This window comes from Melopsittacus undulatus, chromosome 3 (genome assembly GCF_012275295.1).
Source record: "Melopsittacus undulatus isolate bMelUnd1 chromosome 3, bMelUnd1.mat.Z, whole genome shotgun sequence".
Lineage (NCBI taxonomy): Eukaryota > Metazoa > Chordata > Aves > Psittaciformes > Psittaculidae > Melopsittacus > Melopsittacus undulatus.
The window spans coordinates 81669082-81741170 of NC_047529.1; the positions used below are offsets into that span (position 1 = coordinate 81669082).

Sequence of the window (72089 nt, forward strand, 5' to 3'; positions counted from 1 at the left end):
ATATTTTGCTCTGACCCCATTATTTTCTCTGACAATAACTTTTCAAGTAAAAGCCTATTCTCTCATCTCTCTGCACCTTCCAATTACCTCCTCAATTAAAAAGGTGTATTTTTGCTCAAGCAGGGTCAAGAGATGCAATATTTCATTGCTTTATTGTGTGATGAGGAGTTTTTTTTTTTTTGCTGAGACTGTGTTCAGTGATGCACAGTCATTTCTGCTGACTCATTTCCTCAGTCAGAGAAAGTGAATGCTGTCAACCCCAGCTAGGAAGCATGCATAGTCCTGTGGTACACAGATGAGTAATCATGTAGGAAAATGACTTAGAACAAAACAAGTGAAAAAACCTCAAACAAAACAAAACAAAACCCTTAGAGCACTGAAAGCAGAAAGGAGATCAGGCTGAAGCAGGGTTTATTATTGATATTTGTGTACAAACTTAGTAACCTCAGTGTTACATAACAGATTATGCATCTACCCTAATGAGAGTACAGTAGACATGAAATAATTTTTTTGTTATCATTTTATAGCTAAAACACAATCCATGCAGCTGAGTTTGCATGGGGAAAGGTGAACTAGAGAGTAAAAAAAAAGAATATACAGATGTATGACATTAAACCAGTAAATTACAAATTTCTGTAATTGAAAAAAGGTATATAAAAGTACCAAAATAAAATACTTACTCTGCTTGCACCACTCGTGTTGATTATAAACCAGGAACTAGAGTTGCTTATTTACACAGGCTGTCCCATTAGTTCCCACTAGGTTGGGCTCCCTGTGGTACCATGGAGAAAAACAAAACTAAACAAACATTTGGGGTCCCAAACTAACTTTTCATTGCTCATTTTTAAGTCTTAGGCAAAAGACATGCAAAAACATAGTTTGATTAATATGTGTAGGTGTATGCATTACTGGAAGTACAATGACAATTTATATCCAGAGAAAATATTCTTTCTTATTAAAGTTTGCTGCCTTAGTGAGGTAATGCCTCAGGCCAAAGTAAAACGTCAGCTCAGGGATAATTCAGGGTGAATCTCTACTAGAGATTTACTCCAGCAATCCACAATGCCCCACATGGAAGGGGGTCTAGGGGCCCCTGGTCTCATAACAATTCCCCCTGAAGAGCAGTACTAGCCTTGTATCACCACACTCAGGCCTCTCCTGTTCCAGATTTGCTGTGCCTTTCAAAGAAAAGTTATAAGGGACCAGGTCCCACTGCAGCACAAAGCAGCCAGTTCTGCTGCCCAGCTGAGAACTGCCTTGCTGCAATTCCCTTGTGTGGTAGTGCCGCATAGTATCTAGCAGCCTCTTATTACTGCAGAGAGAAATATTCCTATGCCTTCTACCAGAAATGCTGTCTGGCACTAATAACATCCAGGTAAGGAGTAACCACCTTGAAGCACTGGGCAGTTAGCTGACAGCTTTGCAGTACCTCCTTGGCTGTTTCATGCCCTGTGCAGTCTGTGCTTCAGCACTGCCTACTCATGCAGATCAGAATCAGGACAAATGCTGGGCAGTGTGGTGTACACATCCTACCCCAATGTACAGTCAGGTGCTTTTTCTGAGTCAGTGTAATAATCCAAGTGGGCTCAAAGATAAATTTTGGACATATAATTAGATAAAATACTCCTTTAAAGAGAATGATTATTAACCATCTGCCATGAATCTCTACCAATCTTTATGCACTAATTTTAACATCAAACCTTGTTAAACCTGAAGAAAACATCTGTGGAGGCAAATTTTTGTCAGTGTTAAATAGATACACTGGTTTGTGTCTTGAGTACTGAAGATTGCTCAGTACTTCTAATTTTATAAACCAAGGAAATAAAATCCCTGATGAAGTGCATAATTTGTTTAACAGAAGATACAAAGACTGATTCTCACTTTTTTATGAGGAAAGTTGCCAAAGAACATCGTCCCAGAAGACTGTGCATTTTTGTTTCTATTTCAGTTTGAATTGCCCTTTTATCAAGTGCAGACCACAGATAAGAATTTTGCATGAAGATTTTGAATTGGGTTAATTTTTATACTAGAGAGTCAGCTGTAAATTCAAATCTTCTGTTGCCAGAGTGTGAAAATAAAGATTTTTCATCGCCATGAAAAGCATCTCTAACAGGTAATGTCTGAAATGTCTATTGTGAGTGTCCTTCAGCTGTCCTCCAAACCACTGTGCCACGTGTTACGCTATACACATCTATATTTTGAGCCTAAATTTCCAAATGCTTTTGCTGATTTTATAACAAAATTTAATTCCAGTTTTATTAGAGGGCTTGCTTTTTCTCCACTTTACACATTTTTGTTATGTAAAAAAAGGCTCATCAAAGCAATGAAAACACCTTATTTAGGTATATATTTAAATAACTCCAAGAACTGGATTCCAAATCCTACATAGTAACTCTAGACAATGTCCTAGATGCAATGACATGGTTATTTTTTTTTTCTGCTCCATATTTAGATGGTCTTTTTAAGTGTCCTTTTCTCTTGGAAAAGGGAGATGGGCTTAACTCCCACCAGTGACTGATCAGCTGCTACTGTCAGTCCTAAGGTCAAGTGTATCACCTGGTTTTCACAAAACCAGCACGCACTCAGCTGAGCAGCAGATGGACAAGGGTATACAAGAACTGTGCATACACGTGAGCTGAGACAGATGGCCTGAACAGCGTAATTCCATGGGGTGCAGATAGATTCCTCCAGGAGATGCTGTGTTTAAGAGGCAGAAGGGTACAAGTCATACACTGAACTTCGCTATTTTGAAGAAAAAGAACTGAAGCCCTGAATAAGTGAAAGAAGATAGGCTTGTCATTCCATGGCCCCTTGGTGTTATTCCCTGCATGCTGGGGAGTTAGCCTACTGGCTCACATGATTGCTTCTGGCACACAAAAATACTCTGCTCTTTGTAACTCTCCAAAAAATATGTGTAAATCTATTCTTTTGCCTGAAGCAGTATTATGCACTGTGGATGGTAGTAAGTATATAATAACACTTTAAAAGTCCCACTATGATAGATAAATTATTTTAAAACACAAAGACTAAGGAAGCTATGTACAGCTGAACCTATGAACATAATTTCCTACTAGGGCACAGAATACTGACCACAGATTTATTAATCTGGAATAGACTGGAGCCATATTATGCCTCCACTGGGGTTCATCTTTTCATTTCTATCATATGGTGATTTCTATCTATAGAACTCAAAAGATTTTCTGTACTTGTTAACTAATTGATTAACAGAGTGAGTGGCTTTCTACCTCATTTGCTGAGACACAGAGATACTCAGTTAGCACTTCTGTATAATGTACAATCATTGTAGTACAGGGAATATAGTCTATCTGCCCACAGTTTTATTCTTTTGCTGCAACCATTCACATTTCTCACTACCAGAACCAATCTTCAGATAAATGAAATTTTGATTTTCTTTAGAAAACTTCTGCTTGCCTTTGCAAATAAAATATAAGTGAAAAGGACTCTAAAACATCACATCAACTAACACACTGTTTTATTTTGTTTGTTGTCCCTCAAAACAAAAATCTCTTTGCAAAGTAGATGTCACCTGCTTTTGTTTGCTTACTCTTTCTGGGATTTAAAAGTTGCTACTGAGAGCAGAGGGCAAATTTTATCCATAGCCAAGGGAGGCTACATTGTTAAGTGTGGTCAAAAAAACCCAGTCTCATTTTATGTCATATTCTCTTCTCTTTATATTGTTCCTTTCCCATGCATTAAATTCAATGGAAATTATCTTCTTTCATACATTCAAGTTATTTACAAAAGGAGAGAAATTACTAAGTACTAATCACTAGGATCCTTAGTCATTAGCTGCTGAATAGAAATGGGCATTCTTTCACCTGCTCTCAACCCTTATTTCAAAATACAGCTTGTTTATCCTGAGAACTAAGGAAGATATTTCCTATAGAATGGGGATAAGAGAAACAGACAGGCTCAGACAGAAATCATTATGCAGAACAGTCACCCTCTTGATGCCATTGTATTTTCCCCTCTTCTGAAAGTAGAAAGGTTCCTTTCTTTCTTACTAAGTTTTATGATATCCAAATGAGAAAATAGAGGTCACTTTCACACATGCTTTACATTAGAAATCTTTAAAAACCACCACCACTATCAAAGAAAGCACAAATCCCAACCCTGGAGAGGAAATCATAAAATAGAAGACATGAACAATACAGAAATACAAAAGTTAACCAAATGACAAGAGCTTTTTAAGAGATTCACAGCCCTGTGAATGGCCTGTGAACAGAGCTCACTGAAGCATGGACTGTTGTCTGCTATTTCTATATGGATTCTTGAAGTCTATGCTGTTGGAGCAGTTTCTAATAATGGTGATTTGACTACCATCTGTCACATATTTTTCTTTCATGCTTTTCCTGCAGGAGAATATGCGATAAAATGTCGTGGTTTAGTCTCTTTTGTCTGTTCTTTTTTGTGCTGCAGTGTATTGGTACTGGAGAAGTCTGAGCCAAAGAAATGTTCTTTGGGCTTTTAGGGGGAAAGGAGGAATGCCTTGACGGTCACCAGTTCCTGGGGAAGCCAGCGTAAGGGCTAGATAAGATGCTTACTGTTAGAACATTACTTCTGTAATGTGTTTTTCAGTTTGAAAGAGATTGGGAAAATTTCTCTGGATGATTCGTCAGCTACTGCAAGCAGAGTGGATGGAGCCTGTGCTAAAAGTTTAGTGCTCCTTCAGAAACTCAGAATATTCGCTCTCACAAAGAGCCTTGTGGGGAGTCACAGTTCTGTACTGAAAAACTCTAAGCTGCTATCAGGGTAGATGCATCACATTTAAGCAGGATTTACAGATTTATAATGAAGTAGGAAAGCACAATGTTCCTTGCTAGCTTTATTGATGGTTGTAGATTCCAGGACATTAATAAAGGTGTTCCCTATTACTAATCTTAGGATCAGATTGACACACAATTGGCCACAGTTTTGGATCCTTATTGGAAGGCTTTTAGGCTACACTTGTGCAGCCTCTATCAGGTATGCCAGTGGATATGGGCTAGTTCCTGTGCAAGTGGCAGAGTTTATATTGTATCCAAGGCCTTTTGGAAGGAGCTGTGCCTCGTTTGTATTTAAGCAGGACTGACCTTTCACATTACAAGAATCCAGAAACTTTTTCATTTTTCTCTCAGCCATGTCTGTGATGACCCCTCCATACTCTTTATAGAGGCACAGGCCTGATCTAATTCTTGAGTATCCTGCTGCAATAACCAGATAGTCATCCAACTCACTGCCACTGGTGCTAGTATTCCTGGGAAAGCCTAACACCAGAGGCCTATCTTGAGAGCCATTCAACCTCCCCCCAAAAGGCAAGCAATCTGCAGTGGAGCAGGTGAAGTTAGAATCATAGAATGATTTGGGTTGGAAGATACCTTAAAGATCATCTAGTTCCAACCCCCTGACATGAGTAGGAACACCTTCCACTAGACCAGGATGCACAAAACCCTATCCAACCTGGCCCTGAACATTTCCAGGGATAGGGCAGCCACAAGTTCTCTGGGCAACCTGTGCCAGGGCCTCACCACCCCCACAGGGAAGAATTTTTTCCTAATATCTAGTCTAAATTTATTCTCAAATAAGGTTCAGATCATGGAACCCAGTGATGCCTTCACATGGGTGTTGCCGACTCACAGGTGCTGCTCCCTTGGTTAGTGACTGCAGGCAAGGGGGGTTGTTTCATCTGGCAGACTTCCTTTTCTTTCCCATCTCACTACTGATAAACCACAGACTTCAAGTGGAGGAGGATGAGCAGCAGTCAGTAGTGGGATTTTATCACAGCATCAGGTTGTTAACAGCAGGTGAAGGACACTTGCATGAGAGGTCCCATATTTTAGGTCCTACGTGGGGGGAACCCATGTAGGATCCAGACTGACAACATACCATTTTTATGATCCACTCACCATGATGGAAGTTGTTGTCCTCTGGCTGCCCTGACTCCCGTCATCAAAAGAGACAGTTCAGGATGAGAAAATCTGATGTTCATATATTGCAACGTGAACCTGGATGTCACCTCTTTAAAAGAAGTTGCCTACTCAGGCATATGGCTGCATGCCAGGAGGTGGGAGTGAAAAATGGTAGCTTAACAAATTCCTAGACAAGCACATCAGCTGCTCACTATGTTACTCACTGAGTCAAGAGCTAAATCCTAAAAGGCACATCCAGAAACAAAATGACTCCATTAAAAAATAAAAAGATGATTTTTTAACAAGACTCTCATCAGAAGGAAGACATAAAGCCTCCCAAGGCAACTCTGTTGGCAGAACAGGCTGTATCATGCAGACCCAGTGTGCCAAGACACAGCGCATCCAGAGGCATGGATTACTTGGGGTGGGATCATAGCACGGGTACATGTGGTGAGCCTCCCCAAGGTGATCCAGGCGTGACCTTAAGCTTTTTGAACTCACAGGACCTTCTTCCTACTTCGAGTAAAAGTAGCTCTTTTGCCACTTCTCCACCAGTTTCTTCATATAGCTGCTAGAAAACTTGCTCACAGTAAAGCTGTGCTTGCAGCACCAGCAAACATTCACCAGCATCAGCAACCTCAGGGCCCCACCAGCCCTCACTTTCCCTGAGCAGTCCTTTGGGACTCCCATGGACTCCATATCAGACCCTGGGACCATCAACCCAGTGATGCTGCAGCAGGGCCAGTCTCCAGTTCCCCACAGCCATGACCAGTGGCTCACTCTTCATCCCCTCAGTTGCTATTATTCCAGTTACCAACCTACACTAGACTGTCTTCCTTTGAAGAACGTCTCTGTTGTGCTGTAATTTACTGGTGTAACATAGGACTGAGCAATGATTTAAGTGAATTTCCATATAGGAATGCCAAATGCTCATGTAGCAAATGGAACATTGTAAATTAAAACAGCCAAACCACCATGGCATATGGGCCAACACTCTGATGGCTCCTTTTGCCACTGCACACCACACTTTTGAACCCAAAAGGTTGAAATTAGTGGAAGAATCAGACACAGACAAAGGCTGATAGTAACAAATAGTTGAAAGGATTGCTTTAAGGAAAAAACCCAACACCTTCTTACTGTAAATGTCTTCTCCACTTGTGTATTTACAGCTGTTTCAAATTTCCAAGTGTGGATTTGTGTATATCACAAGAAGATAAATGTTTGCACAGTTTCTACTGATCTGTTGTTAAAAATTTATTAAACTACTTTTGCCTTCTTTGCGGTGCTAACTGCCCAGAAGTCTGCTCTTCAAATTGCTCTTGTGACATGGCTTAACAGACCTCTGTGTGCCTCAAGTGTTTCACCTCTTGGATTGCAGCAAAGTTTCCACCATCACCACCGCTTTGAGAAATCAGTTCTGTTCCCTCTTCCTGTGTGCTCTGCTTCATCAGTTTCTAAACCCAACAGACTTTTTAAAGTAATAATGCAAGCAGTGCTGGTGAGTGTACTTGGGCTTGGTGTCACTGAGCCAGAACGTTTTCATCTACTTCTCCCCAAGTGGATTTTCTTCCATAACCCCTTATACCAATCCCCACCTCACAGACACAATGTGGGGCTTTAACATGCCTAATACCCTCCAGCCTCATTCCTCACGAGCCTAACCTTGATCGTTCCCGTTTCGCCTGCCTCGTTATGCCAGGAGGCTTTCCCTGCGCCAGGCGGACACCCAAACTGCACGCAAACTCCCCGACACCCTCACCCGCGTACGCCTGCGCACACCGTCCAATGACGCTATCGCCTCGATGTGGATCCTCCCCCCGACGCGCCCCGCTGCGGGCCGAGCTCCGTTTCCCCCGCCCCTCACGGAGGTCATTATCCCGCGCCTGCGCCGCCGGTCTCCTTCCCGTTGTTTCCTGTGCCACGCGTGGGGCGGGGAGCACTGTCATCTTCCTCCCGTCGCATTGGCCGGCGGCTGGGCCGGGGTGGGTGCGCGCGCACCCCAGTTCCCGTTCCCCCGCCCTGGAGTTCAGACCGACTCCGCCAGCGGTGGAGGGGTTTTGAGCCCCCTTTTCTCTTCTTCCCCCTCCCCCCACCGCAGCTGTCAGCCCGTTGAGGGGGAACTGTCCCCCGTGAGAAGGACCCGCAGCCGCTTGGGCAGCCGCAGCAGCGTTACCCTTTCGGTACGTTGGTGGCGGTCAGCTCAGCTCTCCTCACTGGTGCGGCGCCAGCGGCCGCAGCGGGGACCACCCTAGGCTCGGGACTGGGGAGGCCGGCCCGTCTGCCTGCTGGCTCGCCCTACGCAGCTAGTGGCCTGCTGGTGGTAGCGCGGCCGGCGGCTTGGCTGTGCGACCCGGGCCTGTCTGAGCGTCCCTGGGTACCGCGGGCCAGCCGCTCGCTTCTCGCCTGGTCTCACGGGCCGGGATTGCACGGCGGCGGACGGGCTAGTGATAGCTGCCTTGACTCCTCCGGTGACGGTGTCGCGGGAGGTGAAACCTTCTCGGGCGTCTCCTTCCCGAGTTCTCAGTAACTTTACTCGTTAGGGGAGACCTGACCACCTTCTGGCGATGGAGCGGGGCGAGTGGTGAACGGCGGCACCGGAAGTGTCACCACGGCCGGGGCCCCTTGTCTCGGCAGTCCGCAGGCACCTGGCACCTCTGGCTTCGGTGCTGCGTTACCTCCGGGCCGCCACTGGTGACTTCAAGTGATTCTGCTTGCAGGTTTGTGCCTTCGCGTCGTAGACATGGTTGTTTCCTGGCCGTAAGAGTTTAAAACCGATCTACCCAAACAGAGCTGCAGTTCTCTCAAGTTTACACCCCACCGCCAGGTGCTGAAATTGGTGTGCACATACAGGCCTGGTGATGTAGGAATCACCCTGCCTTTGGTTTGAGGGCTGTGTTGTAACGTGTGCTCACTGTTGGGGTTTGCTTCGTTTACATCAGCAGTACTCAAAAGTTTCCTTTCCTTAATTCTGTTGTGATTGAAAGTCAAACACAGCAAGATTTGTATATACCGAGTATTTCTTTTGACTTTCACAAATTATAAAACAATGTTTTTCTTTGGTTGGTTGGTTTGGTTTTTTTTGTTTGTTTTTTTTTTTTTTGTAAGGCCCTTTAAAAATTATTCAGAGTTCCATGAATTCTTCCCTGTTCCAGCATAAACCCTTTTAATACTAGGTTGTGGGATGCTGGATTTAGTTGCTTAGAATATTTGCCTCTTGCTTTCCTACGTTTCTTTAAAAGTTGCATGCAGACACTGAATGAACATGGATATCTAAATGTTTTCCTGTTTTTGCTGGCAAAGACAGTGCTGTAATATGAGGTCATGCATTGCTGTGTTCAGGCTCCTTATAAAAATAATATTTAAAAAAAATTACTGTTTGTTTGAGTATTTGAGTATGAGCCTGTAGTTCTGAATATTTAGTTTCTCAGATGGGTCTAATATTCCATAATTTGTGTCTTCCTATGTATTGTTTAGCACATGTACTTTATTTTCTAGTATTTTATCAACAAAATCTGTTTACTGCTGAGGTTCATGAAGGAGTTGGACATATATCTTGCCTTAGCTTTGCAGTTAGTCAAAATCAGTAGTAGTTGCTGATTGATCCCATCAACATGCCCACCAGAATAGGTAAGGACTCCTCTACAAGCATTTTTTATATCTAAATCCCAGGATGCACAGTTTCCTGAGAAAATGAAGTATTCCATACTAGTAGGAAGCAATTCTGTCCTAAGGATGGAACTTGATAGTTTTGGCTCTAAACCATGCTTTATGTAGTGTCAGCTTCAGACTAGCCCTGCATAAAGTTGGCTTAAAGTTTCATCTGAGTGTAGGCTTTGAAAGGAAGGGAGAATTTTGTATATGTATTTTCTCCATACACATCCCCATATCTCCTGTAACTCCTGCACTTTTGTTTGTGGAGTTTCGTTTGCCACCTCCCTCCACCCCAGCCTCTGGGGAATTCCAATGCTTGTTTTTTATCCGTCCCCCAAGATTCCGAGCAACAGCTATGAAATGTAGCATTCTTACTGATTTTTGTAGCTGTTTGGCAGAATGGTGAAACAAAGTACAAGGCAAACGTTTCCTGTCCAGCTTTGGGTGATGACACAGGGACAGGTGAGGTTTTGTGAAACTAAATCTCTTTAGAATGGTTACATTTTGTAGTACATTATCTCTGTCCAAACTTTTTGCAAGTTTAATGGCTACTGCACTGAAATTTCCGTGTGGGTATTTGATTTTGTAACACTTACTGCTGACTAATTTATTTCATCTCGCAGAGACTGGAAGTTCTGTTGAGAAGACAACAAAATGAGTAGTCGTCGAAAACGTGTACCTCCATCAAAAATAGATGAGGAGAAGAAGAAAAAGCTCTGCTGGAATATGCATGAAGACCGGAGAAATGAGATGATAACATTAGATGATGAAACGACTGAGGACCATGTTCCAGGTCCAAGCACTTCTGCATCCTTCATTGTTATAAATGATGATAGCACTGATGAAGACCTTGTTCAAAAAGAAGGCAGTGGCACAAAATCTGTTAAGTTTTTGACAGTTACCAGTGAAGACGACTCTTACTCCATCTTGACTCCTATGTCAGTACAGCTAAATATTATAGTCTTGCCATACCGTGTGGATGGGTCCTGGAAAGTTTTGCTGGGAGAATTTGCTCTTCATCTTTCTTCTGAGCAAATTCTAACTGATGAATTCAGTGAAAGAAGCTTTACTTTGATGAGAGGAGACTCTGATGATCAGCTGCAGGTCTGTGTGCATGAAAGAAGTGGAGAAGAGTACAGTAATGAAACAAAAGAATACCTGGGTGCTTATGAACAATGTATTTTAGTGGAACCAACTTTAGGTGGTGAAATATTGGAAGGCTTGAGATGGTTGCAAAAGAAAAAGATAATTGGACTTTATCAAAGACCTGGAGAGGCTCAAGCTTTAAAGGTATGGGTTCATATATTTGTTTTGCATTTTAAAAGTTTGGGGTTTTTTCCTTTAAATCTAAAATAAAAGCCTATGAACAATGAATTCTGGCAGCTATCGTGTATTTTTATAATGTGCTGAAAATATACAATTTCTAAATGCTTTTGGAAATGTTTTCATTGTTTTTCCAAAATACTTCTTTTTACTGTTGTACTGGTCATAATGCAATACCCAAGGGAATCGCAGAAGCTTTTAGCTGCAAGGCGCAGAATCCTCTGTAAGGTGATTTTAGTAGATTTTTTAATATCTGTCTACATCTACTATTTTTCAAAGCATCATTGTTATTGTCATACTCTTATGTTTATAGTAATCTTGTCATTCTAGCAGTTAATGAAATGATTACTTGTATAACTGTTTCACAGGTTGGAATTTACCTTCTGGAAGCTGGGCTAAGTAAACCAGAGTTTCTCAGTGATGGAGGTGGAAGACCCAAAAAAGCTAATCAGCTGATTCAAAAACTCATGGAGAAGTTCTACAGCTTTATAATTCCAGGTAATGTGATCCAGTTGAATCCTGATGAATAATTTTTGTGTCTTTTTTGTCATAGTAGTTTTAAATGTAAAGGAAAATATTAATTTATTCCTGCCATCTAGAACAAGGGTTTTTTTCAACATAATATTATTAGGTAATTCTTCCCATATTATTATCTGACCATTGATCATATACTAAATAGTTTAATTACTTTTTCAGAGTAAGTGGAGTTTTCACTGATTTGTGTGGGTTGTTTGAATAGATCTACAGTAGCTTGCCAAAGTTACACAGGAACTCTTTAAAAAAAACCCAGGAATTAAAGTTGGAAAGCTTTTGTTCCTAGTTTAGTGCCTAACACACAACTGAGGCAGCAGAATTTCTCTTCAGTTTATATTATAAAGCAGCTATAGGATAAACTACTGCAAAATGCATTTTCGTGATAGTTTTAAGAACATGCTAGATTTACAAATAGGGGCCCTGTCATCATTTTGGAATTGAAGGTATGTCTGCTACATTGTATGCAGTAGTGATATGGATTTTTAGTGTGATCAATCACCACTTCATGTTGTGATGGCTTAGGAAACTGGAAACCCAAAGCCTTGGTCTTGTTCCTAAGTTTAGGATGCATTCAGAATGTTAGTTGAAGACTGACTCAATAACATTGACTGATATATAGTGAGTTTTGATGGTTTTGCAGAAGCAGCAGGGTAGCATTCCTTGTATAGTTGTACTAAATTTCAAAAAGCAGAATTGTATAAAAAAAAATTAGGCAACTTGCTAAAGAGAAGCTAAAAGGAAAAGATAACAGTAAAATCTGTACATCCTTACCTGCTGCAAAGAAACAAGCATGCAACTGTCAGAAAAGACCTGAGGTGTACCAAGAGAAGGTTCAGCCATCCTGGACTCATTTGCCCTTCAGGACTGCCTCCCGTGGAACTCTGTCTACCAGGCTCCTGAACAGGCCAAAGTGTGTTCTCTGGAAGTCCAACGCAGGAGTTCTGATGACTCCTCCTCTTTAATTCTCTGAGAATTAAAAACTCTTACCATTTTGTGATTGTTATGCCCAAGGCAGCCTCCAACCATCACATCCTCCACAGGTCCTTCTCTGCTCAAAAATTATAGGTCCAGTGGGTGCCTTCTCCAGTTGGCTCACTTACCATGCAGAAACTTGATGAGTTTTGAACATTTATTGTAGGGTTAACCACCTTTTTTAAAAATTTCTTTACAGAGATTTTGTTTGTTTTAGCAAGCGACTGGTTTTATAGTGGTTTCTATACTGTATCTGCTGTATGGTATTACATATTTGTTGCTTCTTGTTGCTTCAGTGAAAACACAAGCATAGATCACATATGGATCCAGGTAGCTGCTTTCTTAATATGAAAAAACCCACGGTCTTTAGAATAAAAAAAAAATTGTTTTAATTGCTATTTATTGTGGTGAATGGTAAATGTTTCAGAGCTTGTTTTCCCATAGTGTCATGGAACTATAATATGACGTATAGTATGTGGCAATAGGATATACGATACACCCTTTTCCATCAATTTTCTTAAGAAGAATAAATTCTTTGTACAAATAAGAGGTTGATTGGGTTTTGGGTTTGGTTTTTTTTTTTTGCCTTTGTATGGCACGGTCATTATCAAATGTGAAGCAACAAGTTTTCCATATATGTAGAATAAAGAGGGAAAAGATGTTTTCTGTGATGTACATATTCTTATACAATTTGGAAACTGCCCTGCAGATAAAACAGTAAGATCCTATTGCAGGTGCAATAGCAGAACTTTAGTTCATTTCATTGTAGTAATTAATTAGAGTACTTGATTATCAAACATATTAGAAAAACTGAATTTTTGGATGGTACAATACCATCTGTTTCTCAAAGGTAAAAAATACTAAGATGAAAGCTAAGTAATTGAATTATGTTTTTAACTAGTTGAAAGAATAATTGAACATCCATTGTTTAGTACATAACTGAGAGAGACCTAAACCTCCTTAGCAACCCTTTAAGAAAATCCCTGTGGTACATAGAATCATTCAATTTGAAAATAAAATCTTTGGTAGAATGAGCAGAACAAGAAAGGTATGGACCAAGCACATTTAATTGTATGGAAAAACATTTCACTTTGAAGTATTTTGTAGTCTTTGCTTCCCTGTAAAAATCTGGGTAAACTTAGTTTATAAAGACGTCAATTTATTATGCTCTGAAATACGAGATTTTGAAACTGTTATTTTAGCAAGTATGATGATAAGTGTCATTATAAATTGACTTCACTAGTCAAAGTTATACTCTGCAATCACTCTGTTCTTTCCATGAAGTAAGGATTGTGGAACCTTGGAATGGTTTCTGTAGTCTATAAAGCTGCATGCTCTGTTTAGTGCTTTTTGTTTGGCTAGAACATTGTGCACATGTCCGCATGTGCACTCCTGTTGCCTTCTTTACATGTATGTATACAGTTTTCATGAGTTTATGGAAGCTTCTTGTCTTTCAGAGCTCTTTGCCCTTGTGAAGCACTGGAATTGTTCCATTGACTTTAAAGGATTAGGAAGGGCACTGTTTGGTGCCATACATATACATATCAGTTCCTACTGTTTTGGAAACCATTTTCTGCCATTCATTTGAATGAAAGAAACTCTTGCTTTCCCTGAGGAGTCCTCATAGTAGCTCTGTTTTTTGAAGGGGGCTTTAAGATTAAGCTCTCTGGTGTTTGTATCAGGTGCATCTCTTCTTTGTTAGCATTAGATATCATAACTATAATTTGATTTAATTGTGCCTGCCCCTAGCTGTTTCCTCCTTTAATCAGTATATTATACTTGAAGTTATACTTTGAGATCACATTTTGATGAAAATGCTGGCCTTTACTTCTAAATTTTTTTGGAGACAAATTCTGCAAGGTGGATTTACCTCCAATACCATCTAGGGTTAGTATCTTTCTTTGAAATGCAGAGCTGTACAGCTGTTTTATTGGTATTGATGTTTTTAATTTGAGACCTGAAACATTGTTAAATTGTATCCTCTAAATCTTTTGTTCCCTCATCTTAAATCAGTTTCTTGAAGTGCTGACACTAGAATTTTTCATTAATTTTTGTTCTACAGTGCCTAAGTTCTGTGTATGCCCATATATCCAAATTATATGAAAAAAAAATATATAAGTACGAGGCCTTCTTTCCTAGAAGGTAGAAAAGAAGGATAGGCCATCTGTCCTAGAGGGTACATGCTTCTCTTGAGGTGAGATTTTAATTTCTAAAGTATGCCTTGTCTGAAGTTTTGCAGTGATGCAACTGGTGAGAGTTGTGTTGTCCTACTGTTACAATTTTCTTATCCAGATGGATAACTTAAAGTTAACATGAAAGCTCACTGTAGAGAGTCTCCTGTTTTGGTTTTAGCATGTTATTTTATCAAGAAACATTTTATTTCATGAAAAATGTACAAGTCTTCGACAACCCACTATGTTTCCCCCCTTTCTGAGTCTGTTGACCCACGTTAACATTTAAATCTGAAATGTGAGTTATTTGTGATTCTGTATCAGTTGGAAATATTCAGAGGAAGGTGTTTATCAAATAAATGAGGTCTGGCCATTGTACTCCTAAATTCTGAAGGAGGAGCTTTGCTGATTGTGTATACCTCTGTGATCACCATAGCATGTTAATCTTAACTGTCAGGAAAGTAGTTCTCATTGTTTCCTGATGCTGCTAGCTGATCTAGGTGCAGTCATGACAAATGTGTAAATTATGTTTTGCTTTGCACACTTTCATGTGTTAAATAAATATGTTGCAGCAAAATTTCTGAAATGTTGACCAAAGTTGACAAGCTGATGCTTGTCTTGAATTATTTGCTGTATGCAGATGAGCTGGAGGAAGATGAGGAAGAATCTGATGTGGAACTAGAGCGACAAAATATTGAAGAGCTTTATGACTTTGTAAGGCACACCCATCAGCAGGATATGCAGTTACTGAGAGAGGATGTGCAGCATCCTGCATTAATTCCTATTCTGAGGCCATACCAAAGTGAGGCTGTGAACTGGATGCTTCACCGAGAGAACCTTAGAAGCACTCCAAGCAGTGGCAAGTATATGGGTCTGGAAAACTTTCATAGTTAAGGCAAGTGGCATTGTATTGTCAGCAGTAATGTTTTCTTGCTGTTTAATTAGAAACTTTGTTAATGATTCCATTACTAATTTTGTAAAAGCTGTTGATTGGTTTGTACACTAAATGATAAACTAAACTGTGCTTAACAGCAGTTGATGTATCTTGTTGGTCATTAAGCACTTTGAAGTTAGACATCAGCTTTTTGTCTGGAAATATCACATAAGGCTGAGCAATACTAAGCAGTGTGCCATAGAGAAACCTTGTAACAGTAATATGAGCTCTTTCTCCTTAGAAAATGCACTGCACTTCTTGTGGCGGGAGGTCATCACTCTGGATGGAGAAAAAATCTACTATAATCCATTTACTGGCTGGTATGTTTTTATAGTTAACTCTTTTTCAGAACACCTCAAGGTAATTATTTGTGAAAACTTCATTGTCAGATTTTACGTGGAGGATATAAGATAAATTGTGACTATTGTTTTTCAGTTAGCACCTGAAGAATTAGAACAGTGATACTTCAAATCTTGGGGGGGGGGGAGGGGGGGGGGGAAAAACCAACCCCAAACCCTAAACAGCCTTCACCCCCAACCCAGCCAGTCTCAGCTTAGCTAATAGAAGTTAATGCCTCACCTTCCAAACTTTGCCTTGCTGAAGCTATGCTGAGCGTGAGTCCCTGAACACATACTTCTGTGTCACACCTTTCTGTAGTTACGGACTCATTTGGGAATGTGCTTGAATTTTAGTATTATCCGAGAATATCCAGTTGCTGGACCCCAGTGGCCTGGAGGCATTTTGGCAGATGAGATGGGTCTTGGAAAAACAGTAGAAGTGTTGGCTCTCATTCTGACTCATACCAGACCAGACATTAAACAAGATGATCTGACATTACCTGAGGTAAGAAAACTAGGATATGGCTTAGTATGAAGAAAATACTTTTCAGAACCAATGTAAATGCACTTCTCTTGAGCTTATTGCTTTTTGTTCTGTAGAAGTACAGATTTAAAGATGGATTAAATTATAGTGAGTTTTTGTTTTGTAGGATGTGATATTTGTTGGCATAGATAATAGAATGGTTTGCATGAGAAGTCATTGATAGTGTTTGCCATTGTTCAAGGGTGTTAGCAGGCAGCTGTGCTGTTAGTAGTCTGCTTGTAGTTTACACGTGCTCCAGGAGTGTACAAATATGTAAATTCGTCTATATTGGAAATCATTCTCACCTTCACTTCATTGTATTGATGAGTACCATTAGACATATGGTCTGTGCTAAAACAGGGAGAATTTAAACTCAGATAATAAAGATTTCTGTTCCCCCTCTATTTCATGCAATAAATGGGTTTATTTGGCAACAGTTTTTAATTTTCTCACTTTCCTTATCATGCATCCTGTGAAAATTTAGCACATTCATGAAAACAAAAAGATATCTCTAAAGGAAGAGAAGCTTTATCCTAAGTAAACTCTTACTGCTTCTGTGGATAAGAGTTTTGAATCAAATCCTTTTGAATTGATAGCAGCCAGTTTCATTGTACATCTGTTCATAATGATCTCCTGATGGTTTTTAATTTTATAATTTAAAATTACCCTATTCTCAGAATAAATTGATATTTAAATGTATCAGAGGGTCAGCACTGAGGAGTGTGAAGAGGGGAGTATTAGTATTAAAGCACCTGGACATCAACTAGCAACAACAGCTAGAGACCATAGCTTTTGAAGAGCTGGAGTTATCAAACTGGTTCATGGTATGAGTAGTTGAGACAGTTAGCTAGTGTTTTGGGATCTTGAACAGAATTATATGACATTGCCTGTGGTTAAAAGGCACTGTTCTTCTCATCTGGAAGGCCCCTTGTCATCTGTATCTTTCTTGCCTTTAAATATAAAATATCTTCTGATTTCCCAGGGGGAGAGGGGAAAATCAGCTTTATTCCTATTCCAGCAGGCTTTCTGTATGACTCCTGCTTGTGTAAGCCAATGTCAGACTTACTCCAAATATTTCAACTAATTGTAGGGCTCAGACAGCATCTGGAGTTTTATTGTGGTTACTGTTTAAGAACTCTGCAAAGCAACCACTTGGACAGGGCAGATAAGGTGTCAATGAATACAGCTATAAAACAATCATAGAAATATTGGCACTGTATTTGTTCCAACTTTGGGATTCTTTTTTTCTATCCCAGTTCTTGAGTATGCATCTTCTTGAATTAAATCGCTATTGCTGAATCACTAATAATAATTTTCGGGGTAATCCCTAAAAAGAGAAACTTACTTATTCTATAGCTACTAGGGTTTTTCAGTCAGTATTGCTTACTTCCTTTTGTGTTTCATGTTGCATGTTAAATACATATTTTCCTCCCCTCATCAGTAACCTTGACCTCTTACAGCTGGGGATTCCTGTGATTAATTCTGAAGTTGTGGAGGACCAAGCAGCTTGCAGGGCTTCTCTTTCTATTCTCAGTGTAGGGTGCTGAGGACCATTTGCCAAGAAACTGAGCCAAATGGGGTATCACTCTGTACACTAAAAATTAGCTCCCTGAACACACATCTGTAGCAGCTCATGCTTATTTTCAGGTGTGAAAAAATTAGTGGAGCTCAGAATGACTGGAGAGACATCAGCTAATAACTATTTAATGTTGTCTGTATTAGGGAAAGCTTGTGAACTTCTTTGTTCCACCTCAACCTTTAGAAGGAAATAAAAAGAAAAAGCCAAAGGAAATGGAGCTTAAATTGAAGGAGAAAATACAATATCCCAGTAAGTATTCCTGATGATATTAATACATTTTGCTTTTGGCACAAGTCTTATATTGGCAACTGACTATATGAGTTCAAGGCTAATCTTTAGTTCTGAAAAATAAAATTATTCATTTGCTGAGCACTGTGATGTAGGATTGCATGCTGCAAACAAGTGATCCACACTTGTAAAATTACCAACTCGGAACTCTGTGCTACAGAGCTCCATATAACTAAAAGTCATTGTAAAAGAGTTTATACATTTAGCTGAAATACACTTTTTACAAGCTTCAGTAAGAAAATGGAGTGACTTATTTCTGTTGCTATTAAATATTATCTTAGAATCATTGAAATGTACCAATTTGTTGGGCTACCTTGAGTAGCTTTCCTCAAGTTGTCAGGACTGCTGCCTGTCTTTGTGTTCATCTAAAAAATGCAGAACAGTGTTTGGAGTTCTGTTAATATGCATTTTCCAAGGTAACTTTCATTTTATCTGAGCAGTAAGTTATTTTGCTTTGATTCTACATATAGGCTTACGAGTGATGATATTAGCAGCTGTAAAGGAAATGAATGTGAAGAAAGGAGCATCCATTATTGCAATCTTTAAGTACATCAGTGCTGTATATAGATACGACATACAGAGAAATAGACGGCTTCTGAAAAGAACTCTAGAAAAACTGATCGCAGAACAAGTAGTAGTGCAAGTCAAAGGACATGGTCTGGCTGGGTCTTTCAAGCTGGGAAAGAATTACAAGGAACAGAAAAGGAGAGAAAGAACCAAAGAGCAGGTAAAACATGCTGCTGTAGTTACCTCAAAGCATGTTGCGAAGGCAGATCTCAGTCACATTGTCTGCATGCATTAGTTCAGTGACACTGGCTTATTGATAAAAATGAACAAGACTACAGCATTTGCTTTGACATTCATGAACAAAGAAGCAAAAATCATAAGTAGATCAAATCTGGGGCTAAAATATTAATTACATCTGGTGTTTATACTTTCCAAAACAAACAAAGGTAAGGAGAAAGTCTGACATTCTTGGTTAATTTTACTTTGTAGATAGCAAGGACTTCAGAAAGCATTCAGAAGAAGCAGTTGGTTGATGCTAAAACTCAAACCAAAGAGTCAAGAAATAGTGTTGTCACTTCTGAAAATACCCTTAAAACTCCGTTACGGGTGGATATCACCATGGAAGAACATGATTATTGTACAACTAGCAGATGTAGCCGGAAATCTGAAGCAGATGATGAGAACTCTATGAAAGAGAATGATGTTCAGCAGGAAGCTGTGGTTCTGAAGTCTGGTGATTTGCATGGTAACCTCCTTGTCTCCAGTGATACGAGCAGTCATCCCAATGGTGGTGTTTCTAAAACTACAGCTGATGTACAGCAGGAAACCCCAAAGGATCAGTCCTCACATTCCCAAGAACTTGCTGGCAATAGTGTGCAACATAACAGTTCTGTATTTCCATTTAATACCTCTGAATATCGCTTTGAATGTATCTGTGGTGAGCTTGGATTGGCTGACTATAAAGCTCGTGTGCAGTGCTTGAAGTGTTACTTATGGCAGCATGCGGAATGTGTAAACTACAAAGAGGAAAACCTGAAGGTCAAGCCCTTCTACTGTCCTCATTGCCTTGTGGCAATGAAACCAGTTTCCACAGGAGCAACTCTGATAATTTCTCCGAGTTCTATTTGTCACCAGTGGGTAGATGAAATCAACAGGCATGTAAGATCATCTTCTCTTCGAGTTCTGGTAAGATTATATAGCTTCATATTCTAGTGAGTTATTTTATCAGAGCTTTGGGCTGTCTCTCTGACATTCTGTATCACATAAAGCTCAGAGGTTTTCTTGTTCTTGATGTCAGAATTCTGCATCTCTCCATATTACAGCTGTTCTTTGCCATCACACAGTGCATTGGTGTCCCAGAAAGACTGCATTTAGTTCTTCGTTTTTTCCTTATTAGTTGGTCACTGGGAGATGGTACAGTGGACAAAGTATCTTTATCAAGTGGAAGCAAATTTTGAGCAGTTGTAACAGATGATTTCTGAGAGGGAATGCTTCTTCTGTGTTTTTTTTTCTCTGAAAGATTGCCAAGGAACTTAGGCCTAACTATAGGTACCTGGGAAGTGTCATCTTGGTGTACATTTACACCCAGGCAGTTCTCTGACAGTTGGTTCTCATTTCATTCCAAATGAATACAAATGTTTCAATAGGTGACGAGTCACTTTCAAATTTGTATTTCAAGTCTTGGGCCTTGGTGTTTACTGAAAATAACACCATTTCAACTTGGACATTGTCTCTGACATTTGTCATATTTATTAAGATGCTGCTCTTCTGGAGACCATGTATTGTCCTTTTAGTTAATTTCTAATAAGCGCTATCATTAAAATAAATCCAATTATACGTGTAGTAACTATGGCTATATAGGTTTGGATTTTGTTTTTTTTTTTTTTTAATATAGTCACCACAGTATTCAAGGGTAGCCATTATCTTCTAATAACAATGTAGTCAAGTTTTGTCCTTCGTATTTTTAGTAGGCAAGAATTTTGTGTAATGATAAAGTGCTTTGAGAACTGTAGATCCTTTATATTTTGAAAAAATAACAGTAGTAGTAGATTGATAAAGAGAGGAAGCTTTGTATTCAGGGATGTATCTGATAACTTCAGCTATTCTGCCTACATGCCCAATGTATAAATGAATTCTGGGTTTCCAGTAGGACATTTGTGTGAGCAGTCTAATTAGCTTTAGTGCAGCAGTTAACAAATGTGTAAAATTTGCACAGTTTTTGTAGGACCCAGTCCAGGTTTTATAGCAGATTTGATGAAAACTGTCAGAAATAGATTTACATGGTAACAGTAAAACAGCTTCAATAGTCAATGTCAGTACTTTAAGCTGTGTGACACCTTTCATTCTAAGGCACTGTTTTCGTTTTCTTTTAACTGCCAACTGTAAGTCATCCAGACTTGCATAGTTCAGACATTTCAAAGAACCAGCTTCCCAATTTAACAGGCTTTGCATTGCATATGAAGGGTGTTTTTTATTCTTCCAACTGCTTACAACCTATGGGAAATTCTAGTGGTTTTATATCATAGAACAAGAAATTAAAATTTATTGATGGGTCCTGCTTTGTGGCAGGTTGTCTTTTCCTGTGGCTCTGAAAACAACCAAAACCTGGCCAAGTTATAAGCCTACAGAAAATCTGTTCATAAACACTTGGAAGAGATCATTAGACTTCAGCAGTTATTTTTTGATTCTTAACAGATGCTTCACTGAGCATGCTTTTCTTTTTTCTTTTTTTTTTTTCTTCTATTTCCCCCATCCCTTTCTTTCTCTTTCATTTCTTTGCATTGACCTGGGTGCACACATACTCTGTTGCCATATCCTGGGGCTGAAAGAAACTTTTGACAGAAACATTGTTGCCATATGAACAAATGTAGAGGGAAAAACGTTACTGGAAGACAGTTAAGTAACAATGAAATTAACAGTGAAATCATGTGCTTGTCTTCAATGAATAAAGAGGGGCAAAATCAACTGAGGTTTCCTAAGGTCACCTTGATTTTGGTATTTTTAACTATTAGGTGTGTGAATTAAGAGAAGATTAAAATTTGTGACACTCAGACTGAAAGATGGTGTAATTTTTCTTAAACGATAAAAGTGTTTGTAGGTAGTTGCAGATAAACACTAACCAGGATGATCCATTCTTATATAATAAATCATGAACTCATAGAATGAGAGAGGAATACAAGTATGCTAGAATAAAGATTCTTTCCAAAAAAAAGGTTGGGAAATTGAATATTGTGATTAATAGTTCGATGAGTGGCAAGAAGTAGCTGATGATAAAAAAGCAGTGGGTGCCTATAATTTTTAAGTAGATTCCTGAAATAAATTGGGAGCAAGAGAAAAAAGTTAGTATGAATTTTATGTGTGTTGTACCACACAGTGTTTGAAATCTGAACATATTTTTGTACTTATGTATATTGGGACTCAGTGTGTGTTTATTTTCTTTAGATATCTAATGCTATCATGAGGAATCATATAGTAAAATGTGCAGTTTATCTTATTTTTTTCCTATTCAAACTGCTGTATGTTTCTGAAAGGATCATGCTTAAAATGACAAGTGAGATAAGAGGAATATTTCTGATATTAGAAAAATGTCAGTATGAAAGGTTTATAATGATATTCTGTTGGTGCACAGGGATTGTTTCTTAGTAGGGTACTCTTTCTATCTTACAAGTCTCTGTAGAAATCGTTTTTGGAGTTTAAACATTACCCAGAGTATCACTTCTGACTTTTAAATATTTCGCTGATACATCTGTCTTTGCCTAATCATCCATGAATTTTTGGGAGCAATGGGGAGAAAGGTAGTATGTCTACAGTAAAGGAGAACACCAGATGTGTAACACTGACTGAAATACTGCTGCTCCATACAATGTTAAAGAATAGTTAATCTTGAAAACAACTGTTGAAACAAATCACCTGTAAAAAAATACTGAAGTCCTCTCCTTGACAGGAGAAAAAAAAATGTTTTGTGAAGGTATAAATAATCATACCTAAAAAATTTGCATCAATGTCTGTATTGTATTTATTGTCTGTTATTGACATGGAATTCCCACCATGCTGCTGTATGAATACAGGTTTTACGAAGGGTTTCATGTTACATGAGCAACACAGCTAAAAGCATGCAGGTATTAAACTGAACTGGTATTTTAGCATTTTTATTGCAATCTCTCTTACCTTAATTTTTTCCTCATGTGCTGTTGAATACAAATCTATGTAGGTGTATCAAGGTGTGAAGAAGCATGGCTTTTTGCAGCCACACATGCTAGCCGAGCAGGAGGTGGTTATCACCACGTATGATGTCCTTCGCACTGAACTGAACTATGTGGATATACCCCACAGCAACAGTGAAGATGGGCGCCGTTTCAGGAACCAGAAGCGGTATATGGCTATTCCAAGCCCCTTAGTAGCAGTGGAGTGGTGGAGGATCTGCCTTGATGAAGCACAGATGGTTGAATGCACTACTGCAAAGGTATGACATTCCCAGTCATGCACTTAATTCAAAAAGGTTTTGACAAGCTTATTGTAAATAATAAAATAGACTTCCTGCTCCCCCTTTTAATGTTCAGTACACTCAGATAATTTGTCCTTGTAGCTTGTTCTTTAGAAGTGACATTTTTGTTGGCGATTCTTACTATTAAATGGTTCTCCTTTTAGAATTCTGGCAGACTGTGAAGTATGTCCAGCTTAAAAAATACCTAATCTATATTGACAGTTTAAAGAACTAGGTCATCATGTATATGGTGTTTGATAGTTTCAAACAAGACACTACCCTGTTTGCTGACATGGTTATGTCCTTTGGGTGTAGAAGATAATCAGCAGTCTGTCTGCAAACTCTAAGGCTGCAGTCTGCAGAGGGAGATTATTTTAATTGGTATTCATCCGTTTTTCTTTTGTCCTTTTGCCTTATGACAAAAATATTACATAATGGATTATGGGCTTTAATTCTATAAATTTTTTTTATATACAGTTTTGCTGTTTGCCTTCTGTAAATCTGTACTTCCACTTGGTTACTTGGAAATGGATATGGCTTTTCTCTGCTTTCAGTTACCTTCAAAAAGATCAATAACTTCATACACATTTTTATAATATATTATACCAATGCTACTTATAGGTCTGCTACTCTTAGGCACTGAAAAGATGTTCATACTTCTTGAAAATAAGGCTGTTGTATTTTCAGACTGTATTCTGCTCTTTTCGCTTCCCCACCATTGTTTCTATCTTCTGCTAGGCTGCTGAAATGGCACTCCGTTTAAGTGGGATCAATCGCTGGTGTGTCAGTGGCACTCCTGTGCAGCGAGGATTAGAAGGTGAGATTGCATGTAGCAGTGTCATCTGTGGGTTTTCCTTGTGCTGATAATTGGATAGTATTTTGAAGCAGTTAAAATGTCAGCTAGTCTTGCTCTGAATTCATTAGGTACTCTTGACTTGGTAAACCATAAACCTTAAGCATGTGATAATGTCATCAATAAATGCATCAATATAAAAATTGCAGACCTGAAATCTTTTTATCTCCCTGAGTTAGACAAATACTTTGGGGAGCAGAGAACCTGTATGTCTAACAGCTGACTCAAGTCTATTCTGCAGTTTTCACTTAGCAGAGTGGGTAAATATTAACCCTTCTTTCTTGCAGCTAAAGATAGTCTGCTGTGGTTATAGAACTATTCTACTTGTCAGATACAGCAAGGAGGCTGTATTTGCTTTTTGCATAGCCCTGTATGAACTACTGTGGGCTTCAACTGCCATGAATATAAATTCTAAAAATCGTTCTAAAGCTTTATGAAGCTGTCTTAAGTCCTTATGTAAGAAATTAATGAATTGAGATGTGGGGAGTAGGGGGCTGTATGTTAGCAGCTGTCATTTATCTTGTCTTTTTTATGAGGTACTCGGTTTCTGTAGACAGGCTTCAGACAGAGACAGAAACAAAAAATGGAACTACTTTATTTTCTGTGTTCTTGGATGGATTTAGGAATATGTGGTACACATTGAGGCAATGAGTTTGAAAGCAGATAAATCAGTGTATTCATTTGCGTACATTTGTGAACTAATATTCAGATACCAAACTATAATAAAAGCCAGTATTGTAGATTAATTCAACAGGAAATTGTGGATTAAATTTATAAATGTACATAACAGTAGTTAGAAGTGAGAACACATAGTTAATAAAGCAAGAACTATAGAAGGAAGTGATTGATTTGACTGTCATAATTAACTTTTTCAAGTCCTTATGTGTGATAGTGTTGATTTAATACATAACTGAAATATCATATTGTCCATAATATGTTTTGGCCAGCTGCTCAGGCCAACACATGGGGATGAAAATGCCCCCATCACATGGGGATGAAAACTGCTGACTGATTTGAATTGCTGCTGCTGCTATAATAAAGTGGGATAAGACCTCTGGATAAACAATTGCATCCTGTAGAGAAATGATTCCCAGGGTTTTTTTTCCCCTTGTCTAGGATGTATTTGGTTAATGGCTTATGGCTTTCAGCTGACTACCAGAATTATAATAAAGCTAACAGGATGGAGAATGTAGCTATAAAATCTTAAAGAACTATCCGTAATTGTGATTCTGTGATTATATATTTCTATGTCTGCATTGTCTACATGCAGCATTTAAATGTGTACTTCAGTATCTTTTCAGTAAGATTTAGATAAAAGCTTAAAGTCAGCATGTCTTTCTGTTTCATCCCCCAAATTGGTGGGTTTGTGAACTGGGCAGAATAAGCAAGCTGTATTTTCTCATCAAGTAAGAAAACAATAAAAGTTTGGTTTGCTAATTTCTTATGCCTTAATAGAAAAATGAGTCTTCTGAATTGCAGCCCCTTTTAGGATGGTGGGCAACAGACAGTTGGTGCACAGCAGGCTGTGGAGTAATGATTCTGAGCAATATTGTTTTAGGAAAACCTGGCAAACTTGGTTAACCATATGCAGTCATGTAATTTCTGCCTCTCACCTCTGCTCTGAATATGTTTAAATTGATTGCTCTGTTTTGCTAAACTTGAAATTAGGGAAGTGTCTCACAAATAGTTACATTCCAGCAAGTTCTATGAAAATCTAACAGCTGACTAAAGGAGAGAACCACTACCTTTCTCCATCCAGTCTTCTGCCTTAAATTAGCTGTTTTGGTGAGGGAATGTTTGGAAAACACTTGGAAAAGCTATCAACCAGAATGTAGTTGCTTTTTGCCTAATAACCTTTGTATAATTTTTTGGTGGGAGGCGTATTGTGAAAACACAATTATTGTACTAAACCACTTTATTTTCTTGCAGATCTGTATGGATTAGTCCTTTTTCTTGGAATTGATCCTTACTGGGTCAAACACTGGTGGGACCGACTTTTGTATCGACCTTATTGTAGGAAAAATCCCCAGCCTCTCTACGGTCTAATTGCCAAGATAATGTGGAGATCAGCAAAGAAGGATGTGATTGACCAAGTAAACTAGACTTTTTGGTTTTACAATTCCTGAACAACATTTGTAATAGCTTTATTTGCAAATTATTGATTTTCTTTTTGAATTGCAGATTCAAATCCCCCCTCAGACAGAAAATGTTCATTGGCTTCACTTTTCTCCTGTGGAGAGACACTTCTATCATCGCCAGCACGAGGTGTGCTGCCAGGATGCACTGGCAAAACTCAGGAAGATTTCAGACTGGACTCTGAAGCTTAGTAGCCTAGGTAGAAGAACTGTAACTTCTATTCTGTACCCTTTGCTGAGGCTGAGGCAGGCCTGCTGTCATCCACAGGCTGTTCGGGGAGAGTTCTTGCCATTACAGAAAAGGTGAATTTCTGTCACTTCTTAAATGGATTTCTTTACACAAAGGAAAACCCTGATTGTCCCCAGCTGTGCAAGATAAGATCTTGTCCAGTTCTCAACCATGCCTAATTTAAGCTTTTTTAATGTGCAACCATGGCATACCAAGGTATGTGACCTCAGAAGTTGAATAGGATGCAGAGGGTAGTTATTATAATTCTTGTGATAAAGAACATGGTACTGAGAGGCGGTTTTTTGTGCAGTTATGCATTGATCTTATGATGCTTATGGATGTTGCAGGTGACAGATTGAGTGTGAAACAAACCAGATTCTTTTTCAGTTTTAAATAAGCCCACTGATTTTCTTTTGTCTCTTACGAAACTCATGTTCATAGATGAGATAAACCAGCAAAATGAATGAACAGAATGGAATAATTTCTTTAATTCAAAGAAAATGTTGATGTGAGGCTGTAGAATTTGTAAATGTAGATCCAAACTTGAAAGCTGTTCAAATGTAGGGGATTCTACCATTTCTCCCCTCTCTCCCCCCTTTTTACCCGTGCTTTCAAGATCATTTTCTTTGGAAGTGCCCTGCAAAAACCAGTTGGTCTCAGCCTTTCTTAGACCAAAATTATGTTACTAGAAGTCTAGTAGCAAAATATAGCTACTACTTTCCCATTCAATTAGGGGGGTTGTGAAAGAACAGGCTGTTTCCATTCCAGGCTCTCATGTTGTTTCTTTTTTAAGCTACATGTGAGGAAGAACTAAAACTTCTAACAATGCTGATGTTATTTATAGTGTTTCCTGGTCTTCTACATCCATTCTATTCAGTCTCTTTCTATCTTTTTATGAAGTTTTGTGTCCTGCTCCTTCCCCTTTCTCATACAGGGCACTACTTAATAGTGCCTAAGCAGCTGCAATAGACTTTGCCCTTTTTCAGCAGGGGCCAATTTGTTGTAACATTTTCTAACAGTCTGCTAATGTGGAAGCAAGGACTCAAACATAGAGAAATCAATATTCCCACCAGCCTATAAAAGATTACTTGCATTAAAATGAGCCAGTGGAGTAAAAATGAAACTTGTAAACTGAGCTGAGTATGCTGGGGGCAGCTTAGAACTGTGTTGATTTTAATGGAATGGTTGTGGAGAGACAGCTGTATAGTTAACTGTGGTGGAAAAATTAGCAATGAAAATGAATTCTTTCTTTAAATTGTATGTACAAAACAAAGTCATTTCCCAGTGTTACTTAGGTACCTCTTTTGTGAACCAAACTTGACTTCAGCAGTGAACATTTGCAGAGCAGAGAGATTTGGCTCCTGGCTTTGGTTATGTGTAGGAAAATAATGAAGCAAGGAACTTGGATGAATAAGAAAAATTTAAGGAAACAAAGAAGTTGATGCTGGAGCACATGGATAAGACAAACTGGCCTGAAACAAGAAAGCTGAGTTTGGTGTATATTCTTTGTTAGATGACTGATTTTGATTTGGGTGGGGTATTTTTTCACCTCTGTCATGAAAGCAGTAAATGAGAACATATACTCAGCAAAAACATAAGCCTCAAAAGGGAGGTTTCTAGGCTTCCCTAGTTAAGCAGAGTAAAAACTGCTTCTTTTTGTCTTAATTGGCAGTCTCAGGCTATGTATCAAATCACATACTTTATATGTGCATTCTTTTGATTTTTATAGTTTTTCTTGAAACTGCTGATGGTTTTGAAAATGAAAGGTAAATATTAATGGTAGTAGTATCAGAGTATGAGCAGTGTGTGCTATGTGTATTTGCTAACACCTGCACAACCCAGCTAATTATAAATAGTGATTATATTGATTTAAAGCCTACTCTAGTTTAACATTGTAGTGTAAACTCAAAGAACTGTTTCTGCAAATGGAACAGGGTTGCAAGGAGGGTAAAATAAAAGCCTAGTCAAGGATACTCTTCCCATATAGCTTGGGCCCAGATTGCACAGAGGTTATGTCACCTCTTGCTGTACTCCACAGCATTAAATGCCAAATAATAAATTATTCTCATGAAGGTGAATGAGGCTGAGGAGCAGAGTTTTGGGGGGAGGATTAGTGTCTGATCTCACAGCAGCAATTGATCACAGAAACAGCTTCAGGTCAGCTGTTGTAGACTGTTGTTGCAGTTTACTCTCCTGTCTGTTCACATCAGTCTTCTTTCTGCCTGGATTGTTTGTCCTTTGGCCTTACTCCAAGCTAACCTTCATGCCTCTTCCTTTCTTCTTATTCATCTCTGTTCTTGCTTCTCCCTCTTATCTCCATTTCCTGTATTTTTATGTTAAGCTAATTCTTTTCTGACTGAATTCCTCTCATGAATTACAAATATTACAAACAAATGTAGAAAAGGAAGTTTATAATTACTAATCTTCACTATTCTCACTTTACACATTTTCCTCTTTCCCTTGACACCTCATGAGTTTTACATGTTTAGATTGGTTGCAAGGGGAAGAAATGTAGTCTCTCATAGCTGTTTTAATTTTAACAGCTTGTAGCAAAATGGGGTCTATTTTTGCTTGGTTTCCAGTTTGCCACTGTAACAGACCAAAAATATTTTGCCCTGTGAAGGATTATTTTAGTTAATTTTCCTCTTGCTTTTTATTTTTTTCTGTTTTTAGGAGATGTCAAGCTCTTTTTCATGCTCAAGTTAGGCTGAAGCTCTAGCTGGAAGAAAAGCTGACAGCTAGGGTTTTTTTAATATGTAAATACATCTTGAATGAACATTTGCACAGTATGTTGGATGTGTGTAACAGTTTCATGCTGCACAACATGACAGTTTTACTTCTCTAGGATTGTGGTTTTGTTTCACATTTGAGCTGTTTGGTCTCCATTTCAGCACCATGACCATGGAGGAACTGTTAACATCTCTGCAGAAAAAATGTCGAACAGAGTGTGAGGAAGCTCACCGACAGTTGGTGTGTGCTCTGAATGGCTTAGCTGGTATCCATATCATTAAAGGTAAGAGTGGATGGCTTTAGCATATACTTTTAGTTTGCTGATTATGGTTTAGATGCCACCATGTAAAAGCAATAGGTTTTCTGAATTCAGGGAAAAAGCCATAGTGAAGTCTTGGGAAACTAGAGAGGCTTGTAACAGTGTTCATAACAAGATACTCATTCTAGAGGGAGAAAAGGTGTTGTTTTGTTCATCTTCTTGATGTCTCAGAGTATATCTGGCTTTTTTGGTTTATATTTTCTCTTAATTCTACCATCTATATGTACTGGGAGTATAAAAGAAGTTACACTTGTGTAATATTTAACCTGATTTTGTTTTATCAGTAATGCTTTCTGGGCGTTCTTTGTGCCCTCTGCCGTGCAAACTGCTACACTAACTGTGGAATCTCATTGCTGCTGCCTGCTATATGTCAATGTAAATTTTGACTGAATGGGGAGGGGAAAAAAGCTCTGAATAGTAAACAATAATTAATTACATGCATCTTGAATGTCCCACTAAACAAAATAATAAATGAAAATAAAAAATAAATGAAAATAAAAAATAAATGAAAATAGTAATAAATGAAAATTAATAGGAAACAAAAATAATTGCATTCATCTTGAATGTCCCACTAAAGAAAATAATATTAAATGTAAATTACTTAGCCATGAATGTGAAAAAATGCCTCTTTGCCAAGTAATAGGTCTTCTAAAGTTGACAGGGAGCTTGAATTTTTCCAGCTCATGTTGAAGTCTTTTTTCAAAGAGGAGAACAAGTAGACTGCCTCTTCCATTACTTATCTTACAGAAATAATTACATTTAGATTCTCTAGTCTGTAGTTAGTAGGTTTAAAATGTTATGTTTATTATTATTGCAGGATGGAGATCAAGTTTTTCAGCTAGAATAAAGTCCCTAAAAACTCTGCACAGATTAAATACTTCTAAAGTACACTAGTACAAAAAAATAAGTTTGGCATAGTTTTTGAAAGGCATATTGATGAAATTTGCATCTGGTGAGGAACAGAAGCAAGACTGAGGCAGAGTTCTGGTTTGTAACTTCCCTCTCAATTACCCCAAGCATTACTGTTATACTCAGTCACCTTTATCAGCAAGGAGGAAGTGCACTTTCTGTATAAGAAAAGCCATTAATTTATTGTTACTGTGGTTGAAATCTTACAGGTATAATTGCTATTATCCAGATCTAATTGTTACAGAAAAAAGAATAATAATCACAGTTGTTTCTAAATGCTTGTACTGCTTTTACACTTATCTTTCTATGGCCCTTCGGAGTCCTGGGGTCAGTGGTTTCATACTGGTGGTGGCAGTGCTATGGCTAGTTGTCACCACCTGGAATTCTCAGGAGGAGTAAGATGTTTCATGTTGACGGTTTCTTTTTTCTTACTCCAGGATCCAATTTGGGTCATTTTTATGTTTGCTAGCACATTTTTTACACCTTTCTCTGTCTTCATTGGACTGCAGCTTCACTTTAACATCAAATTTTGTGTACACGATGCCTTTTATAAATGTTACATACTATTTCTTTGTTCTCTTTGTTGCCCCTAAAACCAGTTTTGTCCATCTCTAGGTCTGCATTTCTTTGACTGTGGGTGAGTTGTTTATAGCCATGGCTTCTGTATTCACTGCCAAGCCTGTGTACCATCTCTTAGCATTCCATGGCTGTACTCTACACTTCATCCTATGTCTTTACTTTTCAAGGTCTCTGCTATTGTTACTAGGCCTGTATTTCTCTACGCTGCGTCATTGTTTAAGTTGTAAATATCTCATTCTACATGAAATAACTGCTTGTTACTGCTTTCTATATAAAACTATGGTTGTACTACACAAAGGCAAATGTTAAAATAAAAAAAATAGATTAGTGAATTAGACACCTAGTAAATTAGAGGAATTGCTGTCACAGCTAAGCCAAGGACAAGGTCCACATGGATCAAAAGAAAGTCAGATGAGGTCTGCCATGCCACAGCTTGAACCCTTTCAAATACTAGTAATGACAATAATATTTAAGGACTACAACCTTAAAACTAGCAACGGTTTCAGTATAAGAAATCTTGTTAGAAATAGGGTTGTTACAGATAGGTAGGATGTTCTTTGTTAATCTGCCTTCATGCATTTCATGTCCCTGTATTTCCCCATGGTCTTCTGAGCCTATTACTGGCTAAGTACATTTCTGTCAGTTGAGCAAAGAGAATAAAAATGATTTATTTTTTTACCGCTTTTCCATATGCAACTTCAATTTTTTATTGCTGCTTTTTGTTATCTAATCTATTTTCTGAGAAGTGATTGTGGTGTTAGCAGCTTACATCAGTAGTTACACTCCCTGCATGTGTTTAATCATTTTTGCCTTTCTGAAGTGTGACACAACTTCATTGTTTTCACTGGAAGAGTGAATTATGTATTTGCAGTGTGAATTCAGTAATGCTTCACTGCAGTGAGTTGTAGATTTTATTATTATTTTTCTTTAGTTCAACATGTGAGGTTTCTTTGACTTATGCAACTGTGAATACATATTTTAAGATCAAGATCTTGCAGTCACAAAAGATACCTAATTTGGAAACTGCTTTAGTCTTTGTAAAATATAATACTCTGTCTTGTACCAGGTTTTGGGGGAGGGCGGAGGAGGAGTAGAATGAAAAGGGAAGATTTGCTTAAAGACAAGCAGATATTATATAGCCTCTCTGAAAGCGTCTTAGTATGTTACAAGTGATGGCCAGTCGTGGCTGCTTATATATTTAAACCCAACACAATATGTGTATGTTTTCTGTTCCTCTTTTAATTCAGGAGAATATGCATTGGCTGCAGAGCTGTATAGAGAAGTGTTAAGATCATCTGAAGAGCACAAAGAAAAGCTCAAAACAGATTCCTTGCAAGTGAGTGAGCATTCAAATGTAAAAATAAAACAACTAGTAGTTAAGAACTGGAATACTTCAGATTTAGTTTAACAGGTCAGTCTTTTCTTCCTCCTGGTGCTGTGCTGAATGACTCCTTCAGCCTGCTGTCATTATCACAATCTTTAGATCAGAATCTGTGTAGTGACCTCCATGTTTCCTTTTTGTATTTTTTTTTTTTAATCTACTGGAATTCTAAGAACTTCTGCTTGTGGGTGTTCATGATATTCCAAAAGCAGTGTATGATCTCCACCTGCTGTTCTGCAATAAACTCAACAAGCTGAATTCATAGACTTCTGTATGTGTCTGTGACTGCTCACATTAATGGTATTGTTTTACATCCAGCAAACACCGGATGCTGGGCTTGCACTGAGAATAAATTTGCCAAACAATAGAGAATAATACAATTGTTATACTGCAGAACATGCCCTCTGACAGGGAATTGAAACATGAGAAAGAATCAAAATGAATTTTCAGGTAATAATATTAATGTATTTTTAATACTGTATTAATAATATAAATATATTTACCTGGTAAAAAAGCAGTGGTTCTCTAAGTAACATCTTTATATTTCTTCAAGAAATATAAGTTCTAAATTGACCAAAATTCTCTGAAGCATAATAAGATACTTAAAATGTTAATGATGGATAAATAAGAAGTGACCAGTTGTCTATTTCTTTACTTTGCTTGCTTCACTAAGCAAGTTATTGTTTGATTATCTTGCATGTGGTCATCTGGTGGCTACACTGTGCTTCTTTGTTCCTTTCTGCTCCTTTGTGACTTCCCAGAGGCATTTTCACTTAGTATAGTCATAGCAGCATAAACCTGTTAAACTGCTCATAACAGGATTGTTAATTAAGCTGCTTTACTGGTTTATGCAATTCAATAAAGCTTTTCCCCCTCAAAATGTACACTATGTTTGTGTAATAAAGCTCAGCTTCTGATGAATACTTCCCAATTGTGTAGGCTTACCTCTTTAAGACAATGGCAATTCACTGCTGGCCAGTGCTCTTTAGTGGCTGAGATAGTGATAGGACAAAGGTGAAGTGAATCCACAAAGTGAGAAAGCTTATGATAGTGGTGGTTTTTAGTATGATGTTGTGGGAGATATACAGGCAGCATAATATTAGGTGTCTGGTTTGGGATACATAGGGGGAACATAGGGAAGAGGAATAAAATTAGCTTAGATTAACAGTTGAGTTTGTTTTCTCCCTAAAAGAAATAAGGGTTATGTTTTATTCAGTCACCTTTTATTTCAGGTAAGTGAAGAACATGGAAATTGAAGCCATTGGAAGCTGTTTTCTTCCTTATACTTCATTTTGCTTTAGATAGACGAAATGAATGGTCTGCTTATAATGTACTCTGAGATAAATAATTTTTTTTTCTATAATAGCAAAGGGGTGTTTTAATTAGGAGGGTGAGTATGGAATGGACAGAAGCATAAAATCATAGAGTGTTTAGGGTTAGAAGGGACCATAAAGATCATCTGATGATTTATGTCAAACTTGCATCCTGATTTACTTTTGAGGTATTGAATAAGGCCTTTTTAATGTTTCATTTTCTACCTCAGTAAAATGAGGAAAAAAAAATATTTTCTTTGTTAATCTGGATTTGTCTTACAGAGGGGAAAAAAACACAACTGATTTTAAATTAATACCATTTTTTTTGCTATATGCTTTCACTGCTGTTAAAGCTTTTCCTGTTGAAGATGTTGCAATGTATTTTTTCATGATTTCTGTTAACTTTGTATATATTTAGAGGCTTCATTCTACGCACAATTTGATGGAATTGTTGGCAAAGCACCCAGGAATTCCTCCAACTTTGCGTGATAGCCGACTTGCAGAAGAGGTAAACGTTACTCATTTTTATATAATACATTTTGAAGAGCACCTTTTAATATCTTTTTTTTATCCTTTAATATTTTATCTAACTAAAAAAAAATAAAATAGGTTTCAGGTTAACTACATACATTTCAGGTTAGTAAAATCAAGAGTTGTTCAGTGTTGAAGATGAGAGCTGAAATGTATAGTGAAATGCTGCTGTTCTCTCATCACTAAATGTTGGTGATCTCTTGTTATGTTTTTTATGTTTTATGGAAGTTTTAATAAATTCTATCTCTTAAAAGTGATTTCCCCACACCACAATATTCTTGTGGAAATAACTTACCTAAATGTTAATGATAAATAACACATCATCCTGAATTCTTAGGAGTCCTTTATTTTCTCACATTTATTTCCTCATTTTAACTGCACATAGTCAGTCTTCTCTAGGTGAAGCTTACTTTTCTTGCATAGTTGCCTTCCATTCCAAAATGCTTCCCCATCTCCTAGTAAATAAACTACTACTGCCTATTGCACCTTCTCAGTCATGCCTTGAAGCTGTTTTTCTACCTCTTTTTTTGGTCCTGTGTGGTACTGGTAATATCTTCTTCAGAACTTTCTTGAGGAAATCCTGTTTTGCAGTGTTCTTTACGATCTAAAGCTTGCCAGTAGCATCTGGCCAGGCTATTGCTGTACTATTTATACTGTACTCATGTGGTCTACAGCAACTGGTTTACCCTCCACTCTTGTACTGCCTAAACATCCAAATGAAGTTGCAAAGCCACTGGCCATCATATTTGAAAAATCATGGCAGACAGGTGAAGTTCCTGATGACTGGAAAAAAGGAAATATATTCTTGAAAAAAAATTTCAAGAAGTGGAAAATGGATGCCCCGGGGAATCACAGACCAGTCAGTCTCATCTCTGTGCCTGGCAAAATCTGGGAGCAGATTCTCCTGGAAGGCATGCTAGGGCACATGAAAACCAACAAGGTGCTTGGTGACTGCCAGCATGGCTTCACTAAGGGGAAAATCCTGCCTGACCAATTTGATGGCCTTCTATGATGGGGCTACAAAAGTGATGGCCAGGGGTGGAGCAGTTGACGTCATCTACCTGGACTTGTGCAAAGCATTTGATGCTGTCCTGCATGACATCCTTGTCTCTAAATTGGAGTGTCATCAATTTGATAGGTGGACCACTCAGTGAATAAAGAATTGGCTGGATGGTTGCACTCAAAGAGTTGTGGTCGACGGTTCAATGTCTGGCTGGAGATCAGTAACGAGTGGTGTCCCTCAGGGATCGGTGCTGGGACCAGTCTTGTTTAATATCTTTGTCACTGACATGGACAATGGGATTGAGTGCGCCCTCAGCAAGTTTGCCGATGACACCAAGCTGTGTGGTTCTGTTGATATGCTAGAGGGAAGGAATGCCATTCAGAGGGACCTTGACATCCTTGTGAGGTGGGCTGATGCCAACCTCATGAAGTTTACCCATGCCAAGTGCAAGGTCCTACACCTGGGTTGGAGCAATCCCAGGTACAGCTACAGGTTGGGCAAAAAGGAAATTCATGGTGGTCCTGCGGAGAAGGACTTGGGGGTGTTGGTTGATGGGAAAATGAGCATGAGCCAGCAGTGTGCACTCACAGCCCAGAAAGTCAACCGTATCCTGGGCTGCATCAAGAGGAGCGTGACCAGCAGGTCGAAAGAGGTGATCCTGCCCCTCTGCTCTTGTGAGACCTCGCTTGGAGTATTGTGTGCAGTTCTGGTGTCCTCAACATAAAAAGGACATGGAACTGTTGAAACAAGTCCAGAGGAGGGCCACAAGGATGATCAGGGGACTGGAGAACCTCCCATATGAAGACAGGCTGAGAAAGTTGGGGCTGTTCAACCTGGAGAAGGCTGCATGGAGACCTCATAGCAGCCTTCCAGTATCTGAAGGTGGCCTACAGGGATGGTGGTGAGGGACAATTCATTAGGGACTGTAGTGATAGGGCAAGGGGTAATGGGTAGAAACTTAAACAGCAGGGGTTTAGACTGGATATAAGGAATAAATTCTTTACCATTAGGGTGGTGAGGTACTGGAATGGGTTGCCCAGGGACGTTGTGAATGCTCCATCCCTGGCAGTGTTCAAGGCCAGGTTGGATGAAGCCTTGGGTGATATGGTTTAGTGTGAGGTGTCCCTGCCCATGGCAGGGGGGTTGGAACTAGATGATCTTGAGGTCCTTTCCAACCCTAACTATTCTATGATTCTGTGAAAGGTTGACAGTCTTTGGCCAGATGAACAAGTCACTGTGTGTTACTTCCTGTGTACATAAGCCTGCTAACTGTATCCTTAATCTTGACTAGGGAAATACCTGGTGAAATAGCTGGAATCACTGTTCTCCAGTGGTTACTTGTAGTGGACATATAGATCCCACATTGTTGTTATGGCATCATTTTGGTAGAAGGTACCTTCACAAGTCCCTAGCTGAACCTCCCCTTCAGAGCAGGGTCAGCACCGATTTCTGACCAGGTAGTTCAGAGCTTTGTCCAACTGGGAGGTTAAAACCTCCAAGGAAAGATATTTCACAGCTTATCTGAGCAACCTGTTCCAATACTTCATAATCCTCATAGTTGAAATAAAATTCACATAGAACCTCCCATTCTAGCTTGTAGCCATTATCCATTGTTGGTTCACCGTGTACTTCAGTGAAGTGGTGCCTGGTTCCTCATTCTTGGTGGTTTCCTTCTGACTGCTGGAAGGCTGCTATTATGTATCCTCTTAACCCTCTCTCCTGCAAGCTGGACAAGCTCAGTTCTTTCAGCCTCTCCAGTTATGTGGTAATGATCAGTATCTGTCTTAATATTTGTGTATCTTGTGATATTTTATCATTTTAATGCAAATTCTATGCATAGGTAGCATTTTTTTCTGTTTTAATTTCCCTTTATAGAAATACTGCCCAGTTTTCCATTGTCAAGTAACTAGCAATTTTTTAATATCATCTTCTCCTGATATTATAAAGAGGAGGTAGCATGTAGGTAGCTAACCATTTTAAAACATTATGGTAGCTGCAGAGTTTTTGTATTTTCAGTTATTCCTCATAAATATGATTTGTGCATAATCTAAGCTCTCGTTTCCGTACAGGCAGAACAACTTCGACAGCATTATATGAGTAAATCCAATGCAGAAGTTGCAGAAGCCCATCAGGCCTTACAGCCAGTTTTTCAGACGATTCGGGAGCTCCAGAGAAAGGCAGGTACCTCTTACATATTTAGACTCTGAATTCTGAGATTTATTTTTTATATATCTGTTATTTTCATCTGTTTATCCAGAACACCAGCTGTTTTTTCTCTCTAAGAGTTCTTTGAAGGCCTGTTTAGAGCACATCTTTGTCAGCGTGCTTGCATGCACACACCCAACCCCTAAACCATGTTCTGTGTTCCCTGCGTAAAGGCTCATAGTACTCGATGAACAGATGGTTAAAAACAGAAGTACATTGTGGGATGATTCTAGTAAAGTTTTAAGACCAAGCTTGATTTTTATATTAACTGTGCTTCACCTGTAATTTAGGTATATAACTTGCATATTTTGGCTTGAATAATTTCTGTGGTTTATCAGATAGTATTTCAGTTGCTTTGAAGTCCTTTGACTTGCATTTAGTCATTGTGCTAAGGTTTAATTGTTTTTAGGCACTGTGACAACTCAGGTTTCAAGGAAAAGTGCAATTCCTGAATGAACTGATGAACACCTGAGTAGAAATGCTGCTTCTCACTTGTCTAATAGTAAAAAAATAATAAACAAATGGGGGCAGATGGCATGTGAGGAAGTACACTTCTGCATTTTCTTTCGCCTTTGAAAATTATAAGGTCACTTCAGTGTTGTTTTATTAATCTCAGAAAAATTGCTTTCCCTGATTAAAAGATCCTTTCGTCTCTTCTTGAGAGAGAGATAGAAAGAGGAAAGTTTTTGATTACAGTATCTCTATGTGTCTATTCTGTGTAGATGGTTTTGGTGAATCTGACTCTACTAAAGCAATTTGAAGGTGCAGCAGTACAAAATGTAGAATATTTCTTAATCAGGTATTCTCTTAAACAAGAGAAGAAATATTTCTTAAGCATACTCTCATCTTCCACTTTGCATGAAATTTACTGGTTTTTGTTTGAGTGTGACCTGAAGAGCAGTATAAGCCTCTACTGAAATGACTAAAATGGTTGTTGTTGAATGTTTATGGATAAATCTGTTCTTTTGCGTACAGATACATTCAGGCTCTCCTTGGTGGCTGGATGTCATCCACACAGCAATACAGTATGCCATCGATGAGGAGCTTGTTCAACGTGTGCAAAATGAAATAACATGCAACTACAAACAACAGATTAATAAACTCTCCATGGCAGAGAAGTAAGAGAATAGCTAAAATAGGCTAATGAATACAGTTAAGTCTGCTCAAGTCCTCTTATCAATTTCTGCTAACAGTTGTCATTAAATAGCAGGCATTTTTACTTTGGAGCTTCTGGGCTGCAATTAAGTTTCAAAAACAGTCCCCCAAAAATGTAGCTAGATTGAAGACTTGGAAAGAAAAGCAGAAGAATTACAGTTTTCTCTTAGACAAGTGTTCTCTTAAATGTTCCTTTCTATTACCTAATGCGGTTTTAGTCTTCTGTACTCATTCATCTACTGAGCAAGAAAGATTCAAAGTTGACTGTATTAAAATTGAGTAACCTCTAAAAGAAACTGCCTTTCTTAAATGGAAAGTAGACAGACAATATCAGAAAATCCTTATGTAGCACCATAAAATAGCATAATTGTTTTTCTGAGCAAAGAATTTTGGCTTGGTTTTGTTAAGAGACAGCAATACCACTTTTGTTTGCTATTATAGAATAATGAATTTGAAGGTACATCTGGAGGTCACATAGATCATTCCCCAGCTTATAGATCTAGGCCCATGGTCAGAGATTAAGCCCAATCAGGTTGCACAAGAATTTGTCCTGTTAAGTTTAGAGTATCTCCAAGGAGGAAAATTGCATTTCATAGTCTCTAGGTGAAATCTGTTCCACTATTTGACCTACTTGGTGGAAAAAAGAATTAAAAATCCTTCTATTTAGTTAATATTTCCTATGTTGCATTTCACTGCCTCTTGTTCTTCCATCACATGCCTTTGGGAAAAGTTTGGCTAGGTCTTCTCTGTACCTCCAGTTTGATAGATGTAGGTATTGATAAGGTCTCCCCAGAGCAATCTGATTTTCAGGCTGAATAAATCCTTTTCTCCCACCCTCCTCTTGTATCTTCTGTGCTCCAGCTCCGTAAGTTCATCACAGAAAAGGGAAACATAGAAGAAGAGTGCTCTCACAGCTTAATTTCAGGCAGTTTTCTCAGATACATGAACAATCTTTATGCTTTTAAATAAAATCTTTCTAAATCATGTTTTAGTTATATATATATAAAATAAAATCTATTTAAATGCACATACATATGTATGAATATCTAATGTGTATATAAAATGTTGATGTGTGCAGAAATTTAGATACTTAAAATGTGCACAGATTTTAATTAAATACATAAAAACATATACTCTGCTGTGACTACTCTGTTATCACAAACCCAAATTATGTTGAGAAGGAAGAAGGAAATTCTGTCTGTTAAAATAGATACTGGGGGCCATCCATCTGGAAAGCAGCTTTACTTGGGGTTCTGGAGAATGCCAAGTTGACCAAGAGCCATCTATTTGTCCTTGTGGTGAAGAAGGTCTATGGTATCCTAGACTGCATCAGACAAAATATTGCATCAGGTTGAGGAAAGTAATCCTTTCTGTCCACTCAGTGCTGTGAGTCCACACCTGGAGTACTCTGCTCATTTCTGGGCTCTCCAGTACAAGAGAAACAAGGACATACTGGAGAGAGCCCAACAAAGGGCCAAGATGATGATGAAAGGTCTAAAGCATCTCTCATGCCAAGAGAGGCTGAGAGAGCTGGGACCATACAGCGGTTCAGGGGTATTGTCTCAAAGCTATCTGTAACCCTAACCCGAAACTCAACTGTTTATTTCATAAAGTAAGGGTAAAACCTTCTTCCCATTTAATTTATTCTGGCATATGCAATTTAAAAGTTAAAAACTAGTGTCTTAGGAAGTACTACTGATCAGTGCTAAAAGCAACAAGTTCTAATCTGCTGTTGAGTGTTAGAGATGGTTAATCCAGAGTATTGTGTGGGAGATTTTTGTAAATCTGGAATATTTGGCAAATGATAGTATTAACAACAGACTTGTGAATGAAATTTACATGTATTTTCAGGCTACCTGGTTAGGCAAACTTGTCTGTTTTATTTTAAATATGTTGCTTAAGCAGGTCATGTTAAATGCCAGACTTTAGTAGTGTTAAGCCTGTGCTTTTCTTTCCACACTTCACAAAAGGGGTGTTTTGGATTAAAGCTTCCATGCTGAGTAGAACCACATTCTTGTAATATACTTTCTTGTACATGAATGCATGAATGACCTTATATGAATGGTGCACTCTCAGCAGGGTACTTCTGCCCACAGAAACAATACAATATGGGAAGTATTTAACTGGTGCTCAGGTTCTTACTCCAGTCATGACAGTCAGTAAAGTTTTAGCAAAATGGTTCACTGTTATGTCCATTTAATAATTTTAACTTTGAAAGCTAACTTGCAAAGTGCAGTATATTTTTTATGAGCAGTGCATATGTCTGCCACGAATTGCATAGGTGCATTAAGATTGAGTTTGGTAGCCAACGGATGCAAATAAGGGTATGAGTATGCGCAGTTGTTTACTTTTGTGGATTTGTGTTGTGGACCAGAGTGTTGCAGGCTTGTGTTGACTGCTAATATTAAGTTCTATTTCTCAAATCTTGGAAGGAGCCTTTCTATTCTGCAAATATCAGGCATCATCTAAGGGGATTCAAAGGAATGATTCTAACAGCATTAGTAGTAACAAGTGTTTGTTTATGATATGAAATTTATATGTTGTTCTAGATTGCTATTAGCTGTTTCTGTTCTATTTCAAAATACTGAATGAAGTTTGGATTCAGTGCCTCAGTGTACAATTAGTTCCTTGTTTTTTTAAAACAGGTTCCGTGACTGCAGAGGTCTTCAATACCTGCTCACAACCCATCTGGATGAAGTGAAGAAGTTTCAGAAGACAGTAAGAGAAGCAGTGAAAAACTTAGAAGGCCCTCCCTCTAAGCAGGTTATTGAGGCTGCCACTATCTGCCATTTGCGACCTGTTAGACTTCCACTTAACAAGTATGTCTTGAAAATAGAAAATATACTTTAGAAGTGTATTATTAAATTCTCCTTTCTTTTTGAAATAAGAGATTAAAGTCTTTATTCTGTATTCAGGATTTGTATGCACGCAGATATCACAGATCCATTTGTTAAGAGTCACAACCTTACTTTGGGTTTATTCTTAGAAAATCTTTTCCTGTCAGTTAGTATATTGGTGTACGTAAGAGTGTTACATTGTTCTTTTTTTAAAAGGACTTTGTGAGGTTTTATATTTTGGAATAGGGAATTAAAAGAATTACTTTGGTTTCTGATTAAATTCGGAGTGCTTCAATCTGAGTGTTTTCAATCTTCTGTATTACAGCTGTGTCTTCTGTAAGGCTGATGAGTTGTTCACAGAATACGAGTCAAAGCTCTTTTCTCAGACGTAAGTTCATAGCTTTATAAACTTCTCTCTATAAAATGTGGAAGTTGGGTTGTTTTCTATTTTCTACTTTTAAGTTTTCTGAGATAAATTATGAAAAAAATACAGCAACTTCTTCCCAATGGCCTTGATAGCAATTTTATTCATCAGGTTTAATATTCTATGTAAATTTAATTTTAAAAAGTTGTGTAAGAGCAACCAGTATGTGCCACATTTATTCAAGTTGCTGTATGACCGTACATTTTCAATGAAGTATTGTTCAGAAAGTTTCTGTACAAGTATGCTAATTAGATATGTATTCCAATTTGTGTAAATATTTGTAGTCCAGTTGCAAGTGTTATAATGCCATACTTGTTCATAGATTGTTGATTTTTTTTTAAATTCTGTATAGTTCATGAAATAATAAAAACTGAAGCTACAATGGAGGAGATTTCAGGTAGGAAATCAGCTGTGAGCTGGAAGGTTGCACCAGCATGTGAGAGAAGCATGCTTAGTGAACAGTACAGAGATGCAGAGATTATAGCCCTCCATATGCTTTCTCTTTGACTTTTATCTCTCATATCCCTTAGAGTATCAAAATTGGATTAAAAAATCTTGAGGTCACTGAGAAAACATTTTGAAAAGTCTTTATTAGAGGGGTCTCTGTTGCCTAATGATTGTTGAAACATTAGGAAATGTGTTTCTGAATCAGCATTATTTTGTCAGAGGGAACTGGGAAGCTGCAGTGTTCTTAAATAGCACAAATATTCAGCAAATTTTGCATTGGCGTTTAACTACAACTCTTGCTGATTAAAGAAGTCAAAATTGCGTTTTTAAATGTTGACATTAATCATTAATAGCTACTGAAAAAGATGTGTAAGCCTTTACAAAAGGTATTGATGACTTTGAGCTGACAGTGGCCTATGTGATGAGTAAGTAGAAATTAATGTGCAAGTATAAAATCAGTGATAACTATCGTGTTGGGTTTGTTTTTTAAGTGTCAAAGGCCAAATGGCAATATTTGAGGAGATGATAGAAGATGAAGAAGGGCTTGTTGATGACCGTTTACCCACCACAAGCAGAGGACTGTGGGCAACCAGTGAAACTGAACGTGCCTTGAAAGCTATTCTCTCCTTTGCCAAAGCTCACCGAATGGATGCTAAGCTAATTGAAGAAGGCAGTGTATTTCTGGAACTCTTTGAAGCATGGAAAAAGGAATATAAGGTACAGTAAATGAGACAGTGATGAAACAGCTGGGAGGTCTCTTTAATGTAGTATAAACAAATTGAAGCTGAATATGAACAAATCTAGGTTATATTCCTGAAATTAGGGTTTGCCTACGCAAAACTTTTTCATATTGTTTATTTTAGAGGGTTTGATTTAAAGTGGTTAGTATGATTGCAGAGTTTGTAAAAGCTATACCGGTTCCTAAGCAAGTTAGTAAGCATTGTAAGTACATCTAGTAAGACAGTATACAGATACAATTAAATGAGTTTGTTTAGTTAAATCAAAATAGAGCAAGGCTCTGCAAATTGGTCAGTTCTGTAATTCAGTTTACCTTCAGTCTTATGCTAGCTACAGGTGTCCTTTCACTGTTGCTTTATTTCCTGGATCTTGTTTACTACACAGTGTAACATGAAATAATTAAGTCTTCTGTTTGGGTCAGAGCACTACAGAAGTGTACTGTCACTTTCTTTTATGCATCGTGCATCTGTATTTCCTTGCAGTGTGTATACGCAAGTGACGGAGAAGGGGGAATTGCTGTTGCACAGAAGGGTTATCATCCCGTCTTAAAACCTAGGGTGCAATTGAAAGTGTTTCCTCTTGAATGCTTCTTCTCATTTTTAATTAACAGACTTCAGCTTCAGTAGAAAACACTTGGTGTGCTAGTGCCAGGTTTATTTGACTCATGTGCTCTGTTTTGGTTTCATGATTCTAGGAAATTGTCACTTGCTTTTTCTAAGAGGTTTTGAAAAAGCAAAGATACTTCTTGCAGAAGTGTGCTATCCAAGAATTTAAAGATTTGTTACAGTGTTATTATAAAAGAAGAGAAGATACTGTAGCAAATTATTTACTTTATGTATCTTGGATTAACTAAAGGGAGTTTAGTCAGGGGGTTTGGGTTTATGTGGGTTGGGGGTTTTTTTGTTGTTTTGTTGTGGGATTTTTTTTCCCAGAAAACTTGTTTCTGGTCACCTGTTTTCCTCAGGTTGGTAGCATACTTAGGAGTGAGAATCTGGAGCGGCCTTTAAAAAAGTTACTACATTACAGAGTAACACAGTGCAAAACATTTTTAAACAAAATAACATCTCAGCACCTAGGCATTTGATAAAATCATTAAACACCTAATAAAGTTGTGCTGCTCTCACAAAGTCAGGTCCCTTGCTTATGGTACCAAAATACGCACTGAAGAATACTGACCCTAGCTGTTCTCATGCTTCATCATTTTATGTGCTCAGCTTGTAGTAGTTCACAAAAGAAGGAGAATGTAAACTAACTAGTTACCAAGGCATTGCTACATGTTAGGGATTTTCTCCTGCAGGAAGGGAGCACGGTGTCTTCATGTGCTTTTACTTTAGAAAAGAAATTTGGGACTAACAGGCCAATGACAATGAAAATAGTGCCAAAATGATTCCATCTGTTGTGACTTAGATATGTTAAATCAGTTGGCCATACTGCTCTAATCTAGATTCATCTACATGGATGATACTCTGTAAAATAACCCTTAAATCTAAAACAAGCTGGGATTTTTGTTGTTAGTTTTTGTTTGGGTGTATGTATACTGACAGTTACTGCCATTTCTTTTGTAGAAAACCAGAATTTACACTGTGTTGGTAGAACTGAATCTGGTATTATCTTCACCTAGTACTTGTCCATGCCTTTAACAAGACCACTCAAACTGTTAGCATTTCTTTAAAACATACTTTGTCCTTAAGAAAGAGTCTTTGTACTTAGTCTTTTTCCTTATGTTATTCAGCTTTGCAAGGCATTTTCTTTCCGAACTTTTAGTTGGATTAGTTATTGTAACAGTTGTAGAAGAAATGAGATATAGCTGTTTATAGTTACTCATAGAGAGGCTGGAAAAGAAAGTGGGCAATATGATCTCATATACTGTTTGTTTTCCTTCATAATTTGTTGTTGTGGATGAATTACTGTAAAGAAATATTATCCCTTATTCCAAAAAGATTTTCACAGTGTATGTTGTATGGCAGAGTCATACAAGGGAGCTCAACTCAGTTCTGCTACTAGTTTGGGCTTTTCTTACAGTTACTTCATGAATATTGGATGGTACTTAGGGATCATGTCTCTGCTATTGATGAACTGGCAATGGCTACAGAACGACTGAGAGTGCGTCATCCTGATGAGCCAAAACCAAATCCACCAGTTCTCCACATCATAGAACCACATGAGGTAAAGTACTTGACAGTAAGAAATCATTTTTTTTTTTTTTTTTTCTGGAAGAGCCTACATCCTACAAAGATAAAATCTTTATCTAGATCTATGTGTAAGGTCTGCAATATGCCTTTGTTTCCATTTCACAAAGCCACTGGTGGAGTAGAGACTTCCTATCTTTTTCTACATTCAGTATATGGGCATTTTTGAGCTTGTAACTCTTACTTTGATGAGCTTTCTCAGCCTCTAGACTGTAAGAGTGACAAGTAAGACTGTTGTCCTTCCAGCAGCAGGGGAATTGCTGAAGGACTTTTCTTTACAATTGGCCAGTTTTCCAAGCTGGCGGAAAATTAAGTTGACCTCTATTCTTACCTGTATTACTGGAAAAAAACAGAGCGGAAGCCTATAAGACAAATATTTGTTTAAAGTATTTTGGAATTTGAGTAACTTCTGAGACATTTTCTGTTTATGAATGTAGAGAAAATGCTGGGTTGATTTAACCTCCTAATGTTTTGGGTTTTTTTCCGCCAAGAGAAATATGTTTTCAATAGAAACATTTTGTGCCTTTTTTTTTTTTTTCAGTGAGATTCAGTGTTAGGAGAGCTTCTTTATTTCTGTAGGGAAATAGGTGTTTAATTTGTGTATTAAAGCAATTTTTAAAATTGATCACTTCGCTTAACAAATGTGTAACAAAGTATAAGATTTATGTATGTACAACAATAAAAAAAACACCTATTACTACTTTGGCCTTCAACCTTCAGGCACTTGTCTCTTTACCAATATTAATAGCTACACCCCTGCCAACTGTAATTGATCTAAAAAGAAGTCAGCTTGATGTTACTGTCTTTTTATAGGTTAAATGAAATGTGAAAGTTTCGAAGAAGGAAAGTAATGAATAATTTCTTACATGTTATTTTTGGAACCAGCAGTAGAATCTAGGTTCTGTTTATCTGTAAGCAGACAGGCGATAAATTGAATGAAATTTGAAAGGAACTTTCATAATAATAAGTTATTTTAAATTGGTTTTGTCTCTTGGAAGAACCAATAATGCAAATAAAACAATGAAGAGCAAGTCTGTACCTCCTGGGTCTCAGCTCATTTCGTAGTGCTGTGTTTGTACTGGGTACAGGAAGTGAATAGATAATTTTGCTTGGGGAGAAGCATATCTTAAGTTTACATCATGAGCTCCTTTTTTGTCTGTCCCCGGTAAAATATTCAGTTGAATTTTTCCAAAAAATAATTTAAGTCTTATTGTCAAACTTTTTTTTCTTAATATTTTCTTCTTTTAATGCATGTTTCATACTATTTTCACAGGTAGAGCAAAATCGAGTGAAACTTTTGAATGACAAAGCAGTTGCCAAATCACAGCTTCAAAAGAAACTAGGGCAACTTCTGTATCTCACTAATCTGGAGAAAGTAAGGTTTATGGTTCTTTGGTCTTTACCAATGCAATGTACTCTTATTTACCTAGTATAAGAAACCTACTCTTATTGGTTTTATATTTTCTGTAATGATTCATTGCAGGTTGAAATTCAGTGTGGTGTTCTTTGCATTACTGTGTAGTTACAAAGTTATTTATTGCACTATATATTTTGTCTATTTGCTTAATTACATAGTTAGAAAAACTATGAACTAGTTTTAGATGGTTAAAACTTTCTTTAAAATTAACTGGGCCATGCTTAGTGGAAGCCTTAGAAAGTCATGTACCTCTCAGAGTACAATTGCTATTTTACAAAGAGCTTACTTTAAACAGAAGAACAAGCAGGTCTGTAGGTTAAATAAGTGTAAAAAAAAAGGAAAAACAAACAAACCAAAACCCCCATGTATTACATATTATTTTAATTATGGTGTTTAAATACAGTTATGCTTAACTAGGCATAGGTAAACATTATTATTATACTTAAGTGTTTTTACAGCAATGTTAAGCTGATAAATATGATGAGTTTCTTGTTTGAAGTTGTATATTACCAGGATTTTTCAAAGCTTCTATAGAGATGCAGATGCAGTCTGAAGGACTGCAGTATGACCAGTGCTTTCTTTACTTACCATTACATGTTTTTTTAACTCCTCAGGATAGACTTTATTTGTTAATTAATGATGTTTTTTAATTTGCTCATAGACTTCAATATTTATTTTTCAGAAGCATATTTTAAATATAGAATAATTGTAGTTATTGTAATGTATCAAAATGTAAAGTTTATATTTATTTTCTACTTACAGTCTCAGGATAAAACTACTGGAGGAGTTAACCCTGAACCATGTCCAATCTGTGCACGTCAACTGGGAAAACAGGTGAAAACTTTAGTCAGTGCCTTTTGCTTTCAGGACATCTTTAGCTAGGTCTAAGTCAGTTGGAAGGTCTCAGCTGACATGTAGGTATTCTGGGCCTGCAAATGAAGAACAGATTCTGCAATGCAATCTTTTGTTTGTAATGCATTCTGTCAAAGAAACATTAAGCCTCTCTGTTGAAAATCTTATTTCTTCTTAAATCCAAAAATTTATTCTAGAATTTAACAACAGGTAAAAAGTAACTTTCTTGAGGACTCTTAATAAAGGCTGATCTAGAATAAATGTATAGATAGACTCTTGCAGAAGGCCAATACAATCATTTGTGTAATGCTTTTAAAAACTGTGTAAATACTTAATCTGTGTACTTAATCTATACATTAAGAGTCATTACTTTTCTTAAGTTTAAAACTGGGCAAATGCAAGAAATGAATAATAAATGCACAGAACTTCTATGGATCATAAATCTTTCTGTGCTGGAAAACTTTGAAATCCAGGCTTTTTAGCAGCTGGGGTGCTGAAAATCCTAAAATCTTTCAATTTTTATCTGACGAATTTTGTGAAAGTAATGTTTCTATGAAAATGTGATTTATCACATATTAGTATACTGGTTTTCTTTTGCATTGATCCAAAACTGATACTGTGTGTTGTTTGTTTAATTCCTTGCACAGTGGGCAGTGCTGACGTGTGGACATTGTTTTTGTAACGAGTGTACAGCTATCATCATAGAACAGTACAGTGTTGGCACTCGTCGGAGCTCAATTAAATGTGCCATTTGCAGGCAGACCACATCTCATAAAGAAATATCCTATGTTTTCACTGCAGAAACAGCAAATCAGGAAGATGATATTCCTGTAAAGGTATGTTTTATTTTAAGCTTTCTAGCCCAAGCTTTCAGCAGTGTGTATTTGTGATCCATGTTGCACAGTGTGTTTAGGCAGACAAATCCACTGTATAGTTTAAAAAATAGATTCGTTTTTATAATACGTGTTTATGGCAGATCCAGTTCTTTTTCTTTTGAAAGATGTATGCGTGGTGTATATAGGCTTTTCTTATAGTGTAATCAGTGTTTTTGTATCCATCCTCAAGGAAGGATATCCATTATCCTGTCAAGCAAGTTTTTTTGCTTGGTTGGTTTTAGGCTTAGGGGTTTTTTTAACTTGCCCTTTTCATAACCTTCAATAATTTTGGGAACAAAACATGAAAGGAAACAGTGTGAAAGAGGGTAGCTTTTAAGATCTGCTCTTTAAATGTGCTTGAGAAAAGGATGGATTACAAAATTACGCACCTGTTAAAGTAATCCTGTCTTGGTGTCGGGGGAACAGCTTCTGCTGAGCTTTAATTATGATTTTTTTTAAGCATTTGACATTGGGCAAAAGTACATGCTGTTTATAGGCTTTCCACTGGCAACGTACATCTCTGTTGAAGACTGGTAGCTGTATTTTCCGCAGTGATTTTCTGTGTTTACTCCTTTTACCCTGGCTTTCTGATGAGATCAGGTCTTTTCACTGAACAATCTTAGATTTTTCCCGTAATTTAGAAACCCATTAGATCATTGCAAAGGTCTTGACAGAGAGTCTGAGTTTCAGAGATCATTCATTTTCTGTGAGTATTATTGAAATAGCCATACACATGAAATATGTCTCCTACTCTGCAAAATACAGTGGCTTGACCTTCACTGTACTACAAAAGATATTTTAAAGTTCAGGTCTTTGGGAGAAACTCTTTGTAACTGTTGTGCCTTCCTAATGACAAAGGTAATGAACCTATAGACACAAACGCATAGGCAATGGTCCTAATTGTCCTGTTTCATCTTCTTTTCTTGGTAACAGAGGGTTTTCATTGGGCTGAAGGTGAAATGGAGAGAGATACTGCATGTCCCAGAATCACATAACTACTGAAGTCAATGCTACCCCATAGCTGTTCACACTAGTTATGTCAGCCCCTCTGAAAACTGAATTCCATTTTATGAGTAGACACTTTTTAACTCAGATGGTTAGATTTGAAGCAGTTGACAGCATCTGGCACCAGGGGGAGTAAATAGGCTGTATTTTTGAAGTTCTAGTTATTAGAACCTTGCTTCATAGGTGTTTTTAACAGATCATTTTCTTACGGTTTAGAGATATCACCCTGTTTCTAATGACATTTCAAATGTGTTTCATAAATTACATTGCAAAATAAATTCATAAATAAAACACAGAAGGAACATGGCGCACCTACTATCCTGCATAAACAGTTGTAGTGTTTTATTGAAATATTTCTGAATCAAAAGCTTAGAGCAAAGCAAAAACCTGAACTCTGTGTGAATTCATGTGTCATCTTGAGCAAGGCAGATACTTATTTCATGAAAAATTAAAAATACATACTGTAACTTCTCTGTATGTGCTAACAAAACAAGCAGCACTGTTAAAAATTTCTACCTCATATCCCTTTCAGGACAGTTCACAAAGAGTAACTATTCTTATGGGTTTTATAGAATACTGAAGTTAAGATTAGTATCTTGCAGCATGAAAACTGTGTGACTTAATCAGTGTTTGTATTTTTATCTGAACTTTCTCAGTCCCTCTGTTCTCTTTCATTATTGTACCTCTCTTTTTAGTTTTCTTCTGTTTTCTCATAAACATCTTGCTCTTTACTGTACCAGCACTAGCCATGTTAAGTTAGTGCCTTACAAGCAGAAGGACTACTGTAAATAGGAGCATTTCATACTGAGAGAGAGATTACTGGCATCCCTGCATGTCTTGGTTCTGTAAAAGCTTTCAGTGTCTGGTCAGTGTTACTGTGGGTATTGCCAGGCTGTCATCTGAGACAAAAATTCTTTGTTATAGGGGTTATTCTCATTCAAATGTTTGCTCTTCCATAATGAACTAGGACTAGGCAATCTGTTTATAGATATCTGGATATTCAACAAAATTACAAACTCAAGGTGTATGGGGTAACATTGTATTTTAAGACAAACTGAAAACCAAGAACTCATAGCAAAGGTGCTTCTGTAAGTTTCATCTTTCCCTAAAAATTGAGAATAAAATTGAATTTTTTTGTGTGTGCTGTGAACCGAAGGTATGGAGAACTTTGTACACTTAGTTACTTTGATTAAAAAACAGAGCAGACTGACTGCAACCACTTCGACCTTAGTGCTGTTCTTTTCTTCAAAGTCACATTTGTAACACCCAAGTCACAGGAAGTCTGAAGGATGGAAAAATCAACAACTAATTGTAGTGGCCAAAGCTACTACTTCTTATAGCAGGGCAAAATAGGACATATGGTAAGGTCCAAAAGAGTCTCTGAGGAAAAGACAGAGCTGGATGGGGATTTGAACAGCCTGGTCTGAAAGGAAGGTGTCCTGACCACAGCAGGGGGGCTGGAACTAGGTGATCCTTAAGGTTCCTTCCAACGCAACCATTCTATGATTCTGTGACAGAGCAGATTAGCCAGAATTGTCATCACTGAATTAGAGATGAATGGTATAAAGAAAAGCACATAAATGACCCTGGAATACATAGAAAATACCAAAAGTTAGTCTTCAGTCTGTAAATGGTTATGATTGGCAGGCAGCTACCATAGGGTGCATATGTGTTTTTCATCCTTGCAGATCGTAACACCTACTGACATAAGCATTTTAATTGTCTGACTTTCAGAAACTGTTAATTTCTAGGTGTAACAGTAATAACATGAAAAAAGCTGGTTTTGTTTCCATGTCTATGACAGAGTTGGAATCACTGTGGAAACCCTGGGAAATAGCATGATATTGCTTATGCAACCTTTGGTAAAACAGGCTGCAGAAGTCTTTTACATGCGTTTCTGGAGCATTCATTTAGGTGCATAACATATGGATTACCAGGCAGTCTAGCATTGTTCCCCAGCTTGTGCTTAGACTGCTGACAACCTTCCCCACCAATTCTGCAAGCAGCATAACCTCACTGAATTTGATCTGTCATTGTAGCAAGCCAACATAGTTAATTCAATGGTCAGAGGACAGGTGCAGACAGAAATAAAACAATATCTGTCCAGCTAAATCTAGCACAGCTTGAAATTATTATGCATGTAAGAACTAGTAAGGAATAAAATAAGGGCTTTGTAAAAAACAACAACAAAAAACAACAAAAAACCACCAAATAAACAAACCAAACACATGAAGTAAAATTGCTGTAATACAAAGTGTGCACTGAAGGAAATAGAGGGAGATACTAAAGACCTGTTTCTCTGATCCTCTTGCCAATGTAAGGGTAAAGGGAGAAGTACAGAAATCAAAGTGGGCAAGAAGCAGAATGTAATATTGGGTTTGTTAAACACTGAAATACTTCTGAATGCAGAATCTGAAGATGCTTTCATTGCAGCACACCTTCAATAATTAATTTCATTGTATTTACCAGTTTCTTTTAATTTGAAATATAATTAACAATCTTCATAGTACTAAGCATAAGTTTGGTGTTGCCAAAGTGCAAAACAAAAGTGACAGAAATAGCAGAAATAGTGTTGTTTTCATTGCCAGCTTTCAAGAGGTGTGAAGGGATGGAAATTTTAATATGCATATGGTAGGTTCTTTAAAGATTATGCCATTAAGTTAATCTTTAACGATTGTGCAGCAGGCCTACCTGGCAATTACAGTTGTATTTGATTCAACTGCACTGCTTGGGCTATCCATTCTGCCTCATGGAGAACTAGACAGGTGTATCTGTGTGGTGCTTCATTCTTCCCTGTACTGTACACACTGTAAGACACCACTGATCCTACAGTACTGTGTTATAAGGAAGGTATAAAACCAATTCAGTGCTACTTAATCTTCCCTTCCTCCAGTTTCCTAATTTTAAATTTGGTAAAATCTGTATAAGTCCTAATATAACAGTATTTGTTAAAGTAATAAATGTGGAAGGAGTTGTTTAATATCCTACTTTACTAATGATCTTTAACTTTTCAAAGGGAAGTCACTCCACCAAAGTGGAAGCTGTGGTCCGAACACTGAAGAGAATTCAATTTAAAGATCCAGGAGCTAAATCCTTAGTTTTCTCAACGGTATTAATCACCATTTTCTGTCTTGTCTGTGCATGTGTGTGAGTTTAAAGCAGTCATAGTGTTTTCAGGAATTAGTTTAGCTACCAAAATGTTGAATCACTCTGTACAGCCACTTGTTTGTTTCGAGAATTTGTAGGGCAATTCATGTGGCTGGGACATGAACAATGATGGTAGTCAACAGATGTAAAAGCTTGTTTCTTTAAAGGGCAAACACTTTGGTTTGTATGGGAGCATTAGAAATTCTATGTATTTTAAAATGTAATGTTCAGATATTTTTGATACATTGTAGAACTGGTTTTGTGATGACTACTGATTTATATTCAAACTGCTCTCTTTAATTACATTTCTAATTTAGCTTTCTGAAAAATTCAGTTTCTGGCACACATATCTTTTTCTCCCTCCTCTACCTGTCCCTTTTTTATTAATTGTAAATTCTAGTATTTTGAAAGGCCTTGTTATCTCTTTCTTCATGAAGTTAATTAGCATCTCTTAGTTGTCATTATTGTTCATAATATTGAGTTTCTTTTACTGTGGTTTTTTGTGTTTTTGTGTTTTGTGTTTTTACAGTGGCAAGATGTGTTGGACATAATTTCAAAAGCTTTGTATGACAACAACATGATTTTTTCTCAGATCAATGGAATTAGTAAATTTCAGGTACATAAAGGACATTTTTCTTAAAATTAGTCTCAGTGGGGAAAATTACAGTTTGTAACAGTCAGTTTGATCCTTTTACTTTATTGTCATATTTGGGAAATTGAAAAAGCAGTGAATTTGTTTGGCAGAAGCTTTGATCTCTAACTCATTAATTCTAAAAATCACAGTCACAAGCCTTTGGAGATAAACAGTGCATTCACTTTTGAGAAAGAAACATTGGCATGGATGTTAAGGATGAGACACCCTGATCAGTGCTGCACGAAGTTCTTGCCTTCCTGATATCTATCAGACATCTGTTCTGGGGTAACAGGTCTTGGATCAGTCAGGCTGCAAAATTGTCACTCTGGGGCCTATAGTAGCTGATAGAATTTCTTGAAAATAGGGATGTCCCCTGTCTTTATTGAGGAGCTTGTGTCATGCTGCTGTGATATTTACTTTTTAGGAAAATCTCTCTGCATTTAAATATGATCCCAACATCAATATTTTGCTGCTGCCTCTTCACACTGGTTCTAATGGACTCAACATCATTGAAGCAACTCACGTTCTGCTTGTGGAACCCATTCTGAATCCTGCACATGAGCTACAGGCTATCGGCAGAGTACATCGTATTGGCCAAACAAAGTAAGGGTTAAAATTTTGTTGAGTGGCTTAGATATGGTCCAGAATAGAGCTGCATATTAGAATCAGAAAAATCTAGTTCACTGAACTTCTCAATTATAGAAATGAGGGTATTCATAGGATTCCTATTCTTAAAGATGATCGTGTAAGAGAGAAAGAGTAAAATAAAATTTGTTGAAAATATGCAATGTCTTTTAGGAAGTTCTTTTGTACCATGGGTGTGAGATGCATAAGCAAATTGTAGACATTTAAGAACATGTGGGCTTTTGAATCCAAAATCCTGAAAAACCTTGTTCAGCTGTGCCCTATATTATGCATGCCATTGATACCTTAGTTTTCAACTTTGAAGTTCTGCTTGTAAGCATGTCCAGCAATGTCATAGCTTTGCAGGTCTGAGTAACTCACTATTTATGTCACATGTGGCTAAGTTCAGGCATGACCCTTCCTAGTTTCCTTGAAAGGCTCCTTCTAACTGGTGATTCCCATCTTCAGTTTAGGAACTGTGTAAATTTTTGGGCGGGGGATGTTTTTTGTTGGGTTTTTTTGTTTGCATGGTTGTTTCATATTTTACAAAAAGAAAGTTATAGATCACAGTCTCTAGAACTGATTAGGGTTTAAATCATGATTATGCCCTCACCCCATGTAGATCCTCTTGAAAACATTAATGAGTTGCATATCTTTTACTTGCTTCAGTGTTGTAGATTTTACATGGGTTGTTTTGAACACTTAACAAAGGCTTTGGAAAGTTTGTCCTGAACAGATAAAATATATAAGTTTTTTTCCTTGGGTTTCATATCACTTGAAAAAATAATTAAAAAAACCCCTTGTACATGAAGAAGAAAAATAACTGGAATTAATTCTAGAATATTGTTATTCCAGAATAATAGTGTGGTTTGTGTTCTGGAAATGGAGGCAAAGCAAGAAGGCATGAATGAGCATGTATGTGAAACAATGTTTATGAACAGGTAGATATTTGGGTGTTGGTAAAGATTTTGAATTAACTTTGAGGGCATAGGAAAGACTGATTGCAACAGCCTGCATTATAATTTTACATGATGCTGGCACATAAAGGTCTGGCAAAAGCCTTGCAATAAACCCAGTGAGAATGTGTGCTGCAGTTCTCTAAGAATAAGACTTCAGGAAGGCTTATTTGACAAAGGGCTATTTCCAAGTACAGTGAGCATGAGGGACTAAACTGTTTAGTTTCACTGGTGCGACTATTACCAGTTCACTTGAGTTATTTACTTCTCTTGTCTTGAGCAGACCTTTGCCATGAGTCACAAAGTATTCCCCCACCATGCCTCTGTGTAACATAACCTGCCAAAGTTTCAATTTAAGATCTGAAAACCATCCAAACACTTTCAAGAGTTCATATCTTGAAAGATGTTTATACTGGGGAGCCTGGAGTAATTTTTCATTTTTATCTTTGGAGCTGACTCTTTTCCATTTCACTTCCTTGTCCCTAACACATTTTATTCTTAGAGCTTTCTTTTTGAAATTTTATTTCATAATGGAGTTCTCCTTTTGGTTTCTATTTATTGACATTCTGGGCTTTATGTTTTACCATGCTTACAATTTCATGTTGACTGACTACAATTACTGACTTTAAAACAAAAACTTACAGTATTTTGCCATCTTCAAGAACAGTTTTGTTAAACCTCTTTTTTTTTTTGTAGAATGAGCTTTAATTACCCATTACACTGAGCTCTCTCTTGGACTGACTTGTGACAAGGCAGCATAAACATTGTATGCATCCAGGGGGCCTAAGTAATTTCTTTAAAAGACAGGCTAAGCTCTTGAGGACTGTTTGTTTATAGTGGGGACACAGAAAGCAGAACTTTGCCCAGCATCTGCTTTTGGGTTTTAGTTAATACAGCTTATACTCATTTAGTATGCAATCCAGCCATGTGGAAGTGTGTGCTCTGGGACTCAGTAGGCTCCCGTAAATGTCAGTAGAATTTGTTAATTACCTTGTAAAATTTCTTTCTTGAAATACAGGGACATTTTTTAGCACTCTTACAGTAATTGGTATGAGATAAAAATGTGGTCTTAAACTTTGACAGTAACAGCATATCTTCTGCTCACTTCTGTCCTTGTTTTCTCTTTCTAAACACATTTAGATCTACCATTGTTCATCGGTTCCTGATAAAAGCCACAATAGAAGAGAGAATGCAGACAATGCTGAAAACTGTAGATAGAAGGTATGTGTTGCACAGAAAATGAAAAGATGGTTTTCAACCACACTTTTATAACAGTTAGGTATGCATATCTTGCATATAAACTTCAACTGTTCTCCTCCTATGTTCTGATTGATAAAAAAGTTTTATGGCTGGAAAAGTTGATCTTTTAACCTGGTTCCAGTAACTTGAAGCTTAAGGTATTTCAACTGTCTGGAGAATATTTTGGTTTCATTTTGTATATTTTATTTTGTAAAAGCCAAATTAATTAAAAAATTGCATGTTATGATTTATCTTTGCAGTTTATCTACCTCCATTAGTATAAAAGCATTGCAGTTAACCGAGTAACATTAAGCTTGCAAATGGAGTAAGAGCATATGTTATATGCTCTAATATAGGACACAAATCCTTTCTTTCATTAAATTTAAATTCTACAAACCTGGTCTGTCAGTGGTGTGTCACACTGGTTGATTTGCAGTGAGTACAAGTGCTGTCCAGATGCTAGCACCTGAGTCAGTCTGGTGTGCAGGCACAGAAAGTGGTTTTCACCGCTTATCTTTTGAAAACTATAAGCAGTGATGGACAGAGAGTGGAACAGAATTGGTATTTACATTCTTTATGCAGAAAGTACAAGAGGTTTATCCCTCTGGTACTAGAGGTTTGTACCTCTTGTGCAAATCTAGAAAGAGGCCTTACTTTAAGAATATCAGTATCTTTTTCACAGTTTTGGCTGTTACAAGTTATGAGACTGAAAACTTACACATATCTTTAGCTGTAGTTATGAAAGATTTCAGCATTAACTTTGAAAGGATGATTTAATTGGTTTCCTATCTGTAAAGTAGCTCTGCTTTTCAGATAAAGTAAAAATGCAATGGTTGAATGATCCAACAAGGGCCAGTGTTTTGAAAGTAGGATCAAACCTTATGCTTAGAAGCTAAAGCCAATCCCTTCAGTGCTAAGAGCACAAAGCAGATTATTCCACATTCTACTGCTTCTGCAGTGTTTGGGGTTGACCACTGCAAGGGGCAGTAGATGGACTTCATATCCTACGCAAAACATGCAGGAGAAGTAGCTGATCAGTGTATATATTTTCCCTGATAGAAAGTGTGTGCTGCTGCTGAGCTTCAAGGTTGAACAGTTACAGGGCTTTTAACCATGCTTTTAACCAGTATAAACAGCTTGTTACTTAAGTCAATTCCTTCTCTGATGTCTGCATTCAATTTTTTTCCCACAGCCACACGAGCTCCTCCATGAAACAGTCAGAAGCTTCAGTTCTGACAGTGGCAGATTTGGCTGACCTTTTTACAGAGGAAAATGAAGAACTTGAGTAAAATCATTGGTTTGGCCTAATGAGATCAGGAAGTACCTGACTTAATGAGGACTGGTATATAGTCCACTTGATCCGTCATTCCCATGCTCATCATCTAACATTTGTCCCTAACAGAGCTATTGGAAATTGAAAGTCTCAGTTGTTACTGTGGCGAATTGTTACTATTCTGTGGTGAAGTTCTTAGCTGCACACACTTCTGACAGCACTGGAGAAAACTTGCACTTTGCACATTATACAAAAAACATGGACTTTATTCCCAAAGAGCGATTGAGCTGGATGCTAAAACTGAGATCTTGGGTGCTTGTTTGAGAGGATTTTTGCCATCAGCTTTGCTTGGCTAGTAGCTCAGTCTGAGAGCAGAACTGTGTGTGGATGGTTGGATGGGAAAGGGAAGCCGAAAAACACAAATCTAATTTTTTTTTCTTACTGTACAAAGAATTGTTAGAAAGACTGACTGTAAATTAATATTCTTCTAGAAAGGGCTTGCTACCAATTAATGCAGAGTTACTGAAGACTTATTGTAACACTTTAAATGACTGATCTTTACTAATAATTTGGATATTTGTATTAGTCTTCTAGATGTTCATAAACACTTGTGACAGTTAAAAATTTCATTGTTAATGCTTACTCACTACAAAATGATGATAATTAAATTATGCTTTTTGTATGTGTGTTGGTCTGGTAATCAGTTAAATAGTTGACCTCATTATGAGTTTTTTTACTTACTCTTGAAGCCATGGCTAAGTTAGTGCTTTATTAAGAGAAATCATAGGCATTTGTTACGAAATTCCTTTAAAAAAAAATAATTTGTTTAGCTGCTGACCACTTTAGAACTATTTGATGCTTGTGTACATTTTCTCACCCTGATTTTGGCTTGTTCTCCCTGTTAAAGATGCAGAAAACTAAATATCCCAAATAGATGAAATTAAGGCAGGCAGTCTAATTATTAGGTGCCTAGTCTAAATTAGCTAATCAGTGGAGAGAGATAAAATTTTTGTGAAACTTTGTCCTTAGATATGTAAGACCACTCTACCCCATCTCTGACGGTAGACAGTTTAGAAAACACATCTAGGCTAACTCTTAGACTGCTGAAAGTTGGCAAGATAAATTTTAAGCCTTTTGGCATAGGTTATTGATACACATGTACATAACATCGTTTCTGAAGGTATTACAGAAGCAAGCTCAGTTATTTAGTTGATGTTAAACACAATTTTGTGGTTAGAGACTGGGCAAATGTACATGCATAAGCAGTAGGCTACTTGCCTCCAATTACACTATTTACTGTTTCAGCAAACAATGATTTCCATGTATTTTAGACATCCTACTTGAGGTTGAAATTGAGTCCTTAAGATATCTCATCTTAGATTTTTTTACTCTAATCATGCCTGCTAAATAGATGTGCTTGTATAGTTATTGAGCTTCTTGAGATCTGTTTTCAATCATATTACATTTGAGTTGCACCACTTGGGTATTAAGCCTGTCCATATGGCAGACAAGTTTTCTGCTGTTGACAATAAATGTGAATAGAATCTACACGAATAATATTGCATCAAGAAGTGGGGTTTTGGCTTTTATAGGCTGTTGTCTTTCTGGACTGACTAGACACTTGGCTCTAAAGACTATTTAAATAAATTTACAGACAATGTATTCTTATTTCCCATATTTGCAATATGTTCTAGTCTTAACACATTTTGCCTTTGAGATTAGTGATGTTTTGCTGATTTCAGTTTGGAGCAAGGGAAATAGAATAGACAGACTTTTTTCAAATGAGATTTATCAAATGATTCGCACAGACACTGTGGCATCTTCATCCTCAAACATATTGAGAACTCGGTTGACCCTGAGCAACCTGATCTAGCTTCGAAGTTGGCCCTGCTATCAGTGGTGTGTTGGATCAGATGACCTCCGTGGATCCCTTCCAGCCTAAATCATTCCACAGTGTAGTGCAGATCATGCTGTACAGACACTCCAGGAACTAAGAGGGCAGCAACATTCCAGTTTCCTCATCATCTTCAGAGCATTTTAATATTGAACAACATAATGTGATTGAACAAGGAGCTATTGTTCATCTGAGAAACTATATATCTATGTTAAAAACTGTGGAAGCACACAGTTTTTGCATTCATACCTCCCTTTTTAAATAACTAGATGTGGGAATAACAGTTGTCAGTGAATGTGAGAGGCAAACTGAAAAATACCTGTCATGAAAGCCTTCCCAAGCTCTGCACATTTTTGATTTGTTTATATAAAGACGATGGCTTCGTTGTTATTTACAAAAGCAGGGCTTTTGGATTCCTAGACAAAAGCATAGCTTCTTGTCAAGCAGTGCCTAAGTCTTTAGTCCTGACTCATTTTTTCACACTCATGTAGCAGCATGAGATGCCCATGAGCTGGTCTTAGGCACTCTCCTGACTGCCCTGGAGGACCAGGACCTAAAGCTCTGGAAGTGTAATATTAAATGTGTACACTAGTTGTGTTAAAGCACCTCTTGAAATTAGAAGGTTGAAACGTTGGATTATATAGCCTGTGTCAGCAGTAAAATGGATTCTTCAAGTTTCAAATAATACTAAGCACAGAGACTAAAGAGTTATTTTGTAAAAGAAACCAAACTGTAATTTACCACTTTTTCCCATTCTTTGCAACGTATTTGCTTTAGCAAAAGTTTTCTTTCAGAAAAGATACCACATGAGATGAACTTTCTTTTTCCTGCTAAGGGTGCAGCTTGTACATCTGCAATGCTTTTCTCTTACCAAAGCACAGTAAGCATGTTTTCATGGTGCTGCCATGATTTGGCCTATCAATCAGGAGAATAGTCTTTGAAACGGCAATATTTTAGCTGAGAAAAAACTTTGCCCTATTGTAGTAGTTCCAATAAACTCATAGAAATGGCATTTTCCACACAAAATAGAAATCTATAAATAGTGATTGCAGTGGTTACGTAATGTTCATGTGAAAGTACCCATAGTAATGTACCAGGTTCTTAAATGTTCTCCTGCTAAAACATGTAAACACGACCTGAGTTGACAGTATTGTTTATCCAGACAGTCCCCTTAAAAATGAGGCTCCAAGTGATTCCAAAGACCTCAGTGCTGACCTTTCATTTGGTTTGGTTCCATGACAAACAATGTTGGGAGTTTTTTGACTGGAGTTGGAGAGGATTTCAGGACAGGTTTTTCTTCCTGCATATAAAAGTTCAGTGCCTTGTAGAACTGTATTGTCATCTTATTTAGGTGTTAACAACATGAAGGTGTTGGAAACTGAAGAGTGGATTCCCTTAAGGTGTTAAATTAAGTTCTGTGAATTTCACTGTGGATCTTTACATGAGTTTGTAAGTTAAGGTCCTCTTTGCTCTACATCAGTCTATACCAGGAAAAGGTTTTAATCTTAACCTTTTGGGTAATTGCTTAGCATACTAAAGTCTGGAAAACACTATAGTGTTCATGCAGGTCAGATACTACAAAAGAATATTTACCTCAACCTCTCCTACATGTTAATTTTGCATGTTAAGTAATGAACATAAGAGTTGATGCTCTTTGTGAGGTCTTCCAAACCACTTTTCTGCAGATGTATTCCAATTGTGTGCCAGCAGAGCACCCTCTACTTCAAAAGTAACTGTGCTTTGATAGAAATGTGAGTGGGATCCTACAGAAGAAAAGATGCATAGTTGTTTCTGGTTAAAACCATACAGACGTATTTTCTCCTCTAAGATTCTGTCTGGCTTAGTGGCTGAGATCCAGTTAACAGCTTTCTACTATACAGTCTTTGTTCACACAAAGAGTGCTGTCCTCTTCCATTCCATTCTGCAATCCCTGTGACTACATACTTCTCCAAGAGTCCCAGAATGATGTAATTAGTAACTGGGCCTCAGTTAAACTGGCAGGGAAAAAGTCTGTATTGGTCAGTCTTGCAGTGACCAATGTATGAAGAATCGATCTTGAAATTTATTGCTCCCTCAAGGCAAGTAATTAGGTGAGTTTCTAAAAGAAAATCTGGTGGTGTGATTGGGTTTTTCTTTTTTTTCCCTGAATATAAATAAAGCCCATTTCTGAAGCTTAATCTAAAGATTTACTGCTTAAAATCTGTGATAACCTTTTCTGTAGACTGAAAGGCTATTTGCAAAGCCACTGTACCTGTTCTTTTCTTCCTTTTTTGGTTGCCTGAAACAAGGTCTTTACAAGACTATACTATAAAAGTAGGTTAAAGGAATTTTATAATGGAGGAAAAAAGGAGGTCCAAGACATCCCTGTCTCTCCCTCTGTGTGTCTTTGTATCTTCCTGTCTCTCTGTTTGTCATCTCATCCCATTCCTCCCCAGCTCACTCAGAATGTTACAAGGAATATTTGTGTTTGTTTAGTAGAAGTAGAGGAAGAGTCATAATCCATTAAATGGCTACAGTAAAACTGTCACAGAAAAAGTGTTGGAGATAAAGGGAATTTTAGCCTGGTATAAACTCTTCTTTTGTACCCATAATGTCTTAATTTATCATTATTCTTCACCACTGTAGAAGCAGATGTTTAATTTCAGTCTGTTAATTTGTATGTTTCTGGGTTTATATTGTACAGTTGACATTAAAAAAAGGTCCTGGTAATCTACTGAGCAATCAGTGAGGCTTACAAGTTTTTAGTTGTAAAGTTGATAGATTTTTGATTCATAAAGTGCGCCTGCACTACTATCACAGGTTCCAGTGCAACCAGTCTTGTCTTCTCTTCTTTAGAGAAGGAAGAAAGAATAGGTAGTTAGTGACTCGCTGTAGTACTGAAGTTCCAAGTAGATATTCTACATATTCTACAGTCACACACCATGTAAAGGGGACAATTAGTTGTACTTGTAGCTTTCAAGTACAAGGGTGCTGGTTGACAGCAGGTGCAATGTGAGTCAGCAGTGTGCCCTGGCAGCCAAGAGAGCAAATGACATCCTGGGGTGCATTGGAAACAACAGAACCAGCCGGTCAAAGAAAGGGATTGGGATTATTCAGTGGCAGTCAGTGCTGCTGAGGCCTCACTTCGAGAACTGTGTGCAGCTCTGGGCCTCACAATTTAAGAAAGCTGTGAAGGTCTTTGAATGCATCCAGAGGAGGGCAACAAAGCTGGTGGAAAGGGTGGAAGGAATGTTCTTTGAGGAGAGGCTAAGCACTTTGGGCAAAAGGAGGCTTTGGGAAAAGGGGTTTCCCAAATCCTGTAAATGGCAAATCTTTGTTGCAAGAGTTTCTGATCTGTTTGTTAATATAAAAGCCATTTCCTGCTCAAGAAAGGACATTTGCTCACAAAATGGTAAATAATTATACTAACTATCTGCATCAAAAGGAGCGTGACCAGTAGGTCGAGGGAGGTGATTCTCCCCCTCTACTCCACTCTCATGAGACCCCATCTGCAGTACTGCACTCAGCTCTGGGGCCCACAACAAAAGACATGGATCTGCTTGAGTGAGTCCAAAGGAAGGCCAAGAAAATGATCAGAGGGTTGGAGCACCTGAAAACTGTTCCTGAGAAAGATCTTTGAATTATGTTTAAATTTTTAATTTTTAAAATATTTGTTTATTATTTACGTTACTATAAAGTGTATAAACTGCTTTTTGATAGAAAAGTATTTCTTTTATATAATTACATATAACAAATACTTTGCCAGGTATTTGCAAACAATTTGATGCCCTTTAATTCTGGATTTCAGTGTGGATACAGAGAATAATTGAATTGTTCTAGTAGCAGAATAGTGAAACCAATCAGCTTTGGCAGTGGCAAGTTAATGACTCTTAGAAAGAAACCCATGGAAGAGAAAAGATCAGTTTTCAGTTGTGTTCCAAAACTGAAATTCATGGATAATAAGCCAGGAAAGAACATTATGTTTACTTGCTCTGTTTCCTTACGTTATATAGACATTGTAATTTCAATGAGATAATTTATCTAGAAAGTAGAAAAGCTGTATTTTTATTTGGAAGTTACCAGGGATGGCACTAATCACACTGTCTGTGAAGGTTTACAGCTCTTTCAAAGTCTCTGTGAACACAATATTTTGTCTTTTATTATCCTGCTACTGAAATAACACTGATTACTGTAACAGTCATTAAATATCCTTTTTTTTTGGTCTTTCTGGTTTGTGGAAAAGCAGCCAGTGCCTCTTCTAAGAGACAGTGCTTACAAATTTATGTTCCTGTTCCTTACTGTGTAACTGAATTGTCTGATAGATGGTACCAGTTAAATAATACCAATTAGTAGGAATGCTCTGCACATGTGAATAGTTGTTATTCAAAATTACACTTACAATATGTCTGGAAGCCCAGGAGTCATAATTATTCTTTCCAGTGTGGTTGGTTGAACCCAGCTCTAAAACTGCTGCCCTCTGGAAACAGCTAACACTTCTCCACAGCAATTCTTCACTGCAATCTCCTGCTCCACAGAGACTGTGCCTGTGACATCTCCTCAAGACATCTCAATACAGTCATGTCTGGGATCAGTTGTATCATATTTTCATTCCTAGAACTGTAAATCAGTCCTGGTCAATCCCAATATACATACAACTATTTTTAAAAGTGTGGTATAATTAGGAGACCTCTTTGGCCCAATGCTGTATTGCAGTTCATGTGCTACTAAGTCCTTTTAACACTGTCAGAAATGAATAAAAACCTAAGATTGTGTTCAGTTAGTTATACCTAGATAGAACCTAAAAATTTATGAACATAAATTATGTGTTTCAAAAAAACAAACTTCCTGACAAAACCTGAGAAATTATATTGAAAATAAGGTACCTGAACTTAAAGTCAGCACTCTAGCAGGTGTGCTGGTGTTTCTGGACACTATACAAACGCTTGGGGTATAATCCAAAGTCCAACTCAAAATGGGACATTTTCTATCAAGTTAAGTGGTCTGTAGACGAATTACACAGGGAGAGAGAACCTGCAACCAACACACACAGAAGTTGCAAAGGCCAAGAGGGCAGTGGAGGTGCTTGCCCAAAGCCAGATGCCAGCAGAGAGGAGATGAGAGCCCTGGACTCATGGGCAAGCCACCTGAGCCTGCAGGCAGCTAGCTCCAGCATGCTGGGGTGCCCGGCTGCCTGTCACACAGAGTTGTTGGCACAGAAAGTGTTGGAGCCATTCAGCACAAGCTGCTGTGCGTGGTGCCCGCTGGCACACAACAGGATCCTGTTCCTGCTCTTACTGTGGTATTGTACATTGATGCAACTCCACAAAGGCTCTTGTGACTCTCTGGGTTGTTCCTTGTAATGCTCCCTGTTCCTAAGTGTCATGTGCAGGCAAATCAATATGTTCTTCCATGTCCCCGACACCTCAGCTGACAGCTTCCAGCAGCCATCTTGCACTATGCAGCAGGTCAGTCTTCCTCAACAGATGCCAGTTCTAGTAATAATGTGGAAGAAAGTGTGACCTTGGAAAAACCACATTTATTAAAGCACCATATTTATGCTGGAGATGAAGTTTTCTATTGAACGGCAGCACACCAATCAAAAATGCTGTGGGCATTGATCAAGTGTTTTACAGATCAATTATACTCTGGAATAAACAAGTAACAAAGTGCCAAGTACGTTAGAGGAAGGCACTAAGGCTCTTTGGGGTTCAGTTATTAAAGGATGATCCTGCAGAAATTCCATGTTGGAGTCTCATTAAATCAGAAGGGAAATGGCTGGTGTGAGTGACAGACAGACCTTCCAGAAGATGTGTTTTGATGACACTATCTTACAGCTTCACCTGTACCAGCACTTGCACAAAGGAAGTGGGGGGAGTGTCAGTGTCTTATTTTTTATTAATTGTTTTCTGCTTTGCCAGAGAGATATCTCTTTGGTTTTAAATACTGTAATGTAATGTACATGGTGAGAAATGAAAGGTAGGATTTCAATAAAGTCTCCCTGAAAATATCTGTTTCATACTAAGGTTTCGTGGTAAAGGAGTCAGAAGACCCCTCTGGCTTTGGGAGCCTTTGCTGGCCAGACTTGGGGCAGGTTACAGGGACATGTTACCTGTAAGCATATGACTGAAGGCTGGGGAAGAACCTGGGCAGTGGATCCCTCCTGGCTACTCTGCAGGGATGTTCCCTGTTCCAATTCCACAACCTACTGCTGGGACCCCTGGGCTTGAGGAAATGTGGGTGCACACTGGTGATGACTAGGGGCTGTCATCTTCATTCAGAAAGGTGGAGAACGGGGGGTGTGAAGTAGAAATGCAATGAGAGAAGTAGGAATGTATGCGTAATGTTTTGAGGGGCACTTTTTTCTTCCTAACATACACACAAATAGAAATTATTGCTTATCTCCCTCCCTTTGCTTAGCTATCCATTGTCTCCTGAATAAGAAAGATGGTGTGTTAATAGAACAAAAGTTGTTAGGTGTTCGTATGGTGAGGAAAAAGAGAAAATTTGGACATCTGACAGCTAAAAGCTAAACAGAAGTTGCAGCTGGACAGAAAGGTCAAAAGTTAAGGTGAGCCATTCCTGAGATGTTTAAACAAGTCAGTTCCTTTGGGTAAGTTTCAGTATCCTGGGACACGTTTTGCTGTCAGTCAGTCCACTGTAAATCTGGAGCTTTAATGGAGTTTTTCTGTGCTCGTGCCAGTACAACTGAGAGTAAACTTTGGCTCTGGTTACATCCATCTAGAGCAAGCCGCAGCTTGCCTTATCCACAGAAGAATTCCTGTTGACTTCATAAAGTTTTTCAAGAGTTGGGACATCTGGATTTGCTACAGTAATACTTAACATTGGGATGTTGCTGTAAATGTTAGGATGTTTACAGAAATGAGAGACAAATCAGACCCCTGCTAACTATTTCAGGTTAGGAAGCATAAGGTTTCTTCCAAGAAAGATATCTGAGTGCTCTAGTGCAGCATCTGCTCCCAGTATTCTCTTGTGCAGGAAAACCTGCATTCAAGAAGATTAAAATTAGCTTCCCTGGATTCCTGCATAAAACTGTCAGCTTGAGAACCTCCTGTGACTAGCAATTGCTAATTGCACTAATTCCCTTTAGTGTCAGTGAAACTGTAATGGGTGTTGAGCAGCTGTCTCACATCCCTTGGAAGTTCCAGCCTCAAGTCTACCCTGAGCCAGGGCATGCATCGTTTGGTAATTAAGCCCTCAGCCTCTGTTCCAAGCTCACAATAAGTGAGAAATTGAGGATGGTGATGATGATTATTTCACAAGGGAGAGGTTTCTTTTAGACACTCTTCCCTTGTACCCAAGTCTAAATTTTGGAGACTTCTGAATTAGATGCACTGTATGGTTACACTTCTGTTCCTCAGTTAGACCCCTTTTTAAATACAAATTGTCCATCCAAAACAGAAACTGATTTAGCCTGTTTTTCTACCTCTGGCAGCTCACGATCCACTCCAGCATGTAAATTTAAAATTAATAGCCACCATGACAACTTGGAAGATATTAGCACATAAAAACCTTCATGAGTTGCTTCAGTTACAGTAAGAACTTGTCATAAACCAGCAGGAACTCATTGTCTGCAATGTGGCAAAAGTGTTCGCAGGTGTCTGTGCCAGAGGTTAGCTGGCAGCGAGAGGGAACTGCTGCTGCTGAGGTGGAATTAACTGGCTGCAGATTACATGGATTGGTCAAGTGGATGCTAAACTGGTGACTCAGTGGTAAACAGAGAGCTGTGGCTCTCCCTTTGCAAACCCTGCAAGCACAAGAAATGATCTCCCCTTTATTTTGCAAAATACCGGAGGTTTTATGAACAATTTCAAAGGCTGTATAGAAAACAAAAGGTTTTCCTCACCCTGGCTGGTGTAATTAAAATGCTCCCTCACATGATTGCCTTCTTGAGATCTTAGCATTACCCTTGAACCTGAGATGTTAGTGGAGATATATCCGTGGTTTACCCAGCAGTGGAAGGACAGGAGGACTTGCTGGTGCTGTTTTCAGCTATCCTACAGGCATGGCTTCACTTGTTTGGGAACTGAGCCCCAGCTAACAAGTCACATTCAGTAAAAATCTCCCATGGCTGGAGATCGCCTCTTCCACATCACCAACTGGATGTACCATTAACAGCAATGTGAAGCTGAATGTTATCTGTCTGTCTATTACTGATCCAAGGGGGCCTACAGGGATGCTGGTGAGGGGCTATTCATTAGGGACTGTAGTGATAGGACAAGGGGTAACAGGCTGAAACTTAAACAGAGAAGGTTTAGATTGGGTATAAGGAAGAAATTATTTACTGTGAGGGTGGTGAAGTACTGGAATGGGTTGCCCAGGGAGGTTGTGAATGCTCTATCCCTGGCAGTGTTCAAGGCCAGGCTAGACAAAGCCTTGGGTGATATGGTTTAGTGTGAGGTGTCCCTGCCCATGGCAGGGGGGTTGGAACTAGATGATCTTAAGGTCCTTTCCAACCCTAACTATTCTATGATTTGTTGTTACTTTTCAGAGAGACTTCATATATACACTAAAGGATGAGAAAGATACAGCAGGACCTTCCTCTACTGTATCATTTTTCAGCTTAGGGGCTGCTCTTTCTGCATTGCCAACAGGAGAAGAGTACTCCAGTCTTCTCTGAAAATGTCCGTATGCCACCACTCCAGTGCTTCAGGAGGTGTTTTTCAGATCAGCCCCTCTGGTACTCAGCATTGAGCTGCCTTGCTGCTGGTTCACCTGTGAAACAGGGTGAGTTGTGCATGGGAAGAGGGTATTTCAGAGAGGTGGTTCCAAGGCATCATCTGCTGTCAGAGTAGGCACCTCCAGAGCCTTCTGGTTCCAACAGCATTTTTAGGCAGTTCATCAAAATTAGCATTTCATACTGAGGATTAGGAATGCTTCTTCAGTATCCCAGTGTGTGCTAAACATTGCACTCTTCCCTATCCCATCCAAAGAGGTCAGCATTTACAAGCTTCCAGGGTCTTTTGGTATCTATGCATGTACCCAAGTCAGACTTTGCACTGAAATAGCCAAGTGGTGCTCACTACCTTCAGCGCCAAGAGGGTCATTACAAGGAAGAACCTGAAAAATGAACTACACTTTCCCTAATGTGAACTGCACATAAGGATTTGTTCCTTGCACAGTTTGCTAAGAGCCGAGCAGAAGTGTCCTGCATCTGATGAGAAAAACTAAAGGATGTTCCTTTCCACTCTGTCTCCTCTCTGGGGACACTGTGTCCCTGTGCTAGGCACAAATGTGAGGGGAGAGGTGCTCCAACTCTTGCACACAAGACATTCGGTATCTCCACGAGCCAACTTCCAGATCCCCAGAATCTATATTTAGCAGCACTAATGAAACTGAAATTAAACACCTTGAGTTACATTTAACAGGGTTGCTTTGTTTTTTGTTTTTTTTTTCTTTTTTTTTTTTTGTTTTTATCCTTTTAACTGTTTCTCAGGTTGATGCACTTGTTCCCTCATTAGAATTCCAGGGCCACAGGGTAGCTGAGCTCTTCCTTGGTCAGCTGCTGGTCTCAACTTTAACTCTATACTGGAGTATAGTGTAGGCCTGGCTTCTTGCTCAATCTTCACTCAGACTGCTCTTCTCAAGAAGGAATTGGCATTGGAATTTGCAATGCTACTATTTAATGTAATATTCTCCTTTAAGGAACTTGCCAGTGGGTGGGTTGGCTACTGAAAAAGAAGACATCAGGCCATAAAAGTTGCTTAAATTATTTTTGAAAGAAAGTTTCTGAAGCTGCAACACTTGCCTTCAAGTATTTCACAACTTAAAAGTTGGCCTATGTTAAAGAAAAAAGATACAGTAACAGAGCTGTTTCAGTGATGGAAGTTGTTTGCCATCATGTATAAAAGGTTTATTGTATCTCTGTTGATACCTGTGGAACAGGCAGCAGGCTGGTCCCTAATTTCAGTGACCATTAACCAGCTGCGTGTGATAAGGTGTGAGGCAGTAATTACTGGTTTTCTGACATATTGTTCCAGTGACCTCTGAGCTAGTGAACCACTCAATTAAGCTAAAGCACAATAAGATTTCATTAAGATGGTCTGAATTACCTACTAAAGCAACCAGAGATGAAAGCTTCCAAACCAAGCTTTGTTCCCTGAGATGTCCATCCCCACTGCATTTGTTTCCAGGAATGACAAAAACTGCCAAGAGGCTGGCAAAACAGACCCAAGGAAACATCACTATGAACTGCTGACTACTCCCCCCAACGGGTACATGTTACACTAGTGCTGACAGCCACGCACGTACAGATCTTAAATACCTTTCACCGACATAAAACACTTCATGAAAGTCCACACTTTGGACTTTGGGTCAAGGAACTGAACCAAACATGATCCAAAGGAAATGTCTTTTCCTAAAAATAAAACCTGTATATGACCTGGACTTGTTCTGTACTATATACAGCATCACACATTAGGGGCTCATAAAGCATAACTTGTAAGTTGAGAGCAGAGTTGTTACTCTACTCCTGTTTCTATAGATGACCTGGGATTTCTAGGAAAAATGCACTTTAAACACCATATCCAGTTTCTGTAAAAGTTTTTTCTTGAGCCATTTTCCTTTGAGAGTGCTAATCTAAATGCTTTTTTACTGCTAAATGTCCTTTACTTCACAGTAAAGGATTTATGGGAAAGCTGCAGTGAGTGGCAGGAGGTATACCACGGGGAAGAAAACATGGCTTACAGAATAGAGTGTAAGCATTAAGACTCTAAAGAAGAACATTCCCGAGGTTCTTGCTGGAGCACAATTTCATCTTAAACTGACTGGAAAGAAAAATAAAATAATTCTTAAGTGACAATCTTTTTTTTTTTTTTACTTTTTTCTTTGTTTAATCAGCATTTTTGAAAACCTTCCACTTTTATAGAGAAGATGCTATTCCCTATTCAGGACAAATATAAAAATCAGAATATTATGAAATTATGAAAAATGGGCATTCTGGCTTTTTTTTTTTTTAATTAACTGTACTTATTTCATTGTACTTTTTGTGTCTGAGCCTCAGAATAGTTGTGTTTCCATGTACATTTCAATGTAGCAATCTTTTATTGGTCTTTAAGTAGACAGGTTTCTGTTACATCTGAATTAGGATTTAATATGATGAAGATTCTATGAGAAAATGAACATGAGCCAGCAGTGTGTGTTTGCAGCCCAGAAAGCCAACCGTATCCTGGGCTGCATCAAAAGAAGCATGACCAGCAGGTCAAAGGAGGTGATCCTGCCCCTCTACTCTGCTCTCGTGAGACCTCACTTGGAGTATTGTGTGCAGTTCTGGTGTCCTCAACATAAAAAGGACATGGAACTGTTAGAACAAGTTCAGAGGAGGCCATGAGGATGATCAGGGGACTGGAGCACCTCCCGTATGAAGACAGGTTGAGAAAGCTGGGGCTGTTCAGCCTGGAGAAGAGAAGGCTGCGTGGAGACCTCATAGCAGCCTTCCAGTATCTGAAGGGGGCCTACAGGGATGCTGGTGAGGGGCTATTCATTAGGGACTGTAGTGATAGGACAAGGGGTAACAGGCTGAAACTTAAACAGAGAAGGTTTAGATTGGATATAAGGAAGAAATTCTTTACTGTTAGGGTGGTGAGGTACTGGAATGGGTTGCCCAGGGAGGTAGTGAATGCTCTATCCCTGGCAGTGTTCAAGGCCAGGTTGGACAGAGCCTTGGGTGACATGGTTTAGTGTGAGGTGTTCCTGCCCGTGGCAGGGGGGTTGGAACTAGATGACCTTAAGGTCCTTTCCAACCCTAACTATTCTATGATTCTGTGATGCAACCTGGACTAGGCTGTATAAATTCAAATGCTTAACTTTTATGCTTATACAGAAATCAGTGAAAGCCTGCTCTGTATCAAGGATCTGACTGAGGTGGAGATTCCAAGTACCTTTTTTCTGAGAAAAATCCTCCAATTCTAGTAAGTTCTCATTCAAATTAAACAAATAGGCTATTTTTATGCCTTCAACTGTGGGGTTTTATCCTTGTAATCAGTTTCATTTATTTTCATCTCAGTGAAAATTACATATTCCTGTAGTCAGGCTCATTGTAATAATGTAAAACTTACTGAATATGGACCGACAGATCGTGTTGTACTGTGGATGTCACAGGGGAAGTGCCCCCACAGTACAGTGGGCCCTCTAGGCTTTAATCTGAATTCAGATGTATCACTTGTCCTGGGCTCAGCAGTAGAAGTCATTTTTCTCCTTCTTGGTAGCTGGTGCAGTGCTGTGTTTTTGACTTTCAGCCTGGGAACAGTGCTGATAACACCGATGTTTTTAGTTGCTGCTCATTAATGTTTTGTCTGACTGTCCTGGGTTCAGCAGTAGCAGTCATTTTTTCTCCTTCTTGGTAGCTGCTGCAGTGCTGTGTTTTGACTTTTGGGCTGGGAACGGTTGCTGATAGCAAGTATGTTTTGAGTTACTGCTCAAATGTTTGGTTTGTCCAAGGCCTTTTCTGAGCCTCATGCCCTGCCAGGGAGGAGGGTAAGCCAGGAGGAAGGAGAGACAGGACACCTGACCTAGGCTGCCCAAAGAGGTATTCCTTACCATAGCACGTCATACCCAGGATGTAACCGGGAGTTACCTGGAAGGGCAGGAGCTCTGGGGGATGGAGGAGGTATCGGTCAGTGCTCGTTCGGGCAGGGTGGGGTGAGTTATGGGTCGGTGTCTGGTGAGGTTCTCTTCATTTGTTACTTCCTTGATCATTATGATTATTATTAGTAGTAGCAGTAGTGATTTGTGTAGTGCCTTGGCTATTAAACCGTTCTTATCTCAACCCGTGGGGGCTACATTCTTTGGATCCTCCTTCCTAACTCTCCGGGAGTCGGGGGAGCAAGGGGGGGAGTGAGTGAACGAGCTGTGCAGATTGGTTTAATCCACAACACTGACCAAGGACTTTCTGAGTTTCATGCTCTGCCAGGGAGGAGGGGAAGCTGGGAGGAAGCAGAGACAGGACACCTGACCCAAACTAGCCAAAGAGGTATTCCATACCACAGC

At 38.3% G+C, this 72089-nt stretch overlaps 1 protein-coding gene across 2 annotated transcripts; it reads left to right on the forward strand.

Moving 5' to 3' along the window:
* The first annotated feature begins 7957 nt into the window (after positions 1–7957).
* On the forward strand, positions 7958–58873 carry SHPRH (SNF2 histone linker PHD RING helicase). 2 transcript variants are annotated; one of them, XM_034060660.1, is made up of 31 exons: positions 7958–8089; positions 8450–8626; positions 10184–10850; positions 11252–11381; positions 15201–15419; positions 15736–15814; positions 16187–16337; positions 18078–18183; positions 18693–18949; positions 19219–19914; positions 22940–23191; positions 23951–24029; positions 25995–26158; positions 26247–26503; positions 29321–29442; positions 32214–32302; positions 34079–34168; positions 37264–37371; positions 38375–38517; positions 41200–41373; positions 41717–41779; positions 42754–42979; positions 45023–45166; positions 46463–46564; positions 47369–47440; positions 48106–48294; positions 52355–52447; positions 53015–53101; positions 53544–53722; positions 55840–55920; positions 57131–58873. In XM_034060660.1, the coding sequence occupies exons 3-31, from the start codon at positions 10215–10217 to the stop codon at positions 57225–57227; spliced, it is 5085 nt and encodes a 1694-aa protein (XP_033916551.1). In that variant the 5' UTR covers positions 7958–8089; positions 8450–8626; positions 10184–10214; the 3' UTR covers positions 57228–58873. The 2 variants fall into 2 exon arrangements, with proteins under 2 accessions (XP_033916551.1, XP_033916552.1); XM_034060661.1 differs by lacking the exon at positions 7958–8089 and having other exon boundaries at positions 8340–8626.
* The last annotated feature ends 13216 nt before the right edge of the window (positions 58874–72089 follow it).

Excerpts from the sequence above, each read along its gene's own strand:
- SHPRH (XM_034060660.1), top strand. The coding sequence starts at position 10,215 with ATGAGTAGTCGTCGAAAACGTGTACCTCCATCAAAAATAGATGAGGAG. Across the intron at positions 19,915-22,939 it reads CATCTTCTCTTCGAGTTCTG|GTGTATCAAGGTGTGAAGAA; the intron begins GTAAGATTATAT and ends AAATCTATGTAG. Across the intron at positions 55,921-57,130 it reads CTGAAAACTGTAGATAGAAG|CCACACGAGCTCCTCCATGA; the intron begins GTATGTGTTGCA and ends TTTTTCCCACAG.